Source organism: Rhyacophila brunnea, unplaced genomic scaffold (assembly GCF_057557595.1).
Source record: "Rhyacophila brunnea isolate RB1 unplaced genomic scaffold, BYU_Rbru_1.0 scaffold_4, whole genome shotgun sequence".
NCBI classification, from domain to species: Eukaryota; Metazoa; Arthropoda; class Insecta; order Trichoptera; family Rhyacophilidae; genus Rhyacophila; species Rhyacophila brunnea.
Window position 1 is genome coordinate 14,105,282 of NW_028233068.1, and position 60,948 is coordinate 14,166,229.

Sequence of the window (60,948 nt, forward strand, 5' to 3'; positions counted from 1 at the left end):
AAAACCTAACCTAACTTAACCTAATAATAATAATATTATATTATGTCCAATTATAACTAATAAAACCATCCGTATTAAATTTACTTTTTCTTCTCTCACGTTGACAGTTTAAGAATTCCATACCCTAGCGAATTCATGTACTCGGCAAAAAATTTACCTAATTCATGAATAAGGCAACAGGCTTGACTATTACATGAATTTGCCAAAATTTTGCCCATTTCATCCAATAGTCAATTTCGCACATTCGGCGTAACATATATATCAATAACTACCTAAACTGAGTAGGTACTTAATAACGAAAATATCTATCCTTTCAAAAATTCAGCTTACTGGTTCGAAAAAAAATGTATTAATTATTAGCATAACAGGTTTAACATCACTTTAATTTTTTGTCGGGTTCGTGATTTCTAGTTTACTTCCATTGACCTTCGACGTCCTTGGTGACCAGAAACGACACGAGTACAGATGATAAAAAATATTGTATAAAAAATGCGGCGGCATTATGGCGCTGCCCAGGGGCGGCATTTTGTCTAGGGCCGTCACTGAGGCAGAACAAAGAAATACCGCGTACCTCAATATGATATAATAATCAGAGCGTTGGAGCGGAACTCGGAGCAGGAACACGGAGCACTGGAGCAATGGGATTTTACCCGGAGCAGGAGCGGAGCCGCAGCACCGAAAATTTGTAGTGGTCCACTGCTCCGGATGTTTTTTTTTTATTATCAAATTTTCGTCTTAAAATCCAATGAAGACTGTATATTTTGACACTAACTTTGCAACACTGGAATTAGGCGGCTCTCGTGGTGCAGTTGGTAAGGCGCTCGCCTTCCACCCGAGAGTTCCTGGGTTCGATTCCCGTTCATGACAAAAACATTTATGTGTTTTTCTCAAAGCCTGGGTGTTTGTGATTGTTCAAAATTACTAACAACCACCTTGTACGAAAAAGCAAGGACATGGTTATTAATAATTCTAAAAATAAAAAAAAACACTGGAATTATTTGAAATATGGCAACACTGCCGAGTGATAAATAACCTCATATTTTTTGACAGAAGTAGGCAAATAATGAGAGACGATTTGCTGCCGTTTGTTTAATAGAATTAATGATTAAAATGACGATTTTTTTAAAACTACTTATTTTTTTATTTTTTGAACATTTGTGTACATATAATATTTATTAAAACTTTTTACCTGGAGCGTAGCAGACCCTGGAGCGGAGCCGGAGCAAGTAATAGGTCCCGTTCCCGTAGCGGAGCTGGAGCGGAGCAACTCAAAAAAGGGTCCGCTCCAATGCTCTGATAATAATAATATATACCTATATATGATATTATGTATAGACGTGAATAGATTTTATGTATTATGTTTGTGATTTAATTGAGAAGAAATCTATAGGCACTTAGTTAAAAGTGTTGTAAATTTAACCTAGGCCTTGTCATATTATAACATAATGTATTACTAATTACAACGCTTTAATTAGCTCGTATTCTTGTTTGTCCGGTAGTTGTTTGTCCAGTACAAATCTTTCAATCAATTTTTAACTAACTCCCCGACTAGCAGACATTTGAAACTTTTTGAATATATCAGAACACGATGCCAATGCATTCTTTTAATACTTTTAGCCATCTTTAAGCAGAATTGAATTCATTTTCAGTTAATTCTGTTTTGTACGGAAAGTTATTTCAGAAAAATCCGTAAAAAGTAAAAGACTATTATTGGTTGCTAAGCGGGTGGTCCTAGCAACTAAATTATTAATATATACTTACGTGCGTTACTATGGAAATCAAAATGTAATGTCAAAATGACATTTCAGTATTCTATATTTGTTTGTTTTTTATTTACTTCATATCAAGTACAAGTTTGAGCATATTGAGCATAATAATTCAACACAAAATTTAAAAACGTTATAAGTATATAAAAAGTTCTTTTTATCTTGTAATTATTTTATAAATAGCTTACATACATACATAATATTTCAATGTGAACAATGGGTCTGCATTTGTTTAAAAACTCTGAAGTGATACTCTCCGATACTGCGATGCAAAGATCTGGCTCCAAGTTAATTTACTTGGATAAATTATGATAGTTCACACAAGTACGTAGAACCAAGCGGTGGAGTATATGTATCGATTTCTGTGCTTACTAAATTGGAACCTAGTCCTCGTTAGAATATTTGAATTGCAAAGAGTTGTTGACACATTTTTTGGATTCATAAAATATCGATTATCTACGGCTGGTAATACTATAACACCATGTGGTTATAATGTGGATATATTATTATCACGGCTGTATACACGGCAAAACCTTGAATTATCATATAAATCTAACGCAGAAGTTACCTATATAAAATTATTACTGATAATTCGAATTAAACGCGTTTACGTTTTGATAAATTATTGGCAATAATTATCTACATCCAATTACAATCAGGCGACTCACCATAAATGGAAATAAACCATTAGACAACTCCATAAAGCAGGTAATTCAATGCGACCACGATCTTACAACAACGCTATTTGGTACAGTTTTCACTTTACCGTAATAAAATAAATTTTAAATGGTCGCGTAGTGACAAAATAATAATATATAACCACAACGTTATGTACATAGTTTTCTTTCTCTGCGTAGCCTTAGGTATCATGGGAAATGACAAATGAGCGGTCTATTTTCAAATACCGTTAAGTCCACAATTCCAGAGTAGTGGTAAACGACATTAATTTGTTGTTTACAAGCGTAATTGTTTGTTTTTCCTTATTTCCGTCATAAGAAACTTTCAAATTTATACAACATCCCAATTTTTATTTTCAGTTAAACCCTAATCTGTATTGGAAATATAAGCACAATAAAATTTAACATATCAATATTTAAGTTTAAATTGTAAGTTTAAAGTCGTTTGTTTTTGGCGGGTTTTGGAAGTTAATAAGAATATATAATAATCCTAATAGATTTTTGGGTTTTCACCGCGTTTTCTTCCTGCTTCTTTCTTCAACGTTTCGGGCTCTTTGCAGAGGTCATTCTCCACACATACAGTACACTTCATTAACACATCATCTCTTGAGAATTGCCTCTGCAACAAGCCCGAAACGTCGAGGAAAGATGGTGGAAAAACACGTGTCAGAAACCCAAAAATCTATTACGAAAACAAACAACCGCGAAAGTTTCAAACATTATATTATTATGTATAACAATGTACGTATTTATTATTAGATTTTGAGCATAAACGTGACCTTCAGTATCTGGAAATAGATGCCTCAAATATTGATTTTTTTTTCAGTGGATGATACCTTGACTTCCCAATCTATCTTGACTTAAGAATATGCGTCAGTGGTTCGAAAAAAGCATACGTCACACACAGAAAGAACGATGAAAAAATCTTTGAATACCAATGTATAAATACAAAGACATATACGTTAAATACATCTAAATGATTTATAAAAAATGTAAGAATTAATAACGAAATGTTTCAATATGTACCTACAGACAATGTTGAATGATTTTTAATTTAGGTAATTGAGAGTTCTTTTGACGTTTAAAGATGTCTTTGAAATTTTTTTCTCTTGTCTATACCCTATATGTGGACCCACCCCATAATAAAAAAATACACATTGACATTTCCGAATATTTCCACTCATTTCGCAAGAGCTTATTTTATATGTGTAATATAGTAATATATTAAAGAAAATTAATCACATTACATCAAGTAGATACTTTTTTCCTTCGGTAATTGAAAAGCTGAGGAGAAGATAAACATACATACATACTACACAATTGTTAAGATAAAAAAGTATTTTCAACCGGATAATATATAATATATATATACCGATATGATTTAAGTAATAACGTGGAGATAAGAGACCTCTCATCAAACAGCGAATGAAAAGGCGACGATGGACCAGACTCGGCCACGTGCTGCTGATTCCTGAAGAGAGTTTCAACCTGGCTTGCCTGTTCTTCAAGCCAACCGGATTCCGGCGTCCTAGACGCCCACTAAATACTATCCACATATTGTATATGACATGGGTAATTGCGAGAAGACTGGTGAGCCTTCTTGAAGGTGCCGTGTGGTGTCCATATGCTCAAAGAGGCGGGTATGGTCGAAGAAGGAATAAGAATAATATTGACAGCTTACAAAGTGTAGGTACAAATAGTTGGCCCTTTCCTCTCAGCATTCTATTACAGTGGCACGCAAGGCCTGTCAGTGTAAAACCGGGGCATTTATGAATTGATTCAACCATCTTAGGCATCCATTGTTTACTTTAATATCCTGATGCATCATGTCGAAAAGACAATGATGAGACAAACGGACACTGACGGCGCTAATATTTATGATCGTTTTACAATCGCAATCGACAACCACTTGTCAATGAGACAGATCGCTTTAACTTCTAGTTATAACCTTCGTCATTATACCCAAAACGCGGCGTGTCTGAATATGGATACTGTACCTAGAAAAGTGCTAAGGTCCGCGGTTGAAGCGGAAGCGAGAAGTTATAAATAATAAGCAGGATACATTCGGAAGTACCTAAGTGGAACCTGCTAGATTTTGTAAAACCCCGCTCCCTCCTGCCGCCTTAAAATGTCAAAAATAAATTAATATGGATATTTTTTCGAAATGGATCCCGTCCCAAACCATTTTGCTGTATGCGCGCTTATATTATATCCGGCTTCTCCATTAATCATTTTAAAAGATTCTACTCAGATGTGGAACCTTTAAAAGTGTTCAATCAAGATATTTTTTGTTTCTTCCCAACGAATAGGTATATTCGAAATTATTGTCAACGTTTTAATAATGGACGTGAGTTGTAAGCCATTGGATGAAATTATTAATACTTATAGATAATTGTTGATAACTGTCAATTAATCTGGTGGAAACACATCGTTCTAATAAAAATAAAATACAATAATATTATCTTAGTTCTTATATCAAATTGTTTAATAATGATCACATATTAAATTTGTTATTTATAATTTATCTTTCCTTATAAGATATTTCTTGTATTGTATAAGTATTCATGTTTGTTGGATTATGGATATTCTGTCTTATGTGTAATTTGTAATATCGTGTATTCGAGTATAAATAAACAAAATATGTAAAATAAGTAATTCATAATAATATATTGTGACATGTAATGTTTTTTGACCTACTAAATAAAATATAATATTATTTATTATTAAACTAATAATACAATGACCTAAATATGTCTGACTAATGTAAATATTATTAATTATTAAGCAGTGGTAATCTTCTAAATATCACAAACATTATAATACATTCTAAGAGCGTACATAAGTGAAACGGCAAATAATTTTCAACGCTATGTGGGACGTAATTTTGGCCGCGTTGCCATTCGGAGAGCGATAGTCGACTTGTGAGCACGTCAATTTGTTTTGTGATGGCGTCGGAGGAATATATTCTTAAATCGTGTAAAGATGACTTAAAAACATTCCGCATGTACTTGAAAAAGAAAACATGTCAATGAATATACTATTATTATTAGTAATAAAAAAATAAAAATAGCATTAAATGGACGCATGTTGGATTTTATTGGAATTTGGATATTGTATTGAATATTGGATTTGTTGGATTTTGTTGGAAATTATATTTCGTTCGGCTCGCGTCATTTGCACAATCCGCGCATCGCCTAGTCACGATCTTTTTAGATCATGCCTCAGCTGAGGGAATGGGACGACTGGCCTCCGGACAATTGGACGCCGCACTGTCGTAGACACGTGTAGACGAGGTATTTTAATCAGTTTCTATCTACTACTTAGTAGTTTGAATTCATTTTACTCTTAACATAATGTATTCTTTATCGCGGATTGAGAATTACCATGCCTAAGGCTTTATATTAAATAAAAAACTCTTTTTTCGTTGGAACTTAAACATATGCACGATTAAATCATTGTTTACGTCTGCATATTTACATTCTTACCAACTATTAAATCATAACAATATAATCATTAAAGTATAAATAATAATATTAAATATTTTTTAAAGTACCTTTAAGTACCTAACGTCTATTTATTTTCGAATTCCGTGGCGACCAGTTGTCCGGTGCCAAATCGTCCTAGACCCTCAGCTGAGGTATAAGCCTTAAGGTGCTGAAGATCAACCGAATACAGATGCACCGGTGTTTAATTTGATTAAATCGACTTCAAAGTTAAATGTGTGATTGTAAATTTTACATATCTATATTAGGCATTCTATACAATTAGTTATATTTTTCTTACTATTCTATTAAAAAATATTTATATTTCTATGTGTTCATTAATGTTTTTAGTGTTTAAAAGGGAAAAATGTTAATAATAATATCTTGCTATGAAATTAATAACTACGTATTTTCTTTCACCATGTTCAATATTTGGAATAAAATGCTTACACAATTATTATAAGTTTTAATCATGTTTCACATAAAATAATATGTACCTACGTGGCAAAGTGAAAACTGATATTAACTCACTTTACGTATTTGTCACTTATATTCATATTTTATTCTAACGCATTTCATAATAATATTATTATTATGACCTACGTTGCATTTATCTGCACTATGTTACTAATGAGTAATGACTAATGAGATACATATTATGTACTTACTTAGTTATCATTTCCCGACCTACTTACTAAATTAAAACTATTTATATTTCACTAGAATGTGAGAGTGTGTGCAGCTCAAAAATGTATCAATCGTAATTATTTATTATGGATATAAAAATTAGAATAATCAGTTTGCTATATTAAATAAGAGCATTAGCAAATTAATTATAACCTATTTTTAAAAAAATGTATTTTTTTCTATAACATTCAATTTACATTTAAATATATAATATAATAATAAAAAAATTATCATCTCTTATGATTTATATTATACGGTGCCTAATTCTTGAAACGCCCACGATAACCGAGCGGCTTACAATGTCCTGGTTTCCAGGTTCGAATCCTGTGTATGGCATTACATATATTGTTTTTCAATTTATGTTTGGAGTCAGAGTATGGACCCAATAAGTTGAGTAAGTGGCTAACATCCATTTCTCGTAAAAATAAAAATCTGTTAACATAAACCTCTACTCTGTGGAGGCCCATTTATGATCTTATTAGGATCGGATAAGGTAAAAAAAAATATATTTATTTCTATGAAACATCGTATATTTTCTTAGCTTTGCAATTTGGAGGGTCGAGATATTGAATTGTATACATTTTAATTTGTAATTGTGTAGATGTATGTGTATGACTGACAAATACATTATATTTTGTATACACTATGGTCACTTTGGCCTGCCTACCTACTTCCAAAAGTCCAGTGACGTCCCGTGGGGCTAGGCAGATTGAGCGTCGCTTGGGGGCGGCAAATCGAGGAAAATCATTTGAAATACATATAAATAGCTATCTAAACTTAGTAATAACGAAAATATCTCTCCATTAAAAAATACAGCTCACTGTTTTTGTCGGGTTCGCGATATCTAGTTTACTTCCGTTGCTCTTCGACGTCTTTGGTGACCAGAAACGACACGTGCAGATTTGCGAATAATTATTCTGATATTTTGTTAGTAATGTATCCATTCAACACATTTCTTAGATATTGGACTCATGAAAGGATGATAAAAATAATTTCGGCGGCATTTTGGCGCTGCCTAGGGGCAGCATTTTATCTAGGGACGTCACTGCAAAGGTCACTCTTCGCTACTGTTTCGTATCCACATCCACACAACATACAAATATAGGTACCTATCTATATCATAGGTACTTTTGCAAATAGTTTGTAAGCCGCTGTCACAATACCCACAATGTGGTTTATTCTTTGATCTCGGTGGGATAATATGTTATCTTTTAAATATATTATTGCTACTTATATTATGACATTCAAAGGGATAAGAAAAACACGTTAAGGAAATGTGACACATTAGTCTCTCTGAACGCTGTTTCTTACGAAAGGGCACTATTTGTTTTGTTTTGTTTTTCTCTCGAGGAAGTGAATATGAAGAATTCATGCACAGTGTTATTGCCTTTGGGAATACGTGTAACACTTATATTGCTCTACTGAGACTGTTGGGAAAAACAATTTTCATTAGAAATGTGAATATTTCAATTCACTATTATATTTTAAACAAGAAGTTCTACAATATATGAATATAAGAACACACTTTTCATTGCATTCTCACGGGAATAATATTAAAAAGTTCACAAAACATCATAAAATAGTGACTTTAATTTAAATTTATTTATGTGTATCAAGGAGTCATTAAATGAGGTGTTTTGGGCTTCAGTATTTATAATATTATTGTCACTCGACTCGATTGCTATTTTATTTTACAACGTTTTTATTAAGTCGTATTCTTATTTATCCGGTGGTCGTTTATCCAGTACTAATCTTGCAATCGATTGTTAACTAACTTCCCGACTAGCTAGACATTTGAAACTTTTAGAATATATCAGAACACAATGCCAATGCATTCGTTTTATACTTTTAGCCATCTTTAAGTAGAATCGAATTCATTTTCAGTTAATTCTGTTTTTTAAGAAAAGTTATTTCAGAAGAAATCCGTTAAAAGTAAAACACTATTATTGGTTGCTAGGAATCTGGGGTCCTAGCAACTAAATTATTAATATATACGTGCGTTACTATGGAAATCAATACGAAATGTCAAATTGACATTTCGGTATTCTATATTTATTCAGTATTTCTATCAAGTACAAATTTTTTTGATCGTTTAAGCTAGTCAAGTCAAGTTCTTTTTATCTTGTAATTATATTAACGTTTATCTTTAATTATTGATTACAAGAATTTATTATCAACTGTATTTAGTGATAAAAAAAATAATAGTTACATCATCTTATTGTAAACTAAAGCCTGGGTTCGAATCCTGAGCCTGGTTCACAACAAATTCACATATTGTTTTTCAATGTGTTTTTGGACCTTATTGGTTGCGCAAGTGGCTAACATGCATTTCTCGTAAAAACAATAAAAAAAATCTATTAATACAACCTACACTCCGTGGAGGCCCATAATATTATGATCTTCTTAGGATCGGACATGGTAACTGACCATTGTTTAAATAAAAAATAATGCAATTATATGGTCCAATTTGAACATTTCCAAAAGTGATTGTTGTGAATTTCAAATGTGGAAGGAAGCTCTTTTGTTTTTAACCTACTCAATTATTTGTAAAGACATTGCATTAATTAAAATAAAACACAATTTGTAATACTTATGTCACATAATTGAATAACTGTATTTAAGAACCTGTATCCTATATCCCATTGAAGCAGTCGTCAATATTGCTAGAAACATCAGTCGTTTACGTAGAAGCTGTTATAAAATATTATTAGATATAAGACAGAAATCTATAACTAAATTTATGACTGACCGAATTCCCACCGTAATATGTTATATTATTACAAATAATATAGCAAGGAATGTTATATATATAAATAAGGGATACCTTATTAAGTAGGTACTGATTAGACTATATTTATTGTTTAATTTTAAGAACTACTTAGCTATATTTCTACAATGTCGGAGAGGGTGTAATAATATTAAATGTACAGTCGGAAGCCAACAGCGGTGGAGTGAGGTTGTACAACTTCGCTTGCGTATACGGGACGCTATTCGCCTGGTTACTCGCGAACGGTTATAAATACGGGATACAACAAAAATAATATTGTTTGTAAATGAATTTGACAATAAACTCAACATGTGTGGTCCCATGTGATTTTGACAATCAGTGCCAGTGCTTGAGAAAAAGTGAAAAATATTTATTGTTGCACGGATAGTGCACTTTGTGCGGGGAGTGCGTCAAACGCTGTGAAGCGAGGGGTTGTTCACACTGTTTTTTGTTCACACTGTTGCGCGAATTCCAAGACAGCGTGAACGGCAAAAGCAATAAAATGGAAAACACCACGATGGAAGTGAATGAAACCAAAAAAACGAAGAAGAAGAGAAACGATGATGAAGAGGAAGTGGTTGGAGAAAAAGAAGAAGAATGGCAGACGGTGACCTCTGGAAAAAAACCCAGAAGAGACTCTGGGGTCACTCCAAAGGGAAACCAAAACATCGTCATGATAGCGACGGGAAGTAAAATTCCATTAAAATTGAAAATAGCGCAGATGCTGCATAAGGCAGGAGTAAAAGTACAGAAAAGTTACAATAAAAATTTAAAGACGTACATCCAAGTAGAAGACGAAAAAGAAGCAGATAAAGTGAAACAAGCTGGAGAACTCAAAGATCTCGGTTTTGTGACCAAAGAGAATGACTCCTGCTCTTATGGAGTAATAAGAAAAGTCGATATTGATATGGACCTCCAAGAACTGCAAATGGAAATCAAAAGTGATGCAAAAGTAATCAACCTTAAGAGGTTGACAAGAAAAGGTGATACAGGAGAGCTGACAAAGACCTCGTCAGTCAGTATTAAATTTGGGGAGAAAATATTGCCGAGAACAATTTACATTTATGGAGTCTCTTTTGCTGTAGAACCGTATGTATTCAGGGTTATGCAATGCTACAAATGCTGGCGATATGGGCATATCGCGAACAATTGCGGACGTACAGTAGAAACGTGCCCTAAGTGTGGTGAAAACCACAAAACCTGCGAAAAAAATGAGGAAATTACGTGCATCAATTGCAAAGGTAACCACGCGGCAAACAGCCAAAAATGCCCAAAGTGGCAAGAGGAAAAGAATTGCAAAGAAGCAATGAAAAAAATGAACATACCTTTCAAGGAAGCAAAAAAAAATATGTTAAATAATAGCTATGCTGACATATTAAAACAAAAAAAAATCGTAGGAAGAGATGAAAGCGAAACAATTCAAAAAACTAAGGAAAACAAAAAGAAAGAAGAAGCGGTGGTAGAAGCTTCAGGCTCAACAATAATATCTACAGGTAGTAGCGTAAAGCCTACAAAAAATAAGAAAAATTCAAAGGGGAAGACAGAGGTTAACGCGATGGGAGAAATTATGAAAGTCTTGCTGAAAGGGGGAGACTGGCAGCAGATCATTAAACAACTAATAATTAAAGCAGTGGACTGGGTATGCAAACAATTCAAAGAAGGACACTTAAAGGAAATTCTAGGGGAGGTTCTGGAGCAAAATGGATAATAAAAAACAAATTAGGATTTTACAATGGAATGCCAGAAGTATGAAGCAAAAAAAAAGGATGATATAGAACTCTACTTAATAAGACAAAAAATTTCAATAGCATTAATCTCAGAGACTTGGCTGAGGTTTGAATTAGACTATCTGAAATTCAATGATTACACGATGTATCGAAAATACAGAAGGGATGGATACGGAGGAGAGCGATTCTGGTGCATAAAACACTGGCGTCTAAAGAAGAAAGAAAGAAAGACGGAAGAGCTAGACAAAATAATTATAAAGCCATTTAACAGAATAGGAGTGAGGACCTGATCGAAGGATCCCCTTCTAGAAGAGAAGAGGCGATATGACAGCGAGTCGCAGTCAAAGCCTCGGTAAAATCACAAAAAAAAAAAAAAAAATATATTAAATGTAATGTTCACATTATAAAATCGATAGTTTATGATGTTTTTGAAATATCTGCTATACCCCCCCTATACCGATTATTATATCCCTAGATATTCTCACGGTGACCCTAGCTAGCCCATGAGAGGATTCCATGTATGTGATAATATATGCATATACAGTGTTCCACCTATATGTTGAGTAACTATATCAGGGTTTGCCAAACAATGTTCCGCTGAACCTGAATAGGTGTTCCGCGACATTTTGGAAAGGTTTTACACACTACAACACACTTAAAGATCTTCTACAAAGTAGAAGTAAAATAAGTAAAGAATCTACTTCATATTGGCGAGTGATGATTAGTCTCCACTGATGTTTATGACGTCAAGTATCTAGTTATAGACGTAGGACCATCTTTTCTCAATAAATTGAATTTTAAAGTAGATGAAGAAGTTTCCAAAGTATTTTTAGAACACATACATAACTTGAAAACAAATATTTTGCAATATTTTCCAAAAACTAGTAAGGATGGTTCCTGGGTTCGGAATCCATTTTCCGTGACAGCTAAACCAGTAGGCTTAAGCGCAAGTGACTATGAAAATCTAATTGATTTAATTAGTGGCTGATTTGAAACAAAAATACACAGATCAGTCTTTAAATGATTTCTGGGCGAGTTTGTCGGAAGAGTACCCCAATTTTTCAAAACAAGCTATTATTGTTTTACTTCTGTTTTCTACAATCTATTTATGCGAAGCGGGATTTTCTTTTTATACTGCAACGAAGTCAAAGTGCAAGAACAGGCTCGACGCCACACCAGATAATTATTAGAATGCAACTTACCAATATTCTACCTGGTGATTTATTTATTCATATTTTTATGTTTATATTATATTATAGTTTCATATTTAAAAATAATTAATGTATTTTAATAACATTTTTTTTAAATTTGTATTAGTAGGAATTACCCAACCTAAAAAATAGGCTTAGTGTTCCGTTAAAATTTGCAGGTTTGTGAAGTTTTCCATTGCAGAAAAAGTTCGGGAAACCTTAAGTTAAGTTGTGTTAACCTGACATTACAATTATTATATATTGATTGACAATAAAGTATTTTAAGATAAAATCGTCAATTACTAATAATGCAACAACATGCCATAGAAATACAACAAATCGAGATCCTAAAGGCTGAGTAAAGTGTAATAAAATTATTGCCTTTACACAACTAATTGACATTGTGTAGTCATTGAAGACCGAAAAATAAGACCAATATTGTAAACATCAATATTATATACCTACCTACATAAAATTAATATTACAACATTTACAATCTGTCCACGTATAACATTAAACTTTTAAACGACATTATTACTTAATTTCTTTCCGCATCTTTCAAATTCAATTGCGTGAAATCCGAAATCATCCAAACTCCAATCATTCTCCGCTATGAAAATTTCTTTACGACATCTAACAAAAGTTTTAGCGGCCAATTTTTTTTTTATCTCAGGGATTATTATTATTTTCATTTTTAAGCGATGAAGTATTCTTCCCTAATAAAAACTTGGCCTATAAAAATTATTATGATCTATTCCAGAGAATCTATCGAAATATTCTTGAACAATATTTTTATATGGCGGGCTATTATCCAACCACGCGCTTTCTATAACTTTTATGAAGAGTCCACACGAATGGAAATATTACATAGGTATTGAACCATTGCATAAAATTGTACTTATTGTAAAGTAGGTTGATACCCACAGATCATAATAAATAGAATACCGATAGGCTATATTCAATACGCCGCATATTGATGCAGGGTTTTGAATGTGTGAGTGTCCTACGAAAATGAAGCAGGCATTATGCACGTGCAATAGTGTGTGTAATACACCAACATTAAATGAGCGTAAATGCCATAAACCGAGAGCAGTTTTTAGTATTCGACGTAAAACGTATTCTTGACACGTGTGTAAGTTTAACCCGGATTCTTCCTTACTCGAGTCGGTTACCTGCTATCGCCTTATCCATTATGTATTTCAGTTCCCCTTATTTCTGAGTTCCCTGTTGATATCAATAATTGTATTGAAGTTGACACGTCTATAAGACGTGAACGCGATTTTGCAATATACCTGCACACTGTTGCAATCTAGTTATACCTATCTAATTCTTTTTTATACGACTTATCTACTGCTACTTATCGACTACTATACTTATCTGCATATGTAAATGTGGGTTCTGGAAACAAAACTTGGTAAGTCAACGAAAACGTCTTATTTCGGGAATAGGACAACTGGGCGCCACACTGTTGAATGAAATAGACGTTCGTTACGATTTTATATAAAAAGTAGTAGAGGAATTTTAATCAGTTTTAATCTACTAGTAGTTTTAATTCATTTTGCTATTAACATAATATTTTTTATTGCGGATTGAGACCATGTCTGAGGCTTTATATAAAAATAAAAGAACTTGTTGGAACTTAAGCACATGCACATTAATTTATTATTTACATGTGCTTATTTTAATTCTCATCAATCTATCTCAACAATATAATAATTTAATTATAAATAATAATATTAAATATATATTTTGAACTTTTTTGAACTAATAATTCACGAGCGTCTATTTATTTTCACATTTCATTCGATTGCGTAGCGCCCAGTTGTCCCGGCGCCGAATCGTCCTAGACCCATTATTTCTCTCTTCATTACCATCGATTTACTGCTGGATAAAGGCCTTCCCATAGCTCCCTCCACTATTCTCGGACCTTAGTTCCTCGCTGCCACGTGCATCCACCGAACTTTGTGAGTTCGTCCATACATCGGCTTTGGGGCGTCCCTGTTTACGTTAACGTTTAATTTCCCTTGGGTACCACTGTATCACGGCATATTTTGTCCAGCGGTCGTCTACTCGCTGAACGATGTCCAGCCCAATTACATTTCATCTGTTTAGTAACCTTAATCACGTCGCGTACTCTTGTCTGATTCATTATTTTCTCTTATGGGTATGAATTCTGAAAAAATATTCTAAAATATTATTTGTTACCCACTTTATTCCGAAATTAATGTTAAGAAAGAAATTAAACAATTTTTTCTTGATTTACTAACATTCTACGAAAATGGAAACAACTGTTTATGTTTCCAGAGCCCTCATATTTAAGCGAATATGCAGATACGATATTAGGAAAATTGAACATCAATAAATGTAAAGACGTAAACGCAGATTTCTCATATGCACCGTTATTTCAATATAGGTGGAGTTAATTTTTTTTAGAATTTATTTAAGAAATAAGCAAACCCAGTTGTATATGAGCAGAGTCGTTTTTGACTCCTATTTCATTCTTTAGATATTGTGTCCTTCCACGTAATAATAATATATTATAATAGATTACTCGCCTCTTTATTTATTGATGTCCACATCAGGACCCGAAACTAATTTGTTAAGCGTAACAATTGTTGAAGAAAACCTCCTTGTGTAGATATGGAGCCTTAACTGTCTTAAAGAGACATCTAATTTGTCTCAGGATTACTCTGGTTGTTGTCTCTTTCTTCGATACAGAAGTGACATTAAGTCGAACTGAAATTTGCTTGCTGGTTTTTGTGGGAAAACAAGAAGATGTAACATCTCTGGTTGCAACTAATTGCTAATAACTATTATTATTTGTTGGTAATAGAAAAATAGTTATCATTAATTATTGATGGTAGATACAAATAATTATTGTCGATTGTCAATGTGAAATTTGAATTTTAATTCACACTGTTTTAAATTCTACATTTAAAAAATAAGCCAGGATAATATTGCACTGTTACATTTTTGGTACTGTTCGGTTATACGGAATACAGCGGAAAACGCATTTTGAAAATAGCCGATAAACTGGATTATTTGTTAAGTTAACCTAACCAAACCTAACCTAACTTAACCTAACTTAACCTAACCCAACCTAAGCTAACCTAAACTAACCCAAACTAACAAATAATCCAGTTTATCGGCTATATTCAAAATGCGTTTTCCGCTGTATTCCGTATAACCGAACAGTACCATTCTTTTTAATCGTGGACGGTTCATTGTATTTCTAGCGCTCGAAATGGACTGGAGCGCACCGGAGCGCAGCTCCTGCTTGTAAAATCACCGAGATTATCGCTCCGTCTCGTGGAAAAAAAAATAAAATGAAAAAGATGAAACGAAACCTGTCGAAACATAGTAAAAAAAATATGTCCTGACGAAAGCTTCGATGTTCGTCTGCGGCGCCCAAAACATTATGCCCTAAATTTAAAGACAGCCATTCCATTTGATCACCGAAGTTTCGCAGATATATATTCAAATAATACATACGACTATTATATAAATATGTAAATATTTTCGGAAACAACTATTGATCGCTCCGGTTCATAAAATCTTTCATTCCAAGCGCTGTACTTCAGTATCGCATACAATATACAACCTCTATTTGGACGCAATCATCCGTGGAATATGATTTATACGTTTTACATTGCAACCCATTATCGGTTTAAATATTAAACGCGTCCAGGAGGAGAAAATGTTTCAGAGTTTATTGCATTCCAATTTTAAACAAAGGTCACGTTCAGATTCAAATTTTTATGTTCGCTTGATATTGTCTATGGTCAACCTTTAAAAAGATTTTATGAAAAATATTTTATGGCTGATGAGTAGGTTTATTTGCGATAACTCCAAAGTGATTTCATCGTGGCCGCAATGCCTGAAGAATCTGTTCTTAGCTAGGTAGGTACATGGGTGGAATAATTTAATACAAATATTCAGCAATCTATATCTATAATATAAAAATCATTATTACTAGATAATAATCAGTATAGTATTTGAACAAATACCAACTTACCTGTAAAAAATTAAGCTATTTTCTTCCTTTCCTGTATAATATACCTCAAGGATGTCCTTCCTTTCAAATACATAATATAATACTAGTACATAATAAAATTATTGTACTTAAAATAACTTAAAAGATTCTTTCACGAGTTTTCACAAACCAAAGCACATTTACACTATTATCATAAAAACACTATATAACACTTTATATCCATAAACTCTGATATATTTAATATCGCATAGTCTCAAGCTTATAATAAATGACGTATAAGATGAAACAAACCTTATTAGAGATGGTACTTATAAGTCTGTTTTAACACTCAATATATAAATCAAATACATACCTTTTAAATTTGTAAATTATTTTTCACTGCTATACTGAGATATAAACACCGTGCATTAGTGCAGCGATTTCCCAACTGGGAGGCGCGCCTCCCTGGGGAGCCGCAGACTAGTGCAAAATGAGGCGCGATCAATATGATGAATTTGAATTGACTGTTATTGAAAAGAAAAAAAATACAGGATTGTCATGCAATACCTACTTCATTGAAACAAAAATTTCAAAGTGAAACCCTAGCTCAATTTTAGTTGAATCGAAGTGAAGAATATACCTAATAATTTGTCAAAGCAATGCAAGTATGTAATGCTGCCATTCGTAACATCATATTTTTGCGAAACGGGATTTTCTGAATTTACTGCAATTGATAGGCTGGAGTGCTTTTGGCAGCCTGAATAATGTCTTCAAAAGTGACCTTCCACTGTGCAAAGTGTTCAACCAGTGTGTGCTTCCCGTGATCACATATGCGTGTAAAACATGGACCCTAAGTAAAAGAGAGACCCAGAAACTTAGAGTAGCACAACGTGGTATCGAGAGGCATGCTGGGTATAGTGCGAAAGGACAAAAAGAGTAATGAGTAGATAAGGTAGCAGACAAGGGTTTGCGATGTAATAGAGTTTATTAAAAGCCTTAAATGGAGATGTGCTGGACACAAGCTCGACGAAGAGACAATTGTTGGATAAATTTAGTCATCCAGTGGTTTCCAAGAAGTACAAAACGTCCGCAAGGTAGACCTAGAGGCCGCTGGATCGATAAAATGATAAAGTTCTGCGGAAGTACGTGGCAACGCAATGCACAGGACCGAAAGAAGTGGAAGCAGCTTGAAGCGGCCTTCATCCAGCAGTGGATAGATTCAGGCTGATGATGATTATGATGATAAACTATGTGTTTGTAAACAATCACATCGAGCGTATTAAAAATCAATTAATTTAAAAATTAATGTATTATTATATATACTTAGTTAAACCTTGTTAATATTCTGTCAGTTACGTTTTTTTCATTTTTTGTATTAATACATTTTTACCGTTCAAAATGTGTGTATTATTTTGCGAAATAAGGGCACCAAAATTTATTTTTTTTAAAGGAGGGCGTAGTATCATAAAGTTTAGAAACCACTGCATTAGTGTTTCAAGCAGATAATGATTTTTTTATAAACAAGTACTATGAATGAAGTAAGTATAATAATAAGTTAGTTGAACTGTCATTAAAAGTAAAACGTCAAAACATACCGCCATTTTTTTTTAATTTACCAATGCTAAAATAATTTCTGCTAATGTATAAAAAATATTATTTTTTGACGTACGCATCTTTCAATTTAACCACACTGCTACTTTTAGAATCAACACCCAATAATATAATGATACTTCAAATGCAGCCTTCTTTACATGCAGCAATCATCAAAGGGATCACGGCCTTTGAAAGCATCAAAGAATGAAACCATATCTTTAGATTAACCATGATAATCAACTTCTCCCGAATCTCTATTTTCCGGACTTCTTCCCTTTATGACAAGTAGTAAAAGATGATATCTTTCACGACTCATCACAATATTTTCACCAGTTTCTCCAGTTCCTTTCGTCTTATTGTGTGTAATAAACAGTTCCAGCTGTCTTTTTTTATTCTGTTATACCGTGTAAATCTTTTCGTAATATTTCTAATAATATTTAACGCCCTCACTCATCCAGATTTAAAACTAAACAAAAAAAAGTAGATTTCTCTCAGGGTTAAGAATTACTAAAAACACCACACATACAAATTTAATAAAAATTATTATACAATTATGCATTTAATTGAAAAACTCTCAGGATGTTGTAAAAAAAATGTCTTTTTTAACACCACATTGGCATAAGCGCATCTATTCTATACGCAAGGCTGCTATCGGTGGCTATAGAGGGTAGTTTATCATATCTACGTATTGAGGTATTATAATTGTTACAATTAGTTAGTCGTCTAAACTGGTAAAACTGTCTATCTCACTTTAAAAGTGGACACAGCCAAGAGAGGTGCTGTTGAAACAAAGCACTTTTTGACAGTTCAGATGGTTAAACTCTTTCTTTAAGCACTAAGGTGCATGGTTGCTACATCAGTCCCGTGCAGCATCATTTCGGGATAAGGAAGTGTGGCACTAAAATCTTTTCATTCTGACACGTTTATTGCGACATGGAAGTCGGCCGTGCACAAAGCGCGGCTCCATATACATGGCTGTCGATATGCGGCAACTCAAATCATAGTTCAGACGGTTAACTTATTGTAACGATTAACCACATAAATATGATAAACTACCCTCGATAGCCGCCAATATCCGCCGATATCAGCCTTGTGTATAGAATAGATACACAGGGATTTTAAAACCTTATAATATCTGCAATACCCTCATCAGGTTTATCAGCATCTTTGTCGCTTGCACGTGCAAAACTCAACAAAGGTAACGGTTAAGGCCTTACGATTTATATTGCAGTTTTGTTGTGTATTTTTCATTTTTCTTTTATATTCTTTGTTCTTTTTTAACGCTACAGAAGGTCGTGTGTCTCAACGATAGTAGAGTCAAACAATATTACAGTAATCAGTGACGTCCCTAAACAAAACGCCGCCCCTAGGCAGCGCCAAAATTCCGCCCCATTTTTATGCAGTATTTTTTACCATACTTTAATGACTCCAATATCTAAAAAATGTATTGTATGTATACATTACTATCAACATAATACCACTGAAACATACAAAATTAAATTTAGATATAAAATATGATATAACTAAGTTAGACACTTACACAAATCACTCAAGTCTTAGATCCTTAAAAGATACACATGACAACTGTTAAACCTTTTATGTTTATTAATACATTTTTTTGCAAACCACTGAGCTGATTTATTTAGTGGAAAGATATTTTCGTTATTGCTAAGTTTAGGTGCCTATCTACCAGAAGATTCTCCACGATTTGCCGCCCTTCGAGTGACTGCCGCCCCCAAGGGATGCTCAATCTGCCTACCCCCACGGGTCGTCACTGACAGTAATAGAAGTGAAACAATCACATAAACACCCGGGTTTTGAAAAAATCCCATCCTGAATATATTGTGACTTTGCGAACCAGTAGCCCCCGGACGAGAAGCCAGTACATTACCCCTAAAACTATCACTTTTACCCGTTTGGGGTACATAATTTACATTATGTACATGATAATGACAGGTTATAAAAGCAACAAATAAAGATTCATAATATTGTCTTGAGAACCCCATGTTGTTACAAATTAAACGCCAGGCGGCGGCCGATTACGAACATTATACAATAACTATCTATTTTTCTTTTAAGATATCAAGAGATGTCACGGAGACTTGAAGCTTTCGAGATGTGGCTGTATAGACGCATCCTCAAAATTCCTTGGACTGACCGGGTGACAAATGTTGAAGTTCTCAATCGAATGGGGAAGGACCAAGAAGTTGTACGTAGTATCAAAACCAGGAAACTACAATACCTCGGCCACATTATGAGAAGACAAAAATACAGCATTCCCCAACTCGTCATTCAAGGAAAGGTCAATGGGAAGCGTAGCAGAGGACGGCGCCGCATTTCGTGGCTTAAGAACCTCCGTGATTGGTACGAGTGCAGCTCCACCGAACTGTTCCGGGTAGCAGACGACAAAGACAAGATCGCCTTGATGGTGGCCGACCTCCGCTAGGGGATGGCACAATAAGAAGAATATAATATATTAGAAAATACATACTTAACTTCAAAGCGAATTATCTAAGTTTAACGGAAACATTGCGTGACATCACGCATAACGCGGTCTAGTCGGTGGCTATGAATTATTTCGAGTATCAATCACTACGATAAAAATTAATCTAATGAACTACCTATTGGGAAAACAGGTATAATACACAATTTAATTCTATATTTGAATTAGTTACTGTTATTATGAAACAAAATTGCGCCGCATGATTCGACATCCTGAGAAGTATCATATTCTACTCCTTACTATTCAATGGAAGATTTCCGAAAAGCAGAAGACGAAGAACATCTTGACTAAAAAAATCTAAGAAACTGGTTTCACCTCAACATTCCATTCCTATTCATGGAGGGAAAATATTTCCAATGTCATCGCTGGATGTCCGGCAATGGATGTAATACAAAAAAATATTAAGAAATTCAAAATATATGATACTTACTTTGATGGTTAGGTAAACAGGTTGACATACTGCTGCTTTGAGGGCCAAAAAGAGATCCTCATCAATGGTACACAGCTCGAACAGGTGAAAAACTACATCTATCTGGGACAACGAGTGTCTATAGATGGATGTATGTTTGATGAAATTTATTATTCACGGAGTAAAGCTAGGCTAAAGTGCTTTTGGCCGCCTAAATAATGTCTTCAAAAGTGACCTCCCACTGTGCCTAAAGCGTAATGTAATAGAGTTCGCAAAAAACCTCAAATGGAAATGGGCTGGACACATAACTCGAAGAAGAGACAATCGCTGGACAAATTTAGTCATCCAGCGGTATCTAAGAGGTACAAAACTTCCGCAAGGTAAAACTAGCGGCCACTGGATTGATGAAATTGTAAAGTTCTGCGGAAGTACGTGGCAACGCAACGCACAGGACCGAGAGAAGTGGAATCAGCTTGGAGAAGCCTCCATCCAGCAGTGGATAGATTCAGGCTGATGATGATGATGATGATGATGATGATGATGATGATGATGATGATGATGATGATGACGTATGTATATTTTTAATATATCTATTGTGTATCCATATTTACGATTAGCGCAATATGGTACGGAAAATTGCATGTTGGACATAACGCGGAAACACCTCAAAATTAGCCAATGTGGGTATAAGGAGGCAGACAAGAGTATGCGATGTAAGTAATATTTATAAGTCAACAAGTTTATTTAATGACATGTAACCGCTAGATAAATTACAGTGATACCCAAAGAGGATTACATAACCGCATAGTCACTCTAAAACCCATTTGGATCGACAAACTCGCCAAGTTTGACGGATGTACATGGCAGCGAAGAACTAGGAGCAAAAAAGATTGGAAAGTAGATGGAAAGTCAATCGTTGAAGATTTATTTAAAACTTTATAATGCGACGAAAATAGCATCTACGTAATTAATAAGTTTTAATGCAACGACTTTATACAATTAAAAATGTCATATCTACATATTTTTTGAAAACACTTCGCAGGAATCGAACCTGCATCTCTCGGGTTTCACGCCCACGCACGTAGGTATGTTCAATAATTAGAATGTTACATTATTATATCTTGTGAATTATTCGTTGAATAAAAAAGTAATTAATTAATAATTATTAGCAAGTTCAAGGAAGCTACCACATTAAAATATCTTGGAGTAATCCGTGACGTCGGTTAGTAATTAAAGTAATACCTACTTTGATTTAAAATACAAAAGCCGATAGCCAATATTAGCTCAATCTAGAAAGCGCTATAGAGAGTATTGTAGGAGCAATGACATTAATATGGACGAAGCATCTTGAAAATAAAATGACACTCACCTTGTGTCGGGTCTGCCGGATGGCGAAATTCATATTTTAATATCGGTATCCTACGCTCAAATGATCATTCTGCTTGCAAGCGGTCTGGCGACACCGCTGGGTCTGCCGATACAAAATTTCTGACTGTCAGGTTTCGACTCCGCCGTTATTATTGTGTTACAAAATGCCAATGTGCCTAGTTAAAATTGTAAAAAAAATTTACTAAACACTCCAAGAAAGATGAGATATCACTTTTCATGTGTTAGTATTATTTATTATTGATAAAATGCCATTTTAAGATATTGATGGAATGTTTATTCAATGCAATTGAATGCCAGAAACCATTGGACAGACGCCTGTGATGCGCTGGGCTCACTTGCGTCTAATCTCCGAGAAGTCGTAAGTAACCGATGATCTGTTTCTAACCCAATGACACTAATACGCCATTACAATAAAGGTTATATTACTATAAATTCTCGAAGCTTGTATCGCATAATGGAAATGGTATGTCATATGGTCACGTGACGTCTACCTATACATCTGTGAATGACTTTCATGCACAATTTCTCGTGCGCGGATATGAAGTGAGTTGTCCATTTAATATGTCATTGTGTAGGAGCCATTAATTGAAATTTGTTGTAATTAAGCATGATACCTTTAGCATAGTGTCTTACTTTTTTCAAAAAGATTTTTTCTCTTGGTTATAATATAGATTTATGTTCACAGAAGTGTTTTCAAAAATTATGTATTTATGTTCAATAATTAGAATGTTACATTCTTAAATCTTTGAATTATTCGTTGAATAAAAATGTAATTAATTAAAAATGTCAGTTTGTTTTAAAAAAAATACATCTGTTTTTTTTTTAAACTGGCAACTTTCTGATTAACCAAGCGTGTGATCTGAAAAACCGCCATTATGTTCAATATCGGTATTGTCTGTCAATTCTCTTAGGTACGTCTAAAACTATACCAAATCACAGATACCATTTAAAAGCACTGCAACTATCCCGAATACATATCGTATGTATTAATAACACTATTAAATGATTAAGTAGGCATTTATATTTTAGTTCACTCATTTTACGATAAATGTTAAGATGACGTACAAGTCACGAGATTCGAGTAATATCTCTATTTATTATGAATATTGAGAGTTCATTTTAACTGCAAATTCCTCGCACAAGTATCTCGATATATCGCATGTAACAGGCAAATAACTTTTATCGCGGTAAATACATCACGACCGTGTGAGAAATATATTGCAACTGGGAGTCGAAAGGAAGCGAATTCTTGGAAGTAGGTATGTGTGTTTACTTACTGGGTGTAAATGAAATAATATCAACAATATACTTAGTTAATTATTATGGTATTTTAACATTGTGAAAACCGTTATTTAAAAAAAATATAATTTCAACTTCTTTGGTTCGATTTTCAAATTTTAATCAGGTAGGTAAAAGACCTAAAAACTTATCTGAAGAATGGGATGGGGGAGCCACTGTCGAAAACTACCCAATTAAGACTCGTAACTGGGCAAAATCAGACATTCTAATTAATTTTTCAAAATGGCGTCCTATGATAGTTTGTGGTTCCATTTTTGGCCTAGTTTTTTTAATCTAGTTCATTGCAGTCTTTGATACTTGCATAATATTGCTAAATTCATGGGAAAGGCGCCCACGATAGACGAATGGTAACGTGTCCGCTTATGGAGTCGTGGATCTTGGGTACTAATGCCGGGTCTGACAAATTGACATGCTGATTTTCAATGTGTACTTGAGCCCAGAGTGTCGACAAAACTTGAGCAATTACTATTTCTTGTAAAAAAATCTGTTAAGAAACTTCTTCAGAAGGCGGCCAATATTCACGTCGGACTATTGACCCAATAAAAAAATCATTTTTCCCACTACATCAAATTGCCCGACGCGGACCGCAGACGTAAAACAACGTTACATTTTAATGCCAAAATATTTTATGGTTTCATTGTTTACTTTGTGGTTGCTGCACTATTCAGGAATGTGTAAAACGAAAATACCACCGATCGTTTTAATTGGCTGTAAATCAGAATTATTAAAATTCTCAAGGATATAATTTCCGTAGGTATTATCTGTGGTAAAATAAAATGAGCCGCCAATGATATACCAAATTATTATTCTGTAATTTCACAGTGATTAATATTTTTCTTTTATATCGCAGTGAATATCTAATTGTTTTTTTAATAAGCTTGTGGATCTGTCTGACGGTGTTATTATAATTGTGTAAAAGAAACAAACCCTTGCTAATTTTGCGAATTTTATTTAGTTGTATAATTTTTTTTCGAGATTCGATTCGATCATCTATATTAGTGATTCTCAAGCTGAGGGATGCGTACCTCTAGAGAGTTCTGAAGCTCAAAAGGGGATAACTAGACTTGATAACATTTTTTTTCAATTAACAACATACTTAACTACATATACATATTTTTAATATTGTGCAATACCTATTTCAGTATTGTTTATTGATAGTTTAGCACTTTGCATGGTTAATTGTTTAATGCTGATTATTCACTTTTTATAAATAAGATACCATAAGTATTATTTCTTTTATCAAAATATAGTACGGAAAATATAATTATTATTTATAAAAATGTACCTACATGTTATTAGACGCAGTACAAATTTATAAGACGGTTTTGTGTAGCTTTTTGTTCTCAAAAATAATAGTTTAAACTAAAAGATTATATACAATAAAACATAATTAAAATAACTGATAATACTGACTATTTATATCGGCCAATGGGTAGCCATATAAAGCAAATTCTATCGGATAACAAATATTATTATGTTGGTGTTATTGACCGTCTTAAATATTAAATTCACCTCTACAAAGTTAATGAATTGGGAAATAAAATAGGTACATACTATTGGTCACTAAAGCCTAGATTTTATTCAGTTCAACGCATCTATTCTATACACAAGGCTGCTATCGGTGGCTATCTAGGGTTTTTTTATCATATTTATGTATTGATGTGGGTATTATAATTGTTACAATAAGTTAGCCGTCTAAACTCTCTATCTCACTCTAAAAGTTAACACATCCAAGAGAGGTGCTGTTAACACATAGCACTTTTTAACAGTTCAGAGTGAGGTTAATTTATTGTAACAATTAACGGCATCAATACATAAATTATGATAAATTAATCTCGATAGCCGCCGATAGCAGCCTTGTGGACAGAATAGACGCGCATGACCGAAACAACAATTATTAATAATATGAAGCATTGACTCATTTATCTGGATTCTGTCTTACAATGCATTAATTAATATTGTTTTATCGTAAAATGGTGCTTAGAATTAATATTATAAGGTAGGTGCAATATTATGTATTTTACAACGTTTTTCTTAGCTCGTATTCTTATATGTCCGGTGGTTGTTTGTCCGGTATAAATCTTGCAATCGATTTTTAACTAACTTCCCGACTAGCTAGACATTTGAAATTTTTAGAATATATCAGAACACCAATGCATTTTTTTAAACTTTTAGCCATCTTTAAGTAGAATTGATTTCATTTTCAGTTAATTCTGTTTTGTATGAAAAGTTATTTCGGAAGAAATCCGTAAAAAGTAAAACTATTATTAGTTACTAAGTGGGTCCTAGCAACTAAATTATTAATATTAATATATACGTGCGTTACTATGGAAATCAATATGACATTTCAGTATTATTTCTATAAAGTACAATTTTTTTTGATCGTTTAAGCTAGTCAAGTCAAGTTTATATGATGCAACAGAAAAATTAAAAACGTTGTAAATACATGTTTTCTAATGCTAATAAATAATAATATTATGGAGATCTTAATTTAACACCCTGTGTTTCATAAACTCGTGACTTACCCACTACCGCAAAACTTGCAAGTTGCAATATCCGACGATCATTGCAAACACCCGGTGTTCAGAAGATATCGAATGCTTACAGCCTATAAATAAATATTTTGTTGTCATATTTTTATTTTGTAGATGGCTGCATATTATGTAATTCGAAGTATTTTTAATAATACACATCTTGTTTAATTGGTGGAAACTCTATAACCACTCGGCGACTGTGATGTTTCAATCTTTTTTGCGATTTCTTCCCTCTAAAAAATTATGAGAAAATAATATCACATTCATTATTTATTATAAACAAGTTACAGCGGTGGGTTTAGGGACGTCGAGGCCCGACGCACCGACAGACACCGCGATAAAAAAATAAATCCAAAATTCACATACGTCAACTAAAATATATTTTATTATTAAGGATGGATGACTTTGGATTTTGGAGGAGGATTTGGGTAATAATGTATACTAAATTTTAAAATTTTAAGATTTTAGTAGGTACAATTTATTATTTGTATTACAGGTTTGAACTGTTTTAAGACCCCCTTTTATATTTTCTGACGAACCGATTGCTTCATCTGCGTTAATGAAACCCACCACTGACAAGCTATATAACAATATTAAATTAAAATAATTTTACGTAAATTGTAACCTGTTTATCTAATTTTATGGGTATTTTATAGAAATAAGTGTGCTATGAACCGGAACGACACACCGGTGCGCTCCGGTCCATTTCGAGCCCTGGGGCTGAATAATACTCGATATCAATAGTAGATACATACTTATCATTCGTCATTGAATAAACCCAGATACATCCTACATATAAAAATTCTAAATTATTGTTTTATGTTAACAATAGATATTTCTTCTAATATTGAATTCTTAAACAAAAAATGTATGTACCTATTAAGACATTCACAATGGCCATGTTGATGAAACGGCCTTCTGTGATGGCGTCGATTGCGGTTCGTTCACGCGTCTGGACACTAAAGGTTTTTTTTCAATGTGTGTTTGATCCATTGCAATGACCTAACGGGTTAGGTGGGTTTACCGTTAAGGCGATACTTCAGTGATACAAAATAATTTTCAACTATAGGCGCGACAAAATTTTGGACTCGCTGGCACTCGGAGAGCAAACGCGAGGTGTCAATACGTAAATTTGTTTCGTGATGGAGACGGGAGTATTAATTCTTAAATCGTGTAAGGATGACAAAAAACGTTACCCATTCGCTTTAAAAAGAAAACATCAATGAATATATTATTATTGTTACTAATAGAACAATAAACATAACATTAAATGGACGCATACTGGATTTATATGACAAATTATATTTCCTTCGGCATGCGTCATTTGCACCCGCGACCCGCAATCCGCGCATTGCCTAGCCACGATCTTTTTAGACCATGCCTCAACTGAGGAATAGCCTTAAGGATTGCGGGTCGCGGGTGCAAATGACGCATGCCAAACGAAATATAATTTGTCATATAAATCCAAAATGCGTCCATTTAATGTTCTGTTTATTGTTCTATTAGTAACAATAATAATAATATATTCATTCGCATGTTTTCTTTTTAAAGTAAATGGGTAACGTTTTTAGTCATCTTTACACGATTTAAGGATTAATACCCCCGTCGCCATCACGAAACAAATTGACGTGTTCCCAACTCGACGTTCTCTCTCCGAATGGCAGCGAGTCCAAAATTTCGTTGCGCCTATAGTTGAAAATTATTTACCGTTTCACTGATGTATAGTACTTATTATTTACACCAGGGATAGGGAATCTTCGGCATTATAGGCCATTTAGTGTGGCTTTTCAAACGAATTCAAATCTCTATAAATAATAGTTAGATTTTCACTGAATAAATTTTAAAGTACGTTCATCTAATGAAGTGAATAAATCAAATTTATTGAATGCGGCCTTATTTGGTTACAGCTGTGGATTGCAACGCCGGTATTTTAAAAACCAGGATCCCGTTATTCATCGATACTGAAATACCGGTTTTGAAAATTTAAAATACCTACCGGTATTTTCGATATTAAAAAAGCATATAAATTAAAAGACATAGGTATTTATTTTGGGTGGAGCATTTCTTGACTTCAGTTTTGGATGGAATATTTCGTCACTGTGCTGGCGGAAGACACTAATTCGAAAATATGACATTTGAGTTAGTTATACCAAAATGTTCATTATTTGAAACTTTACCGTCTGGAAACCTTCTTAATAAATAAACAGTCTTTATTTTAAAGTCATCCTTTTTACGATTACTTAATAAACTCACATGATAGACCATTTCAAACATTTTAACAACTTCAAAGTCAAATTACTCAAAACTAATATTTTCCAGTTAGCGTGTTCTGCCAGAGCAGAGACGATTTGCTTTTTAGCAAGAAGAGTTAAAAGAAAGCGCTTGGTTTTGGTTTTGGACGGAATTTAGCAAAAATCCTGTTGAATTATGTTTTTGTTGGAATATTTCTTTTTCCTAAAAATGTTGACGGTAATGAAAAAAAAATATGGTGCCGTGAAATAATTGTCATGATTTTAACGAATATCAGTAATCAATATTATGTAATACGTACCTAACGAAAAACCGGTAGGTATTGACATTGTCATTCGCTGTTGCAATCCCTAGTTAATGTGGCCTTCCAACAAGAAAAGGTTCCCCACACCCAATTCACCCTATCCCAATCCTGTTCTTGTAATTTCTTCAGGCGCGCGCACAGAAAATGGTTTGGGGGATCCATTTCGAAAAAAAATCATTATCACTTATCATTGATTATTATTAATGCAACTGGAGGGGGTAGCGTTAACAAAATCTAGCAGGTGCCTCTGACTTCCATATTTACTCCGGCTACTACATATAGCTTATCGTCGCTTCAACCCCGAAAACTTGATTTTTTCCGGCTACGTTTCCCATGCCCAGACAATCCGCACTCTGCGTCTAGAGATAAATAACTGACCTATGACGTATTGCGAGGGGTCGCATCCACAAGTGATTATCGAATACGCATGGTCTAACGGTCATAATTATTAGAATAGTTAGTGTCCGTTAATGTCCTCCATGTTGTTTTATATTTTACACATGCCGCATCACCATATTAAAGCAAACATTGTCCGGCCCAGACGGTTTCACTAATTCATGAGTGCCATGCCATGAGTCTTCCAGTAGGTAGTCACAGGCCGTGTCGTAGAAAACCGAAATAAATAGGATCAGTTGAAATGGCTGTTCGACAGCCAAATTATCCGCGTCACGATCCTCAGTCATAAGGTCCTGGCGAAAAGAAAGAATAAGTAATATTCCATTCGCCAAAAGGAGGTTCCTAGGGAGGGTCCGGATCCGAAACCCACTCCCTTGCATTCGTGCCTACACTATAGTAACTTATTTAAATATATTCAGGAAATGGGTGTTTGTAATGTTTCCCCTTCATCATTTTTAACCTCCATAATGCGCAGCGAGGGAACATTAAACGACCAATAATATACGGTACACAATATCATTATAATAATATGTAAATAAAGATGTGCACTGTCAAGGTGGTGGTCCACAAGTGTACATAATTACTTGGATATAATATATATTATTATAATGGGCATCTATAATAAAAACAAAATTATATTGTAAAATTTAAATAATTGTTTCATTAATATCTAAACACCCTACTGTGGTGTCAAAAATAGATATGGCAAGTAAATACAATATAATATTATAGTACAAGGTATCGAATCAAGTAAATAATTCAATTTGAATATTCACAGCGGGTATAATATCATACTAGGTATGCACAAGTAAATGTTCACAACTTACAGTGAATTGCATTTATTTAATTGCAAAAATTCAATTTTCAAACCAATCTAATCTTAGGTCGATTTGATATAATTAAAAAGGATTTCAAGTTATACACATTTTCATTTTTTATGAAAAAAAACATTCTTTAACTAAATACAAAAAAACATTAAATCTATGAATAATTAGACAAAAGTCTGTAATTAATATACATTTTAGAAAGCTTAATAAACTAAATTTGAATAATAAACATGACTATAAAATAATAGGTGGGCATTAATATTATGGATAAATTAAACGGGACATTATAATTCAGTATGCAAAATCGTTTCGATAACAATCACTATATGAACACACTGTAGACAACTGCAAAGAATGAGTTTATGACAGGTTTATGGCTAGTGACTCTCAATAACAATAGAAACTCCGCCTTTTATGCCCCTGCACTGCATGCATAACCAATTGGTGATAAGGTAATAATTGCAGGCGGTTCTAAGTAGGGGTTTATTACAGGGCTTAATGCATACAAACAAATAATACCAAAACAGATGCGAAGCAATTTTAGCGTACGACAGTGACTCTGTAGAGTGTTTTACCTATACCTTTGAGGTTAAATATAAAAAAAATTTTCGTTTTTATGTTTTTAGATAAGTTGCAAAATATTAAGTAAAACACCTTAAAATGTAAATTATCAAAAAAAAACTAATTGCAAGCTTCGTAGTTTTCCGCTAGGTGCCTCAGCTAGGTAGAAGTCAGGGTTGGCGAACCTTTTTACATACCTACGCGTTGCAAATTTTCCCAAATATTATTTTTTGACTGTCTGGTGTGCCGAGCAGTTTTTCATTTGGGAATAAATTAAAAAATAAGTATTACATACTGTATTACTTAGTTTATATCTTTACGCACAAATTGATGCCATAAAAATTGCTCCAATCAGATGAGGCATTCTTTCGCTAGGTACAGTGGTCTCAAATATTGTAAATGTGTCGCCTTGGGTATAATTAATGATTGTAGGATCGATAAAAATGTGTGTATACTTACATAGAATGTACCTTTTCTTTTCTTTATAACACTACAACCGACCAAGAGTCCCAATAACAATAGTGGCATAATAATAAATTGAAACAATCACAAACACCCAGGCTTTAAGAAAAATTATTGATCATGAAAAAAAATCGATTGGTAAAAATATTATTAAAAACCGCATAAAATACAAATTATTGTTATGTCGCCATTATTTTTAATATTTTATTTCAATATGGTAGATACTTATATTTATTTGTAAAACTCTTTTCTAACAAAAATATTTATAAGTAATGAGTAATAAATATAATATATAATAATAAGTAATAAATAAGTAGGTATCTAATTGTTTTTCTCTTCAACATAAAACATTCGCGTGCCATGCAAAATCATCTCGCGTGCCATGGGTTCGCCATCACTGGCCTTAGTGGTCCATGCGAAAATTCCTGAAATTAACCGCTAGATAAAAGTACTTAGCATTTTTAGTTATTTCTAGCGTGATAATAATTAACAATTGGTATTCTATAACAAGTGGTTTGATATCAGTATGGCCCAATTCTACCTCACGTATGGGTGGAAGCTAGGAGGCAGGTTTGAGTGTTTGATTCGTGGTAATAATAATATTTGACTAGAATACAGTTAAGTAATTTGCACTGTAATTTAATGTAAATCTTTATATACTACGCGTATACCTATATTCATCATCATCATCAGCCTGAATATATCCACTGCTGGATGAAGGCCTCTTCAAGCTGCTTCCACTTCTCTCGGTCCTGTGCGTTGCGCTAACACGTACTTCCGCAGAACTTTATCATTTCATCGATCCAGCTGCCTCTAGGTCTACTTCACAGGATACCATTATTTACATTATTTTAATAAAAACGATTCATTTTTAATAATTCTTGCCTTGAGTGTAGTCTGGTAAAAAAAATATTTTCTGGCAATACCAAAGTTAACGTCATTCTTTTTATCTATCTTTCTCAAGTCGGTTAGTCGGTATTGTAGACAGTTTACTTATCTCCGAAATGGCAGCGAGAACGGGAAAAAGTCAAGCTCCTTGGCCGAATAGCAAAGATGATTACGAGCTTGGAAACGTTATCGGTTAGTAAATATTTACTTCAAAAGCTTCGAAAAAGTAAACACGTTATCAGTTTATTCAAAACAACTCCTAACGTGAGCTGTCTTATCATGTGCATCGTCTTCGCTGTCATTGTGTTATCATAGGTCCATACTACGACAAGTTAAATTAATCTTTCAATTAATTAATTAAGCCCGTAATGTTCTAACGGTGATTTGAGTAATAGTTACGCAAGCGATCGTCGAAATGATTACATTATTCCGGTCACACTAGGCTCTAGTGTCACGGCCTCGTATCGTATAACTTATTTTGAATGTATTTACCGGTAGGTACCTGCAAAGTTTCCAATGAACATAAACACGACACGATTTGACACATGTTATCGATGTTATTTTCCTTTTGCATATATTATTATATTAACCATGCGTACCTGAAAAATAACAATAAATATTAGCATAATATCAGTCTCGCGTTAGTAGGTATATATAACACTGTTGTTGACTTTTCCATTTGATACCAGTAGGTATTTAAATATAACAGCAATTATTGAGCAACGCCCCCTTTTTAGTAGTTTCTCCGGTACTGTTCGGTTATACGGAATACAGCGGAAAACACATTTTGAAAATAGCCGATAAACTGGATTATTTGTTAGGTTAACCTAACCTAACCTAACCCAAACTAACAAATATTCCAGTTTATCGGCTATTTTCAAAATGCGTTTTCCGCTGTATTCCGTATAACCGAACAGTACCGTTTCTCCTTGTTTTATTTATCCCTTTTTAATCAGGTACTGAATGAATAATCATTAGACTTGTGACATAAATACAGATTATTCTCATACGATAGTGAGTAACACAGGTTCTTCCTGTATCTTTCCTTATCCATTTTCATCAGAGTCGAGGAACTAAGGAACCTTGTTTACTATATGGGCAACATACATTATGTTTCATTCTTTATACATTTCAACTCCTTAGCTGGAGCATATGAACATCATGTGATCCACTATATTACTTGCCAGCCTTCTTGCATTTTGTATCTAAGACTGAACATGATATTAAGTACCTAGCCTTCCAATTGGTCTATTCCAACATAACACAGCTCCATAATCATGCAAAATTGTGATAAAAATGTTATGATGCTATTTCATGCGTTTAGAATGAAATAACACTAACAGTGTTTCCGCCGTGTGTGTTAATTAGATAACCGCGCCACCTATCATGTTATTTTAATATTAGTGATGACTCACTGCGTAAGCACGCGCATCGCACAACTTCACCCGAAGCACCATGAGCTCAAGCTTAGGGCGAAACAAGGATATCAACCCAAAAATTTGCCATATAGATAACCTTAGAATCTGTCTATATAATCTAACTAAGGCTTAGATAATCATTTTGCACACAACGCATCGGTAATATATTGGGATTGTCTCGGATCACAGTAATAGTATTACTGGGTGTTATGATATTACGTAGCTGGAATAGACATGCAGTAGGTACGCTAGAATCTTGTCGACTTGAAAAGAACCAGGCCAGGTATAGATTAAATTGAAAGATCCGTTACATTTAACCGAGCTTGGTTCAATTGTGCATCTTTATCTTAGGTGTGACAGGAGGCTGCATGGTCCTCTCTCTTATCTACACCTTTCTGAATAGAATCATTGCACCACAAGCATCTGTTTTCAAATATCAACCTACAGTTGCTCCAAGCATTTGTAATCTCCTCCGTTAGAATGCAAGCATTTAACAGGACGTGGCATTTGATTCTGATTCTGATTGTGTACAACTGGGAGTACCAGACATTCTCCATTAAGTAGAATATCTATCTTTATTCTGAATATATTTTTATAGTTTACAGTAAAAGCTCCGGATACACACGAACCAAACAGTATAATAATTGCTGCCAAAAGTTGGTAAATCGATAATTAAGGTATTTAGAGTTAACGGATTATGTGTCTGTATAATACCTATTATAAATGTCTATGCTAGAAAAAAAAATCAAGGTCATTCGATATATAGAACATGCACATAGAGCATGAATAAAGTAGCATTATACCTGATTTTAGAGGCCATGTCAAACTGCAAATTGCAATTACTCCATAACATGATTTCGAGACTTACCAACTTTTGGCAGTAACCCCACGAATTGTTATGATGAAATGCTTGTTGAAATTTTCTAGTGAATCAGATATAACAAAGACAGATAATATGGAATACAAAATGTTATTTCCATATTGGTTGTTGTAGACGTGTCGATGATTTTTTTCATCCTCAGGTATTGGGGCAACTGCTGTGGTATACGCAGCGGTGTGCAAGTCTCGTTCAGAAAAATGCGCAATAAAATGCATCAACTTGGAGAAGTGGAACACGTCCATGGAGGAATTGGTGAAAGAAACACAGGTTTGATAATCTCATATTTTTATTATTAATCACCATTAAATTATTACCAGCTAATATTAATCAATACAGTATGATTAGGGCCGTTAAAAAGGTATCGATACTGCACATTGCAGAAGATACGAGCATTTTTGCTCCAGGTGGAGCATATAGATTTGAAATAGAAGGTATATTGTTTTAATATTCGTTATTCATTATTCGCCAATGAACTGTTTGTTAAGAGCATACTTCAGTGAAACGGTAAATAATTTTCAACTATAGGTGCGATGAAATTTCGGACTGGCTGCCAATCAGAGAGCGAAAGTTGAGCTGTGAACACGTCAATTTGTTTTGTGATGGCGTCAGGGGAATTAATTCATAAATTGTGTAAAGATGACTAAAAAACGTTACCCATTTACTTGAAAAAGAAAACATGTCAATGTATAGGTATATTATTATTATTACAAATAGAACAATAAACATAACACTAAATAGACGCATGTTGAATTTTTATGACAAATTATCTTTTGTTCCACATGCGTCGTTTGCACATTCTCCACAATCGTTTTAAACCATGCCCCAGCTGAAGTATAGCCTTAATAATTTGACAGTTTATTTTATTTTGAGTAGATATGTCAAAAACATCCAATCCACGCTGCGTGATCAGCTACATTTTGTAATTAATGCATAACAAAATAAATATGTGCCGTGAAATGAGGTGAGATAAGACCGATGCTATTTTCCAAACTTTTTGAGCCTCAAATTTTGCTAAATAGTCATGCCGTATGACTACATAAATTTTGTGTTTATCATTTTGCAAAGAAAACACTGCATTTTCGATCATATTGATTATTGCACGTTACGATGCTTTTACTTTCGATGACAGTCCTAAGTTATGACCTTCACAACTAAATATTTTATTATTATTGAATTTTTTTAATAATATGTTATCAAATATACTTAATTGATAACAAATTAAAAATTATCACTATGCCTACCATGGAACGGAGTTTACCACAGTTGGCTCATAATCGATGAGTTGCAGACTGAAATCCGCGGCTGGATCAAAAAAAATTCAATCAATATGTATGTTAAACCCAGAGCATGGATCCAACGAATCAAGTGACTAGCTAACAAAGTGCTGTAGTAATAAAAGTCTATTAACCTGATAGCTGCCCGTAACGTAACGTTTACGTCATGCATGGCGGTGATTCAGGCGCCCGTACCGTACGATATACGCCGAGCCGTTCTACGCGCTTGTATAAGTCAAATATTTATTTATTTAATTTTAAAACGTGTAACTACATTTCTGATCAGACCTTGCAAGCAAAAAACATTTGTACGGCGCATACATCGCGAGAATAAGGGAATTTCCCGAGAGGCCAAATCAGGGTTAGCTCAAAATTCCCCTGCACACTGGGATATCTTGTACAATAGGCAGTTGGTATGATTCGATAGTGATGAGTCAGTTGTCGCCGGAATATCATTTAGTCGGGATGCTAATTCGGAATGCTTTCTTATTCAGATTTGCGTTATAATTGGAATGTTTTCAATGTTTTACATTGAAATTTAATTTCTATTGAGTGACCAAGTGTTTTTATTTATATTTCATATACAATTTGCGTATAAAAAAGTGTTATATTTACGAGTTTTGTTTTAGATTTTACCTACTAAACTTGAATGAAAAGAAAGATTTTCGATGTTTTTAGATAGAAATTGACAAAGAACTAAGTGTTGTGACTATTTTTTATTTGTATTTCGGATTCGATTTGCGTATACAAAGTGTTTTATTTACGAGTTTAGTTTTACAAATTTTATTATTCAAAATGGATGAGATCGACGAAGTTGGTGAAATCGATAACCTTATCGAAACAGTTGAATCTGAAGACGATGGAAGTGATGATTCGGATGTCGAACTTGAGGAAACTTTGGAAGTCGATGAAAGTGAAATTATCACACCGGAATCCACTGAAAGACCGACATTTGAGTGGAAATCGGATATGTTTGAGCCACGCGCATTTTCCTTCGATGCTAACGTTTTGGGATGCAAAGCTGATAATTTGACTTCGGATGCACTCGAAATGGACTATTTCAAATGTTTCATCGATATTTCTTTTGTTGAAATGTTAGTCCGAGAGACCAACAGACAATTTGTATTTGCCACAAAAAATATCACAGTTTTGAGTGATCGTCTACGGCGATGGGTAGACTGCACAATTGATGATATGTACACATTTTTGGGGCTGTGTATGCTAATGTCAAGGAATTCACGGAATAAAATATCTGAACACTGGTCTATCCACAGATTGTTATTTTCACCATGTTATTCCGAAACCATGTCCAGGAATCGTTTCGAACTGATGCATCGAATGTTGCATTTTTGTGACAATGAAACGCAGGTTCCCGGAGATCGACTATATAAAATTAGACAGGTCCTGAAGGAACTGAAAATTTCTTTCAAGCAGTACATGTGTCCATATCAGAACATATGTATTGATGAGAGTCTTCTCCTTTTCAAAGGCAGACTTTTATTCCGCCAATTCATCAGGACGAAGGCTAGTCGTTTCGGAATAAAAAATTTTGTAATGGCTGATTGCAAAACTGGTTTTGTCTTAGATGTAATCATTTATACCGGAAAACAAACTGAAATTGAGAAAAATAATTACATCGGTATATCGGGCAACGTGGTGGTAACGATGCTTGGACCATACTTGGAACTAGGGCATACATTGTACATTGACAACTGGTACAGCAGCCCAACGTTATTCAAGTATCTTTATGATCACCGGACGAATGCCTGTGGAACCGTAAGGAGAAACAGAATTGGGATGCCCAAATTTACTAAGAAATTGAAAAAAGGGGAAACCGATACATTCCATACTGACGAAATTATGGCTTTGGCGTGGAAGGATATAAAGGATGTTACAATGTTGTCCACAATTCACAACAATACTTTCAAACCTACTGGAAAAGTAGACTATAAGACTAAAATTCCGATTTCCAAGCCGGAATGCATTGTTGATTACAATAAAAACATGGGTGCTGTGGATCGTAGTGATATGATAATTTCTTCTGTAAATTCGACAAGAAAAACTGTCAAATGGTACAAAAAACTTTTTTTCCATTTGATAGATTTATCTCTGCTGAATGCCCATGTATTGTTCCAACAAAAAACTGGAAAAAAACAACCGCTGGGTGAATTTCAATTGAAAGTCATCGGACAACTGATCGAAAAACATAAGTTAGAACCAAAAACTCTTTTGAAGCGAAAAGCACCCTTACCCTCTAGGCTAACAGAAAGACATTTTTTGGGTAAAATACCACCTACTAACAATAAAATTAATGCGGCAAGAAGATGTTATGTATGTGCCAATACAAAAAATCAGAAAAGACGGAAAGAAACTAGGTATTTGTGCAAGCAGTGCGACATTGCTCTGTGTTTTGAACCGTGCTTCGAAATTTTCCATACACAAGAAAGTTTTTAGTGATTTTAATGTGTTTAGTATACTTCTTAGTGCTATAAGTATTTATGGTGACATTTTACAAAAATACTATAAAATTTATTTTTCAAAATACTTTTTAAAAAAAAAAAAAAAAAATCAACTAATTCTTGTAAGTGCAGTGTTGTGACAACCCTACCATACCTGAAAATTTTCAGACATTTTCACGAAATTGTGTATGAAAAACTTTTTCGCCGAACTTCAATTGAGGTCTCATATATGTAAGTGCATTATATTGGACTTTTCACTATTCTTTTAATTTTTTTATAATATAATTAATTCCTGGGCCCTGGGGAGTATACCTAGTACTTTCAGCTGGGCTGTTTAAAGGTTAAGACACTTTAGTCTTGGAGCAGAAATGGTGTTTTACCTTTAAGTACCTATTTTACCATCATAATAATTATAATAAAGTTTTACTAGAATCTCTAGACTCTATCATCAACCTTATAATTGGACAGATATTCCTTATTTAATTTTTTATTCAGTATCAGTTTTATGATCTTTACTGTGAAGTGTAGGTGGAAAAATATTTTATTAGAAAAATTTCAAATAAGTAAACATAATTCACATGATTACATAATGGTCAGGATCAGTTTTGTCCTCTTGGGAGTTTTTATAACCAATGACATTAATATGGACGCAGCATTTGGAATAAAAAATGACATTCACTTTTTTGTCGGGTCTGCCGAATGGCATAATCTGTTATAACGCCATTACAATAAAGGTGATATTGCTATAAATTCCCGATGCCTTTTGTCGGGTCTGCCGAATGACATAATTCATATTTTAATATCAATATCGCTTGCTCAAATGAACATTGACACTAGAAACACTGTTCTAACGCCATTATAATAAAGGTGATATTGTTAATTCCCGCTACGTGATATCCCATAATGGAAATTGCGAAATTTTATCACGTGACGTCTACCTATACATGTGCGAATTTACTCGCTAGCTACTGTACTGAGTGCGTTGTTCATTAATAATGTCATTGATTATAACTCATATTACTTACAATCCTAAAAACCCACATTCATTCATTTTCACGCGACATGTTGCAATGTGAGCACCTTTAATTATAACTGCAGGCTAGCTCTTCATCACTATGCTTAAAGTGTGGAGTGTCTGCCTATGGAAAATGTATCCGGTAAATGCTGAGGTCCGCAGTTGAAGCGATGAGAAGCCGTAAGTAATAGGCGGGGTTGATGTGGACGTCAGTGGAACCTGCTGGATTTTATTAATTCCGCCGCCTTAAAAATCAATAATAAATTATGGATATTATACTACACGGAACATTAATCATTATCTGTCATTGCACACCTTTTTCGTATAAATTTCCGGATTGGTAGACTCAAGAAACAACTTACGTCATTTGTGACATACTTCTGTCTTGTGACTCAAATAACCTAGATTGAATTGCAATATTTAAGTTGATGCAAAGTGTCCTATTCATATTATGACTCATTTCTCATGGCATGTATTTCTTTTTTCTTTTGTTAAAATCTGTTTTATTTTCAATCTCGTCATGTTTCTTCATTTCAGGCAATGTCAAGCTGCAATCACGAGAATGTTGTCACATACTATACAAGCTTTGTCGTCAAAGACGAACTGTGGCTCGTACTTCGATTGCTAGAAGGTATATAATACATAATTACCCATTATATTCTAAAAAATCTATATTAGTAGGGGCTGATGAGCCGCAATTTAAACTGTGTTGTGGTTGATAATCGATCAGTCGATGTTTTACCGTATTGCATCAATTATAAGACATTACCGATTATAAGACAATACGGATTATAAGGCAATACCAATTATAAGATTATTTATAACGCTATCGACTATGACAATTGCCAGCGTTCGCAATATTATCAGTTTATTGTCTCTCATGTGTTGCTAATATGCGAAATGAGTAGATAATATATCAGTGGCGAAGCATGGAGGTAGGCTGTGGAGGTCCAACATAAATAGTGCACATTATAGTTGGTCAGCCATACCTATTTGTTTTCATCGAACTAAGAATACAAATTGCAAATGGTGTCAGTTAGTTTTTAAAATTTTATTAAACCCTTTACTGATAAATCAAGACAAATATATCGTCGGTGTTTTAATCGAGAAAGTAGAAATCGAGATTTTAATGAAAATACAATATGTACCCCACTAGCTTTGTTGTGTAAAAACAGCGAATTTGTATCTCCACAGGAAAGTACTTAAAAACGATAATCGACTAAAATTAAATTAATTAAAATTACGTTTAAAAAGCGAATGTGACATAATATTAGCCCTTTTAAAATATTATACGATAATGCCTATTATAATGACAATATTCTTTCTAAGCTTTATTATAAATTTGTTAGATATTTATAATCATCTACAGGTCATAAACAAATAAATGTCAATAGTTAAAAATCCTCCTGTAAAATAGCATTTTGGTTAATTCGCCCTTTTTACAAAACACCGACGATATAAGATAATTGGCCTTATAGTGGAAGAATTTAACCTTAAACATGTACAGATGCGATTTCTTCTAGTACGGACAAATTACACTATACGAAATTGATTATTGTCATAGTTCAGGTCTATATGTATTTCTTTTTTCGTCAACAGGTGGCAGTCTGCTAGATATTTTGAAGCAAAAGATGCGCACTGCTGATTGCAAGAATGGCGTTTTGGATGAAACAACCATCGCTACTGTTCTCAAAGAAGTGTTAAAGGGTCTTGAATACTTTCATAGCAATGGACAGATACACAGGTGATATTTCAATAAATTATATTATCAATTAACGTCGGCACACCAGCAAAAAAGAAAATGAGATACTATTCTGAAAATGCATTTTGATTTGTTAAGCTCGGTTATTTATATTTTTATTGACATCAATCAAGAATTTTCTGGAAAATCATTCTGAACCCCTGCCCTCTGGAAATAAAGTATCCACTGCTATAAGACAGGGGTGAAAGGGCCTGTAATGTGTTTAATGTATGAAATTATTGTACGGGAATCCAAATACAAAAACATATGAAAACTAATAATGCCCCACTACAGAGAAATATGAAATGAATTTGCAATGTGGCATGTTTACTAATGTATTGTAAAGGTACTGCTACCCAATTTATTGTTATTATTTTTTTTGAGTCGCTGTATGAGACCCTCCCAGTTTATCTTTGTCATACTTTACCATAGATAATTTTATTTCAATGTGCTCGATTAACTAATGGAATCTCTTGTGATGCTTCCTATTGCAAACTGCAATTGAATTATTTGTACATACAGTAAAACCTCGTTAAAACGAATTCCATGGCACTGAAAATCGAAAAAAAAATCAAATTACGAATTATGGAATGTATGGGGGGGGGAATATTAAAATTTTGAAAAAAAAAAATCGGTTATGAATACAGCGGAAAACACATTTTTTTGATTTTCATTAATTTTGTTTCTGATCATAGATGTGCCTACCGAAATGGGTCATAAAATGTCAAGATTATTTTTATTACTGTCATAAAATAAGTAATTTTTGATGTATTAAGAAAAGTCTTGTCACAATTTTCAATGACTGGCTCATGAAATAGTGTACTTTATTACGCTTTATTGAATATTTTTATATGCCAGGGACTCTGAAATCATTTCGAATTACGAAATTCGAATTAAAGGTATGGTTTTATATGAAAATAATGTTCAAAAGACTTTTTTTTCGGGAAAATTTCAGTGTTCTTACTAACGAGGTTTTACTGTATTGTGTTAATGTACTGTCGTAATGTATTGTAGGGACATAAAAGCTGGCAATATCCTGCTGGGAGAGGGCGGTACCGTTCAGATAGCAGACTTTGGCGTCTCGGCTCTGCTGGCCACGGATCTTGACAGGTCAAAACAAAAGGTTCGGCACACATTTGTCGGTACACCTTGTTGGATGGCCCCAGAGGTCATGGACGAGGTAAAGTATTCATTTTAGTTTAATTACAACACCAATACTGTGGATTGTGATTATTTAATTATGAATTGCAATAAAACTGATTTTTTTGTATTATTGACGGTGTCCGTCTAAGCATTCGAAACTGGTCCTGATTGATATTCAATTATCTGGATTTTAGTACTCATGTATAATATTATGTTTTATTTTAATTATTACAACGTGTACTATGCACCAAACATATTGAAGAAATCGTTCTACAATAGAATGTGAAGCAAAAAGGGACTCATCTTCATACAAACTGTAAATAAATAGTTTAAATTGAACAAACTCACTCTTACTTCAGCGATTTTGAAAGGGAAATCACAGAAGATAGTTTCTTCAACATCTTTGGTCTCTGTCAAGATTTGACAATATTATAGTGAAAATATGTATCCAGTCAAATCATCACAAATGAGCCATCTGTTTCCAATGTCTGCTATATCTGTAAATATAAAATAATCATAATATTTTGTTTAGTATATGGTCAATCAGCAATTCGCTGTTGAATAGATTAAATTTTAATAAAAACTTCAAAACATGGAATTTTATTCATAGCTTAAGGGCGGACATGCTCTGCGTGGGTCAAAATGGAGCTTTTATTCTATTTTCAAAGCATGATCCTGGACATTCCTTAAACGTTGTAGATAATCTATTTATATAATTTTGAAGCCTTATTATCCTTTATATTTATTTTAAACATTTGATGACTGCATAAAGTATTTTTATTACATAAAATAGTATTCTTTTAAACCTCGCGCCCTAATGTTTTAGAATATAGTCATATTTCAGTGCAGTGGTGTTAAGATTTTTTGCGTTTATTAATTTTTAAACGCATTTATAAAACCATCAGTATAAATTATGTCGACATTATTATAGTGAAATATTTATGATAAAAAATTATATTGATAATCTCTGTGATCCCAAATTTGACAAGAATTAGGCATTTTATTATTCAAAAAATGGGCAAGATTTACACATTTGAAGATAATTCTAAAGATACTGATTATAAGCTATGTCTTTGACCATTCAAATGTGATAAACATCCTACAAATAATGATTGCTTTATAATAATTATTGATCTAAGAATAAGGTAGTGTTTTTTTGAAATACGCCATTTTTTTTGGCATTCCCCAGTGGTTAAGCTAAAACATACGGCCAGTGATGTCCTGTGGGGGTAGGCAGATTGAGCATCGCTTGGGGGCGGCAGTTACTCGAAGGGCGGCATATCGAAAAGAATCATTTGGTATATATAGAAATAGCTACCTACCTAAACTTAGTAATAATGGAAATAATTTTCCGTTAAAAAAAACACCTCACTAGATGGAAATAAAATGTATTAATTAAGATAAAAGGTTTAAGAAAACTGAATTAATTTTTTTGTCGAGTTTGCGATGTCTAGTTTAGTTCCGTTGTCCTTGGTAACATCCTTGATGACCAGCAATGACACATGCGAATTATATTTGAATTACAGGTAGGTACATACTTACCTAGTTAATTTATCCGAATATTTTTTTGCCAGTTACTCGCGAGTTTTGAAAGTTGTCATGTGTATTTTTTAATGTACCTATGTAAAACCGTGGATTCGTAATAAATATTCTCTATTGAAGTAGAGATGGCAATTCAATTAGATTTAGTGGTATATATTTTGCTAGTAATGACACAACACATTTCTTAGATATTGGTGTCATGAAAGGATGATAAAAAATACTGTATAAAAAATGGGGCGGCATTTTGTCTCGGGACGTCACTGCATACGGCCGTAGCCATAAATTGACAAACTAAAACTGAAGTAGGGAGTAAGAACATGTACCTAACCGAAAAAAAAAATCTTTTTTTTTAAACAGTACATGTTCAAACACGCGCGTTATCATGATCTTACTCCCTACTTCAGTTTTAGTTTGTCAATGTATGGCTACGGCCGTATGTTGTAGCTTAACTACTGGGGAATGCCAAAAGAAATGACGTATTTCAAAAAAACAAACAAACGTTATACAACATTTTTCGCGCCACATTCTATTTAAGCATAGAACATAAAAAATCTGAAAACCATCGTAAATATCCCCGAAACAAGCATGGCTTCATAAACTATAAAAGAAGTTGTTTATTGTAATGAACGCTGGTAGGTACCTACTGACTTGACATAGCTTTGATTTTTTACATACAATTTCAACCATATGCGTGGATACTTCTTTAATGTTGTCGGCGAAAACATCAATTAGGTACCTAGACACTTAACTAGTGCACTAAACGTAATTCAATCCCAGCGGCATCGGTCTAGTTAACTGCCCGGTCGGATTTTATTGCTTATGGTCGAAGATGTTGTTTTTAAACGATCGACACATTAACAGTTTTGCTCGGTATACCCGAGAAGTAGCTCGTTATAAAAGTGAATAAATGTATGAAGAAAATCATAAACTAAAATGTCAACGAATGTTACCTCATTACATCCGAGATCTCACTATTTCCGTGATCGTAATAACCAAGTTTGACTGTATATGTAACTGAACTTCTAATTTAAGGGTCGTGGCTATGACTACAAAGCTGACATCTGGTCATTTGGAATAACAGCAATTGAAATGGCGACCGGAGCACCTCCATACCACAAATTTCCCGCCATGAAAATCCTCATGCTGACGTTGGAGAAAGAAGCTCCCAATTTGGACACTGGTAAGACCCTTGCCCAATTATTATTGTCAATTGTACAACAGATGACAGACACAATATGCTTTCATATGGTTTATTGAGATATCTAACGAAAATATTCACTTTTAACCAAATAATTTGGACTATAAATAGAATGAGCCTTATACGTTATTTCTATTATAACATTTGAAGTTATTCAGCAAGTGCTGAAGCATGTTTAAGTTGGTAAACTCCACAAATATTAAGGTTGCTCAGTTGCCACTCCGATTTTCTTTCAAATGCAACAGCAGCCATTTTTTATGTTCGCTGTGATTACTTATACGATTGCCATTATAAACAGTTTTACACAAATTTTACCGGATTTTTCATCTAAATAGTAATGTTGATCTGTAGTATTATTGGCTGCTTATCTGCTCACTGTGACGGATTGTCTTTTTATTCACCCTGCAAATTGGCAAATAAATGTCATAGCAGTAGTGTGAAGTTCTCTTACCTGCAATGCATTGTCACTTATAGCTAATTTCATATTATGTGGACCATTGATCCTTTTTTTGCTTCAATTTCATACATTTAGGCTCCATCTCTATAGAAGGAGGTTTTCAACAACTTTGTTTTCAACCAATGAATTTATTGAAAGAATTAATTGAATTAATGATTTAACTGCCCTACCTCTTAGTTATTTTCCAAGAAATGGGTAAAAAAAAGTCACCTTTTTTTACCTTTGTAATACGAAAACAATATTAGTCCTCATCCATATCTGACAATATTTTGTTGAAATAGATGCATTTACAATAGATTAGATTAGATTCATTTTATCAGGGGTTGCAAACTAGTGGTGTAGCAGTAAAAATATTTTGAAAATATTATTTTATTTGTGTAAAAATTACACATAAAAGGGATTACAGAAATATATCAAGCATATATTTTATTTTTCCTTAGTGTGTTACATCAGGGGTTGGAAACTTGTAGTGTAGTAATAAAAATATTTTGAAAATAATATATTACTTTTGTTAAAATTATACGTATAAGGGTTTATAGAAATATATATATAGAGAAAAGAACCTCACCTGGGTTAGGAAGCAGACAGGAGTACGCGATATAATAGACGTTTCCAAACAGTTGAAATGGAGATGGGCGGGGCACATTGCTCGCCGAAAGGACGGGCGCTGGACAAATGCCGTCATCCAGTGGTACCCAAGGGGCACGAAATGGCCATAGGATCGCCCTAAAAGCCGCTGGATTGACGAACTGATAAAATTCGGCGGAAATACGTGGCAGCGATTTTTTTTTTTGGGTTTATTTCTTATTTTGGTGGGTGGTTCTTTGCTTTGGGTGGGATTTTATTTCAGTATTTCATGTTTGATTGATAACGACACAGGACCGAGAGAGTTGGAAGAAGCTTGGGGAGGCCTTCATGATGCAGTGGATTGACCCGGCTGATGATACAGTATAGAATATTTTAAAAAATTTTCTTAGTGTGATATATCTTGAAGCATGGGATACACAGGCCCACATTACAGTCGGGGCAATAATATCTCGTTTCTCTCCTCACTTTTTTCCCTTTATCATCCGTTTTGGAACAGCAAACAACACAGCGTTTCGTTGCATTTGCTTTACTTTGCGTTGGCGGGATTGTATCAATAAAATGTCTCTCAGTAAGACGTAATGGGTTTGGAGTTGTGGATGTTCTTCTTCCTTTCGCTGAAAATTCTGGCGAGTGATATTTTTCTAAGTATTGATGAATTACTTTCACCCTAAATTTCGAATTACTTCCTTTTCCCCCGTTCTTTTTATATAAAACAAATGCGTTCCACAAAGCTTGTTCGAGCAAATGGAAAAACATTTTTTTGTAATATTTCTTACCCTGTTTCCGCGTAACAGGGCAGATTGCCAAATGTTGATCAACGCGGTCAACGCCTCCCATAGTGAAATTGTAGTCATTTGCCACAGTAGGACGTTGTTTACCCTGGCCTACATCTATCATGGTGCAACTATGGATAGTGGAAAGGAAAAATACATCCTTTTTGTCCCTCCATCTCATCACCATCAACTTTCCTTTTCTGTAGGCTTTAGTATACCCTCTAGTTACCTTCTTTGGAAATGAAATATTTTTTGGTACACCTTTACGCCTAAATCTTAGAGTCCCGTATGTGTCAGTTTTATTTGAAGTGAGTATCTCGGCTAATTCCGGCGATGTATAAAAATTATCCGTGGTAAGACAGTAGCCCTTGTTCAGCAATGGTTTCATTAGGCTCATAACTACTTGGGATGTAACAGGGAGGTTTCGATATTGTTGATCAAAGAGAGTATTTTTTCCAGTGTAGATTATTGTGGACCATATGTATCCAGACGACGATTCGCACAGCATATATGTTTTTATACCAAATCTGGATCTTTTGAGGGGTATGTATTGTATCCACCCTAGTTTCCCCTTGTACAGCATAAGGCTCATCAATTGCTACATTTTTTTCTGGTATGTAACCTTCCTGGAATTTTGTTTGAAGATATTGATAGACAGGCCAAATTTTATTTAGTTTGGGATTGGGGTGTGAAGATTCATCATATTCGGAATTATTATCGTGAAGAAACTTTTTTATCAGTATAAATCTCCTATATGACAGTGTTCGAGCAAAAAATGGCGTAAGAAATACAGGATTTTTAGACCAATACATTTTTTCTTCTGGTTTCTTTACTATGCTTTGGACTAAAATTATGACAAAAAAGATTCTCATTTCATTTTCTGTAGTCGGATGCCATAAACTTATGAGGCTGCTGGATGAATGTGGTGTTGTACTGATAAATTGCTCAGCAAATATGTTAGTTTGCTCCACGATCAACTTCAAAAGATTTTCATCAAAGAAGAAATTGAAGAATTCGAATTCCTCCTTATAGTTGTTCATAAATTCGGGAACGCCAGATTTTTCCGTAAATTGAAACGGCTGCTGCGAAATGTCGTTTTCCGGATCTATGTCAACCCACTCCTGAGAACTTGTAGGAATGTCTTCTTCGACATCGCTTACATCGTCTTGCGAAGACGAAGAGTTGTCATCTATTGTGGTATCACTCCCGGAGGTGCTAATATTCTCATATTCACTCTCACTAGACATGTTTTACTGACTAAAAAAGTTCACTGGTAAAATAAATGGGTTCAAAGTCACCAATAAAAAATAAATATCAATATACACACACAAAAAGTAAGTCAGTATAGTATTCACATAAAAATAAATGTCATTATTCATACAAAAAACAAATAAAACTGTACAGGAAACAAAAAACGCGCTTCAAAATAATTACGCACTAAAACGCATGTACCGCGCCCCTGACTCGTAGTACTAAGTTGAATGAACCTTACGAAATGTCTCCAAACGACCGCGCGCGTCGACTAACCTTGAAGAATTAACTGAGTATGTGAATTGTATGTATGTATAAACCCATAAGCGTATCACGTTCGTTTTGTAGACATCGAGATGTATTTTTTTCTAAAGCGCGAACGTGATACGGGTTAGCGCGCCAGGGCTACGTCACAGAGCGCGTATCGCGTACTTTCAAAGAGGTCGGGCGGTTAATTCGAATTTAATGGTATGAAAAGTGACCTCCCATTGTGCCTCAAGCGTAGTGTGCTACCATTGCTCGCATATGCATGTGAAATGTAGACTTGTAACGTAAAAGAAATCCAAAAACTGCAAATAGCACTACGTGGCATGGAAAAGGGCAACAGGAAGACCACAAAAGAAACCAATGGATTGACTTTTAATATCTTAATGCTTTCAGGTGCCTCAGATAAAGACCAATACAAAGGATACGGTAAGACATTCCGCAGTATGATATCGCGATGCTTGGACAAGGATCCGGTGAGGAGACCGTCCGCTTCGGAGCTGCTCAAGCATCCCTTCTTCAAGAAGGCGAAAGATCCAAAGTACTTGGCGCAAACGCTTGTCATTGCCTTGCCTCCAGTTGTGGACACCGAGGTATATTATTACGTAATTCATATTATGCACAGCGAAAATAAATATATATCTTTTCTTACTTTTAGACTACACTACGTAAACATGATATTAAATATGGATATTATCTATGTAGCCTGAAGTATAGGAGTCTCAAAAAAATCCTTTGGCCCCTCCACCTATATTCTTACGTAAATTTATAGACACAGGCATCTGACAAGTTGACAGTAAACCAGACCATTAAGCACGAGAACATAAGAAGAAATGAAACTATATTCAGCCGCTCGGTACTCGCATCACTTTGCTGTTGTCAGTGGTTTTCCGGATGACCTGTTCTTCCCCAACTTGCAACATAGTTCCCCCCAGCATCTCAGCAGTTGGTGAAATGCAAAGAGTGTCCATTGCAGCAGTGCTGCTTCTGGAATTTGGTAAAAAAAAAAATGGTTGGTTATTCGGTCACCAGGGGTTGAGGATTGGATTTTTTTTTGTGGGTTCAGTTTGGATCACGTTCTGCTCGAGGGAATTACTTATCCATTGCCCGAGGACGATTTTGATAATTACTGTTGATTAGGTACTTTGGATTGTTTGTACGTTTCTGCTTAGTCTGGATTGCTTGACTTCACTCGGTATCCGTCGTGGTACTGGTGCATTCTCTATATATACCTTGTACGGGGCATAAGAATGTGCTTAAATCTTCCAAGTGCAAGTTTGTCTACAGTGCTAGAAAAATTCACTGTTATTGCTGTGTTGTCGGTGTGGGCAAGGTACTATGGACTAAGTGTCATTCCTATGTTTCCCTTTTTTTTTTGTTTTTCAATCATTACTTTAGCATACAGCTGATAAGAGGCCTGATGACTCTCGGTGAGTTTGATTGGGTGGCTATGTAACTGAGTCCGTGACGGTGAAGCTTCATTGGTGGTCCCACAGAGGGTTCAAATGCATCTAAAAGTATCTAGAAAATGGTGAGGAGTTATTGGTTGGGCGTTCATTTTTCGAATCCTGTGATTGACTTGTTAATGTATGCTATATGCTTTTTTTGTTTTTGTCCTTTTCTTTACATGTGCCAATTTTAATGATTTGTCCATGCTTGTTGTTTTTATCCACTATGTAGCTTTATGGTGTTATATTCAAAATTAATACTATCCTAATACCTAATTGATTGATGTTTGGTACTTTTCCATTTGAGTAATTTTTTATGAAGCATGTATCATCCAACGCCTTTCGGTATTTTCAGGCACTATGGACACTCGCCATCGGAAAATATATAATATAGTTAATTACTGTTTATATACCAAATTAATACATTAACCCGGCACCTGCCTCAAAAATCGTATGACGCACCATAACTACGCATGAATTTCATTATCGTCTTTGTTCTATACTAAAAAAAGCAATAAAAAATATGTCACAGCTCCAGTCGAGAACCCAAAGCCATTAAGATAATTTCGACACACTAAAAAACCGTAATAAATCAGTTATAATATCAGAAACACTCGAACAAACGAATGCTATCCAAATTTGAAAGAACTTACCGCAAGTCGCCATTTTGTAGCAACTAGTTAGAGCTCTGCGCGGTGTGTAATATTTCGACACTTGTGCATACGTTCCCACGAATCGAGCGTTACTAATTTTCAAGTGCATATCGATAAATCACATATTAATGTCTTCGGGTTGAGTCGTAAACAAATATAAAGGGGACCCTTTTAATATATTTAAACTACACAAACACTTCACTTATTGAATATTATTGATAAATTAACACGAACTCACATATTTAAAAAAAAAAACAAATACAATAATAAACCTATTTTAAAATTCTTTAGATGTGTGATATATTTTAAAGCAAGGTGACAGACATAACGCAACATCACACGTTGGGCACATATAGCGAGAGAGTTTTGTTTTTTTCGGATTTTTTTTAGAATTCCCGCATACGAAACATCTTCTTCTAGGCTTATCGGTATTTTGTGTCGGTAAAATGTATTCTGGCAAATGTCCCGTTGCACTTTTGGGCAATAATCGTACGGGATTATCGCTAGTTGACGCTGTCGGCTTAGGCAGGGGTGCATTTGAAATTCTCACACAATATTTGTCCACTAGTTGTTTTATTACACAGAGTTGAAAATCGCCCAATGTTTTTTTGTCAGATTTAATAAATTTATATAAATAAAAAGCATTTAATAAATATAAGTCGATCATGTGGAATGCGACCTTTTTATACCACTTGATCGATTTTCTCATACACGACAAGTTGCTAAGCATCATGTCGAACTTATCTACCGTACCCATATTTTTGTTATAATCTATAACACATTTTGGTTTTTCAATGTTTTCGCCAGTTCTATAGTTCACTTTTCCCGTTGGTCCAAATGATGCATCGTGGAGGGTGGATAGCATGTGAACATCCCTCCTATCGTGCCATTTCAGAGCCAAAAGTGGACTATTGTACTTAGCCTCGGTATCTCCCTTTTTCAGTTTGCTGAACTCTGGCATATCTTTACGATTTTTTCTCACTGTACCGCAAGCATTCGTTTTGTGAGAGTGAAGGTATTTAAAGAGCGCCGGACTCGAATACCAGTTATCACACCATAAGGTGTGACCTTTCCCGATATAGTCTTTCATTAGCGTTGTCACTACCGCACCGGAAATACCGAGATTTTCATTGTCTTGTATGTCAGTCCCTTCCCCACAATAAATTATAAAGTCAATAATATATCCTGTCATTACGTCACACATCACAAACATTTTTATTCCAAATCGATGTCTTTTGGAAGGAATGAATTGTTTAAAAATTAATCTACCCTTAAACACGATTATGCTCTCATCTATGCAAAGATTCTGATACGGTATCATCGTTTCCCTAAAAATTGTTCTTGTGTGTTCTAACAGTAATCTAATTTTAGCTAGTCTATCATTTGAGGCGGTCACACTAGGATCAGAAAAATGAAGCATTTGTAAAATAAGCTGGTATCGATTTCTAGCCATTATTTTCCCAAAAATGTCTGCATGCAGGTAAGGATCGGTACTCCAATGTTCCTCTATCGACGTGTGCTTATTTCGAGTCATCAGCATTGATACGGCAAAAAATGTATACAACTCCGGCACTGACGTGTCTGTCCAATTGTGTGACCGCGATTTCGGTCCGAGGTCTCCCGCACTGTACGAATGGTTAAAAAATGTATTCGTTTGGTTCACTATTTCCGACATTATATTTTTATTCAAAAAATGTTCAAAGAAAAGACATTCGGGAGAGGATTCGTCCAAGTCGTTCGATGTCACGCCAGATCGACAATCATTGAATTCGTGAACTATTGGAATATACGGACCAGTTCTCCATGACCGCAAAAATTCAATTGGCTCGTCAGAGTCCGTATCGTCAACATCATGATCAGTCTCATGTTGTTCCAATTCCTCTTCCGACATGTCATAATCTGAGTCCAATTCCTCATTAGTACGCACATTTTCTTCCTCCATATTTACGCACTATAAAACTATGAAATGTTTTTAAAATGTTTAACTACAGTATTAAGAAACGCCAAATCACAGAAACCATTAAACTCACACACCATAGTTATTGATATCAGTATTAATTTTCACATTCACTAAAATGGGACACGGTAGACAGTACAAAAAGTATTTTAAAAATCGCGATAAAATAAAATCATACGTTCAATAGTTAATCATGCCAGTTTTAATGTGATAAGTACACCAGACAGCAAAAAAAGTATTTATCAACGATTGCGGTAAATATTCAACTTGTATGCGATAAATACAATCCCGCGCAATGGCCCGCTCGGTTGAAAGTCTGTCGTATACTGCGCAGACGCGGCGCGCAGTTCAAACTGATTTCTGTCGACCGGCAAAACTTGGCCGTACGAATTGGTTCGAAACTTTGGTGATTATTTTATATTTAGAACCAATGCTTTTAAAATATGTCATAGGTGGCAGGAGAAGGACAAATCAGGCCAAATTTACGTGAAAAAATCAGTCCCGTATGATAAATATGGACGCGGTGGCATCGATTTATACACATGCGCATTGCGAATTTGGCCGATTTGTACAAGGTGTGTGACATCGGCGCCGGCCGGGTTAAATCAAAATATTATTACTAAGTGAAGAATTATTCAGGTGTACATATAATATGGGAAAAACAGAAGTATTGGAAATTGTTTGGAAATAATATTATGTATTGTGCATTAACATAACCATTGTTAATACATTCAACAATCCTATTACAACGTCATTACTCAAGTACAGGTAGCCGTCGTTCATCGCAACAGTAGCGAGTGTGAATTCGTTATTTCGTAATCGATTTTTAATAATATTTCTTTTCTTCCGCTTGTTTTGACGCCAAGTGCCAGGAATCCTCATAATGACTGGAATCACCCGTGTATGATCTTTATTTTCTAACCCGCTCACATAATATAGTAATGTTACAAGTACAGAAAACTTGATTCATTATTTGCAATGCGAAGCAATATTAATGTTATTTTTTTTTCAGTTTATTGCCATTTAAATTAACTACCTTTATTTTATGTAGGGAGTTAAGTGTTTTTTTAATCCCGTAATTGATTGTGAGATTTTGCTTATCGCAACCATGTCCAAAAAGTATAAACGTGAGATATCTAAATAATAAGTGATGATATGTTAAATACATGCACACAGTGCCTGAAGATGCCGAAAATGAATTTTGAGTCGCAAATAATTACTGAAATAGAAAAGTACATAACCTACATCAATAATTGTATTATAACTCTAGATTTTTAAGTGCTTCTGGCTATATAGCCCTTTCTCACATTGTATGTAGTTTTATGTGACATGGTGAACACCAAGATATTATAGATCAATATTTAAAATAAAAATCTTAAATTAACACCGAGTGAGTCTACGCTGCTTTCAATCCTTTGATAAATGTAAATTGTTCATCTTCGTTTATTGTGTGATACAGTCGAACTTGGTTATTACGGGACCGACTGAATTTGCTTGTTATAAGCATTACTTGTTAAATCGTTATATAACATTTTTCTCGCCACATTCTATTTAAGCATAGAAAATAAAAAATCTGAAAACCATCGTAAAAATCCCCGAAACAAGCACGGTTTTCATAAACTACAAAAGAAGTTGTTTATTGTAATGAGCCGCCGGCGCTGGTAGGTACCTATTGACTTCACAAAGCTTGAATTTTTTACATGCAATTTCAACCATATACGTAGATACTTTTTCAATGTTGTCGCCGAAAACACCAATTAGGTACTTAGACACTTAACTCATTCGACGCGGATGACACAACTGCCCTGTCCCCATTAAGCGGCCGATCAATCCGATTAGCATGTTATTTAAATGCGGTAATTAAAAATTAATCAAAAGGTACGCAGCGATTGTGTCAACTAGTGTCACAAACATAATCCGATCCCGGCGGCATCGGTCTAGTTAACTGCCCGGTCGGATTTTATTGCTTATGCTCGGCATACCCGAAAAGTAGCTCGTTAGAAGTGAATAAATGTATGGAAAAAATCATAAACTAAAATGTCAACGAATGTTTCCTCATTACATCCGAGATCGTAATAACCAAGTTCGATTGTATAATGATTTATCTTTTCAGAGTCAATGATGTCGACATATTGGAATGGACACCCACCCTCAAAAAGAATTTATCAAGAACGTAATAATGTAGTAAGTAAAAAAAGTCCATAGTGCTGCTAAAAACAAACCTTCCAAGTCTGATTATAATTATAGTCGTAAGTAGGCAGCAGATAAATTTATACAATACAACTATAACTATGTAGATAAGTTACTATTATCCTCAACAGATAAATAATATTACGTAATCCAAATTACCTTGTTGTAGACCAAAATTAGTGTTTAATTTAAAATGCGGATGCATACGAATGAACACCAGACAATTTGGTGACCTTACGAGTCTTTTTCTATCTGGTAACGATTGCCAGCTCCATAAATAGAACTATGACCAGTAAAAATAGTTCCCAAGAAAATCATTTATCAATGTAATGTATCACTTACAGCCTTACCATTATATCTAGTCTACAGACGTCATAACGGTGATCTGGGGAACTACCGACCCCCCTGCACTTTCAGGTTTAAACCTAAAACCTCGACCTCCGCTTTAGTCCGTAATATTGCATACATCGCTGTACAATCGTAACCAAGATATGATGGTTCTAGTATAAATGTGATCATAAGTCTTCGCGTTAACTACATTTCATGTTTCTGATTACTTACGTCATTCGAGTCACGAACAACGCCTTGGCTTGTTAATTATGTAGCTTTTTAGTCATGATATCATGAGTCAATCATTTACGCATGCGCATAGAAGATAGTGTATGACTGATTAGCCGGATACGGCTATCAACATTAATACATATCATGAAAATTTACAAATTGACAAAAACTTTCTTTCAAAAACATTATAATGGAATTCTACCAAGTTGAAATCTATATATTAATTTAAAAAAAAAAAAACATCTCTTTTACCTGGTTATACCAATATTACACATACAAAACTTTTTCAACTATTGTATTACACCTTTGATGACAAAAAGGTTGCCGAATACTACTACTACTAAGTAGAAGATATAATAAATGCTGAAACCAAACCTTTTTTGTCATAAAAACTAGTCTGTTGAGTTTTGTCTGGTTATCATTCGCATACCCGTATTGATCGATTATATCAAAATTGTCCACATACTATTTGTTCAAAACATCTTGCCAAATTAATATCGGTATTGGTTTTATATACTCTGTTTTCTCCCTCAACACTCACCGTTGAGTATTCAAAGTGTCAAACACTAATATAATATTATGTATGTAATAATTTTTAAGGTTATCCATGATGTATTTTATACCATGTTTATTATTTAGTTTTACACGGTCAGTCTTTGATGGAAATATTACAATTAAACACATTAATACATTCATCTACAATCTGTTTGTAACGATCATGACACAAGTACGGAATCTTAAGACACTACAATAAGGAATTATACTATTCTTTTCACATATGAAACAATCTAATTCGATTTGATTTCTCAATTATGAAGCAAAAATATTCATTCCTGAAAAGTTGTCTATAAATAAAAATGTTTATCTCACAAATGTGTCCATGATTCATATCATTATTCTGTATATCAAATTTGTAAAAAAAGGTTCAATTCCTTATATACGTGTTTGTTGTATTTATGACCACTATTAATTATTGCATTTAATTTTTGTACATTTGCAATTAACTTCGTAGGCATTTGATTGTATTTCTTCGTGCATTCCTTGCGTTTGTATTGTATCATTTAATCAACTCTCAACATTCTGTTATCATTAATTATTACATTACAATATTTAGTGAAGCTTAAAAATAATATCCATTTTGTTTTTGATAATCGTTAATACTTGAAACACAAATAAACCTTATATGTAATGATGACAACACGAATTTAATGCTTGCATTTATGGCAATATGTGATATCGATGCCATTCCATTTCATTCCTCACAATGCTTCAGCCAGCATTGTGGACAGTTTGCTGACGTTTGCAAGTTATTGTGCATTGCAGGTAATACTTTTCAGGCAAAAATATTTCAAATTGTCTCAAATCAGTTTGCGGCGTAACAAATCTCTATAGTCTAATCGCCGTTTAAAAAATCAAAATAAATTTTCGTACATCATTAAATAATTGGTCGCGTCGTTCTGCAGTGTTCAACTTTTAAAATGACCTACATTTCCCGCGTCAGCGATTGTTTTGATTGCCAAATTGGAGGTGGACACTTACAAGCGGAACATGTCAATATGGGCGATTCAACTGTTTATTAACTGATGCACTAAAATTTTTAATTCTAAAATTGTTAACATTACATTATAAAATAACCTTTTACATTGATAGATTAATGTACATTAAGTATTAGTAGCAATAACATGACACGGTGTGATAAAAATTTACTAACATGACATTTAAAATTATTGTTGTTAGCCATCTTTAGGCATATGTGTTATTCAATGCATCGTTTTTATAACCAACACCATTGTATTGTAACGTATCATAGTCAGTATTCTGACGAAAAATATAACGAATTGTACACCAAATAATTTATAATATGTGCTACCCACCGAAATTTTCCAACTCATCTGCATGTGTTGTTGTTTACCCTCATTTTGAAATATTAAATTCAGACTGACAATGTCACATTGAGCTAGTGTTACTTTTTACAAACTCATTTTATACAGATAAGGTTTAGTATATATCTAGTTGTCATTCCGAAAAGTGATAAAAACCAAATAAAAAAAACAGTTAACACAACTGAAAGTTAAAAAAATTATTGAAAAATATTTATGTATCTAAAGTGTTGGATTTGTTGAGTTATTAAATTGAATTTACGGTAAATAATCATTAAAAATGCGAGGTATTATAATAATTTAAAAGTGTATTAATTTTGTACTTGCAGTGCATTATTTTTAGATATTTTTCCTGTTAAACAGGTAAAATGGCACACTTTAGTGTATGTTAACACGTCTGCACTGAAAGAGTGAATATTTTCTAGTTGTAAACACTCGTATTACCATTCCCAAATATTTTATAAAAGCATTAATTTTAAAATGCACATTGATTTCTTAACGTAATTATTATTATATTTTGCATCTTTATTCACCAAAAAAAAAATTTTTTTTTAATTAAATATTCTCCTACCTATTATATATTTTATTTACATTACATATTATAAATATTGAAAGATTAATAATTTTCTTATTGCGTAGTAACTTGCTATTAGAATATTGTTATTAAATTTATCTTGATACATAATATTATGGATTTTAAAAACCAAATATTAATCTAGTCCATAAGAATGTTACTCATTAATGTATGGTGAAATTTTTGGTTTTATGTTATTTAGGTTGAAAAAAATTAAGCAATAAAATTTGTAAGTATACCTATAAGTATGCAGTTACCTTTTGTGAGCATTATTGACATATCATGCTGTACAAAATGTGCCATAATTTTTTTTAAATGTGGTTTCAAAATTGTCACCAAAGAGATTAAAAATATCTAGTGTTTGTTACTGTCAAATAAAATAATCATCATGTTACCCAAGAGGTAAATTTACTACAACTATTGTACCGTGTAGCTTTTTACAAACACCTGCCAGTAGCGAAGGGTGGAGGTAGGCTGTTAAGATCTGCCATAAATGGTGCACATTAAACTTTGTCAGTCATATGTATTTGTTTTTATTGAAATAAAACTAAAATTTACAGGTGTTTAGTTTTTAAAAATCAATTAAACCCTGCCTGACCAAACCATAATAGTTTTGCTTTATTTTAGGCGATACGACAAAATTGTGCCCACTTTTCATTCATACTTATTTATTTTCGTTGGATTAAGAATAACTATTACACATATTGTTGGTTCATATTTTAAAATTCATTGAGCCCTGCCTAAACCAAACTATAATAGATAAAAAATATTATTCTATCTATAAAATATGTAAGTTATATATGATTTAATTGCATAATTTTAGATATTTTATTGATAGATGGGTATTTTTTGACTATTATCTATTATGGCTTGGTTTTCGCAGGGTTTAATTGAATTTTAAAAACTAACCAACAGCATCTGTAAATTCTTATTTCAATGAAAACAAATACATATGAGTGACAGAGTTTAATGTGCACTATTTATGGCGGATCTTCACTGCCTACCTCCACCCTTCGCCACTGATATCTGCTGTGACATAACGCGGGGCAATTTTTTGATAGTTTGATTCAAATACAATGTACATCAAAAATGTTTTGTTGTGCCATATTTGATTGTAAAATTAATAGTAACAGAAAATTAACTGGCAATAAAAACATTGACGAATAATAAATATTGTCAATAGTACAATGTTAAATTAATAATTATTAATACCTTTCGAACTTCACACGTCAGCCCGTACGTTACGCGCAATAGTGCCAAAACCAACATTTTACGTATCCTACTTGTGGTAAATTTACCCCAAGGGCTAAAACACAGAAAGTGGTGCGAGGGACACACCGTTGTGCGCAGAGTAACTGACAAAAGGAGTCCCTCGCGTTACCTACGCCACAGTGTGCTTTGGCCCTAAGATGTTTAGGATATAATTATTAGACGTGTTGCTGAAAATCTAATTCTTTAAAATATACATATTCAGTTTATTGCATTCCTGCTCATTTATGCAAGCTACATTGTGATGAAATAACATGAAACATTATCTACTAAAATTTGTTACATATATCTTTTTATTGTATCATAAAATGGGATTAAGTTGTATTACCAAAAGCTCATTAACATTGTTTAAACTCAATTTTGATCACTGATAACTACAAATAATTCTGTGCTCTTTGGAGTGGATAAGTTCGAAACTTTAACTTCTCTCTGTAAACTTAGAAAAGAAACTGCAATGTTAAATTATATACAACTAACCATGCGTTAATTTCAATTGAAATAATAGAGAAGACTTAGTAAAACCGTATTATCATCACCAGCCTGTTTCGATCTACTGTTCAATGCCTCGTCACACTTGTCACTCTTCTCAGTTTCTTCTTCTTCTTCACTGCAACGTAGTTCCACCGAATCTTAATATTTAATCAATCCTACACACCCTGAGGTGGCCTTTCGGTCGTCTTATATCCCTCGGGTACCAATATCTACGAACTATGTTGTGTCTTGCCCATCTCCATTTAAGAGTTTTGGCATACTTATTTACTTTGCATACTCCCATTCGCTGCCTTATCATTGGTGTAACATCCTGCGCTTGAGGCAGAATGTGAGGTCATTCTTGAAAATGAAATTCATATGTACAGTTATAATCGTTACCAACATTACAGTTATCATAATTGACCAAAGACCACAGAATTACAATATGTTATATCTTTCTTGTCAGGTATTTTATATCGTAGGTTAATAAACACCTCGTAAGTGACATTTTGTTTAAAATACGTTTTTTGCATTATTGAATATATTGATATTATCGGCATTTACTGATTAAAGCTGAAAATTTTAAAAAAAATATTTAGTTTAAAAAAATATCTGAAACGATATCTCATATCTACTATAAAACTAATGATGACTCGTAAATGCATCATTTGTCTGCCACCAGCAACCTGTCAGATGCATATAATTAATCCTATATATAATATATTCACTATAGATGACAAAAACACTGATTTGTAATATCAAATACATAGTGAGCAGGCGAATTTTTTCCCTCCTGTAAAGTTGTTATTTTGTCACTTACTAGGTGTCGTTTCTCAATCCTCAATATGCTACATCATCCCTATATAGTCGGACTACTTCAAGTACCAAATTTTTTTTAATTTTCCGTTAAGACTACTCTTCTTGTTTAGTTTATATAATGTGGCCCTTATGAAGTCGTGGGTGTCATGTTCAAATCCCGTGTGGCAAATTCACATGTTGTTTTTCAATGCGTATTTGGACCGGAGCATGGATCTAATACCAGTTACTTACATCCATTTATCATTAAAAAAAACTGTTTTAATATTGTTGAATTTTAAGTATTGTCTTTTTATCGAGTAAATTTCATCCATTTTATTTATTGAAAATAATTATGGCGTTTCAAGTAGTCTAACCTCTATAGGAACGGTATCCATTAGCACAATCAAACTAAGGAGTGAATAGTTCATGTAAATCGTTGAGTTATCATAAGCTGTACACAGTTCTTCTAAAATCAACTTGTATTGTATTATATTTTTTTAATTATTTAGTTTATTTTAACGAAAATTCATACAAGTGAATCACAGTGACCTGGGTGCAAAAATAAATTATGTAAAACGTCTGAAAGGAGTTACTTTTCACAGGCAATTGAATTATGCTTGCATTTTAAGTTTTCCATCACGTCTGCGGTAGATATTCCATTGAAAATGGTTTTGTCTCATTCCAAATTTGTTTATCATCAATAAGATCAATTTGATTGATTAGTTCACATTATGTTTGCATATATTATAATACCAATGACCGATTTTAATGCTTCTCTATATTTGTACGAAACTGTGTGCAGCTTACTTACTTCATGTGTGACCAAACTGACATTGGTGAACGTACTATTTTTATGGATATAAGTGCCTGAACTGGTAACTCAATGATGCACCTAAATAATGCTAATACATGCATGGAGTTTATAAGTGCATAGTACTGTATACAAGGATTGTAAAAGCTCTAATAGTTTGCTCCAATACTCACATAATACAACAGTTTTGTCCACATTCAAATAAAAAATGTTACAATATGTCACAGTTCAATGTTAACAAAATATGTTTTAATATTATTAATATCATTCCATGACTTCTGTTTCCTATATGAAATAAGTTATTAGCTATGAATTGAGATTAAATAGACTGAAATTACTCCATTCGAAAAGCTTTGTAAGAATATGTACTGCGGTCACTAGAATTTTTTAAGCCCTTCGTAGAAAACATATTGTAGCCTTAACTGGACAATAAATAGTAGGTACTACAAACAAGCAAAATGTTTCATGAAATTTCACATATAAGAAAAACCTCATTAAAGTCATTCAGAAAATAATAATAACTCCTGAACAATAATACTAAATGGATATTCTGTGGCCTACAGAAAAAATTGGGGAAACATAATTACATAATATGATGCTATCTATAGTGACATCTATAGTTAGCACGAAAGCCCCTCTTCAACCGAGC

The 60,948-nt window shown here is 33.8% G+C and overlaps 1 protein-coding gene across 4 annotated transcripts; it reads left to right on the plus strand.

Moving 5' to 3' along the window:
* Window positions 1–31,717: 31,717 nt before the first annotated feature.
* LOC147066921 (serine/threonine-protein kinase OSR1-like) lies at window positions 31,718–56,910 on the plus strand. 4 transcript variants are annotated; one of them, XR_015071537.1, is made up of 9 exons: window positions 31,718–31,876; window positions 34,125–34,249; window positions 39,268–39,361; window positions 40,330–40,474; window positions 41,486–41,651; window positions 44,189–44,336; window positions 48,084–48,280; window positions 48,460–48,684; window positions 53,859–56,910. XR_015071537.1 is itself a non-coding variant. In XM_085954732.1 (8 exons), the coding sequence occupies exons 1-8, from the start codon at window positions 31,801–31,803 to the stop codon at window positions 53,865–53,867; spliced, it is 960 nt and encodes a 319-aa protein (XP_085810858.1). In that variant the 5' UTR covers window positions 31,718–31,800; the 3' UTR covers window positions 53,868–54,723. The 4 variants fall into 4 exon arrangements, 2 of the variants coding, with proteins under 2 accessions (XP_085810858.1, XP_085810857.1); XR_015071536.1 differs by having other exon boundaries at window positions 48,460–48,699; window positions 53,859–54,723; XM_085954732.1 differs by lacking the exon at window positions 48,460–48,684 and having other exon boundaries at window positions 53,859–54,723.
* Window positions 56,911–60,948: the final 4,038 nt, after the last annotated feature.

Excerpts from the sequence above, each read along its gene's own strand:
- LOC147066921 (XM_085954731.1), top strand. The coding sequence starts at position 31,801 with ATGGCAGCGAGAACGGGAAAAAGTCAAGCTCCTTGGCCGAATAGCAAA. Across the intron at positions 40,475-41,485 it reads AGCAATGGACAGATACACAG|GGACATAAAAGCTGGCAATA; the intron begins GTGATATTTCAA and ends AATGTATTGTAG. Across the intron at positions 48,281-48,459 it reads CTCCAGTTGTGGACACCGAG|ACACAGGCATCTGACAAGTT; the intron begins GTATATTATTAC and ends GTAAATTTATAG.